General features: G+C 43.8%; 2 protein-coding genes and 2 pseudogenes across 3 annotated transcripts; all 4 read right to left on the bottom strand.

Annotated features, from left to right (window-relative positions):
- Nucleotides 1-9,836: 9,836 nt before the first annotated feature.
- On the bottom strand, nucleotides 9,837-12,134 carry LOC120309014 (uncharacterized protein K02A2.6-like; the record flags this gene model as incomplete). Its single annotated transcript, XM_039345791.1, has 4 exons — nucleotides 9,837-10,559; nucleotides 10,629-10,658; nucleotides 10,761-10,786; nucleotides 12,017-12,134. Coding segments are annotated over 4 exons (897 nt in total), but the record flags the coding sequence as incomplete, so codon positions are not given.
- A 3,495-nt stretch (nucleotides 12,135-15,629) lies between these two features.
- LOC120309019 (sulfotransferase 1C2-like) lies at nucleotides 15,630-27,644 on the bottom strand. Of its 2 annotated transcripts, XM_039345799.1 has the most exons (7): nucleotides 27,288-27,644; nucleotides 27,022-27,150; nucleotides 26,823-26,914; nucleotides 26,012-26,138; nucleotides 25,450-25,544; nucleotides 17,978-18,149; nucleotides 15,630-16,258 (listed from the first exon to the last, which is right to left on the bottom strand). In XM_039345799.1, exons 1-7 carry the CDS (start codon nucleotides 27,460-27,462, stop codon nucleotides 16,146-16,148), a joined length of 903 nt encoding a protein of 300 aa, XP_039201733.1. In that variant the 5' UTR covers nucleotides 27,463-27,644; the 3' UTR covers nucleotides 15,630-16,145. The 2 variants fall into 2 exon arrangements, with proteins under 2 accessions (XP_039201733.1, XP_039201734.1); XM_039345800.1 differs by lacking the exons at nucleotides 15,630-16,258; nucleotides 17,978-18,149 and adding an exon at nucleotides 20,313-21,491 and having other exon boundaries at nucleotides 27,288-27,639.
- Nucleotides 27,645-30,949: 3,305 nt separating this feature from the next.
- On the bottom strand, nucleotides 30,950-48,427 carry LOC120309050 (annotated as a pseudogene).
- A 1,915-nt stretch (nucleotides 48,428-50,342) lies between these two features.
- On the bottom strand, nucleotides 50,343-53,215 carry LOC120309049 (annotated as a pseudogene).
- Nucleotides 53,216-63,912: the final 10,697 nt, after the last annotated feature.

Raw genomic sequence — 63,912 nt, 5'->3', positions numbered from 1 at the left:
GATTCAAATCCAATTTTCTGGCTCAAATTAATGGAGGGTTCCCTCTGGAGGCAGCATCTGGGTCAGTGTGCTCTGCTTCCAAACGTTGTGTAGGGCTGAAAGATATGAGAGCAGGGTCCCTTCCCCCCCTTTGTGGGTGACTCTCTCAGGAGAGGCAAAGGCATGGAGAACAGAGGATAAGAAATGGAGCAATGGGGTGTGTGTGTGGATAGCTTGTAGGCAGGATTTTGAAAAGACATTAAGGTTAACATTGCAGATGTTTTTTTTATTTATTAAAAAAGTTTTTATTTTCCATTTATTCATACAAAATACAATTAACCATTGGTACCGCCTGCCCATTCCCCCCATGGGACAGATACTACTTCCAACCATTTGGAATAGCTGTCCACGACAATGAGTAATACCTGTCCCTGGAATGGCCCCGCAAAGTCAATGTGTACGTGAGACCAAGGGGTGTGCATGGTCTCCCAGCGGTGAACAGGTCTCTCTCTCTTTTTTTTTTATTCAAAAAGTTTTTATTTTCCATTTATTCATGCAAAATACAATTAACCATTGGTATCGCCTGCCCATTCCCCCCAGGCTGCGTCCACCCTCTCTAAACCTTCCCTACTTCCCTCCTCTTTCTCTCCTCCCCTCCTACTCTCTTCCCCTCCCCATTTCCTCTAACCATCCTACTTCCTCCCTACTCCTTCCTCCCCTCTCATCCCTCTCACACACATGAACATAGGGGACATGCCCAAGCATTTGCCATAACTATATTATCATTACCCACCCACTCACCCATCCACCCACCCTCAACCCTCCCCCCCTCGCTTCCCAGAGCAGAATACAGGGTTATTAATAAGAAGGTTAACAATAATAAAAAAGGAAAAAAAAGAAAGAAAAAAAATCATACTTAACCTTTAACTTCCCTTAAATTAAGACATATAAACAAATCTCTATAACAGTTACTATAAAATTTACTCATAAAATAAATGAAACTTTATAGTCCCATATTTTTTCTGAATATAATCTATCCATCTTCTCCATACAATAATATATCTTTCTTGTGTATGATCTTTCAAATAAGCAGAAATTTTTGCCATTTCTGCAAAGTTAGAAACTTTAAATATCCATTCTTCTAAAGTAGGCAATGAGTCCTTCTTCCAATATGAGCCTACTAATAACCTTGCTGCAGTTAATAAATTCAACATTAAAGTAGTTTCTTTGTCATTTAAATCCACAAAGATACCCAATAGGAATAATTGAGGGGTGAACTTTTATCTTCCTTTTAAAAATCTTTTGAATGTTCCACCAAATCATAATCCAAAAAGCCTTTACCTTTTTACAATTCCACCAAACATGAAAATATGTCGCATCCATATTACCACATCTCCAACATTTGGGTTGTAAATTTGGATACATACAAGATAATTTTTTAGGATCTAAATGCCATCTGTAAAACATTTTATAAAAAATTTCCCTCAAATTTTGAGCTTGTGTAAATTTAACATTTCTAATCCAAATTGTCTCCCATAAGTCCAATGGGATCGGATCCTGGATATTCTGAGCCCATTTAATCATACAGTCTTTAACCAATTCTTTTTCAGAGTCTAATTCTATTAAAGCATTGTAAATTCTTTTTATATGGGCCTGACTCTGATCTTTAATCTGAATAACCAGATTTCCATCTTCTAGTGGTATTCCTTCTTTCTTATCTACAGTCCACCTGTCCACTATTTGTAAATATTGAAACCATGACTGTAGAATATTTTCTTGCCTTAATACATCTAGAGATTTTAAATGCCAATCCGAACCTGACCAAATTAATAATTCTTTATACGAAATTTTATCAAAGTTCATCCCCTTAGAAATCCCCTCAAATGCATGTCTAGGAATCCCCCAGATAGGTATTTTATAGTTTAACCTATAATAATACTTTTTCCAAACTCGAAGTAAGGCACTCCTCAAAATATGTAATTTGAAAGCCTGGTCCACTTTCTTATTAAAAATTAAATATGCATGCCAACCATACATTAAATCCCACCCTTCAAGAACAAGAATATCCTTATTTGTTAAATTAAGCCAATCACTTATCCAAGTTAAGGCTGCTGCATCATAATATAATTTCAAATTGGGTGCTTTAAGTTCTCCTCTTTCTCGGGCATCTTGCAAAATCTTAAACTTAACCCTTGGTTTTTTCCCAGCCCAAATGAATTTATTGATACCCTTCTGCCATTTCTCCAAATTTACATCTTTTTTTAAAATAGGTATCATCTGAAACAAGAAAAGAAACTTTGGTAGAACATTCATTTTTACAGCTGAAATTCTCCCCAACAGTGACAATTGCAATTTTTTCCAGTCATTTAAATCCTTTTGCACTTTTGCCCATAGTAATTCATAATTATTTTTATACAATTTTCCATTTGAGGCAGTTAAATATAGTCCCAGATATTTAACCTTTTTCACCATCTGAAAACCTGTAGCTTTAACCAAACTTTCCTTGTCATTGGCTAACATATTCTTAGATAATATCTTAGTCTTATGGTTATTGACTTTAAAACCAGAAACTTTTCCATACTGTGTTATAAGTTCTAATAAACAATCAACCGCTCTAATCGGTTGTTCCAAAATCAAAACCAAATCATCTGCAAAAGCCCGTAATTTATACTCATTTTTTTCTTATCTTTATGCCCTTGATTACCGTTGATTCTCGAATCTGGATCAACAAAATCTCCAATGTTAAAACAAATAACAATGGAGATAATGGACATCCTTGTCTTGTCCCTTTTTCAATATTAAAAGTCTCAGTCAATCCCCCATTAACAACAATTTGAGCCGATTGTTGCTGATATGTAGCTTTAAGTGCATGTAAAAAATTATCCCCAAAATTCATTTTCTCTACCAATGAGAATAAGAATTGCCAATCTAATTTTTCAGCATCCAAAAATATAAAAGTCACCGGAATCTGGTTGTTCTTATCCAAATACTCAATTAAGTTAATAATTTGTCTAACATTATATTTCATGTATTGCCCTGTTATGAATCCTGATTGATCACTGTGAATCAAATCCTTCATAACCTGCATTAATCTATTTGCCAAAATTTTTGTAAAAATCTTGTAATCTACATTTAATAATGATATCGACCTATAATTCTTAGGCTCTGTGAGATCTTGATCCTCCGTTGGAATCAATGATATAAACGCTGTTTTCCAAGAAGGAGGAACTTGTGCTCCCAGCAAGATACTATTAAAAAGCTCCTTTAGTGGCTCCAACATTTCTTCATATAAATTTTTATAATACGTCGATGTCAATCCATCTGTTCCTGGAGACTTTCCCACCTTTAACTGCTTGATAGCTAAGCCAATTTCCTCCACAGTAATTAAACAATTCATCCCATTTTGCTGTTCCTCAGAAAGTTTAGTAAAATGTACTGATTGTAATTATTTATCTATATCCATTCCCTTTATATTATCATTTGAGTATAGTTTTGTGTAAAAATCTAAAAAACTCTTTTAAATCAAATTTTGCTGAAAAACCTCAGTACCTTTATATTTTACTTTCTCTATAATCCTAGCCTTCTGTTTCTTTCGTAACTGATAAGCCAACCACCTCCCAGGCTTATTCGCATTACAAAAAGTATTATGTCTCATATAATGCAAATTGGTAGCCATCTGATCTGCCATCAACATATTAAATTGTTCCCTAAGCATCTTTATAGAAACCTTTAAGTTATTATCAGTTGGGTTAAGAGCAAGTGCTTCTTCTTTTATTTTAATCTCATCTTCTATTTCTCTACGTCTTTGTATCCTTTTATCCCTAAAAACTTTATTTAAATCAATTAAAATTTCCCTCATATACGCCTTACTGGCGTCCCAGACCATGGGCATCGATGTACCCTTACTCATATTTATTTAACGCAAAAAACTCCTTTAAATACTCTTTACATTTTTGTACAAACTCTCCCCGGGTAAACAAATTCTCATTCAGTCTCCAAGGCCTTCTGTTCCTATCTTCCAAGTATAGCTCCATCCACACAGGACTATGGTCTGAAAGGGTCCTGGGAAAGATTTTTACCTTTCTCATCCTAGAAAGAAAATCACTAGTAATCAAAAAGAAGTCAATCCTTGAAAATGAATGGTGTCTATCCGAATAGAAGGTAAAATCTCTATCACTTGTGTTCCTTTCTCTATCACTTGTGTTCCTTTCAAATCAAAAAAAGTTTTGGGTAATTTAGTTTGAATAAATTTTTTTGAAGAGCTCTTTTTATCTATAGTTATATCCAAAACTCCATTCCAGTCACCCATCAAAATTACAGATTTATAATCCAACTGGGATATCTTCCCATGCAAAAGCTTATAAAATTGCTTCTGTTGTTGATTAGGGGCATATAATCCAACAATAAGAACTTTCTTGCCTTGTAACAGTAGTTCCACAAAGATATATCTTCCTTCAAGATCAACCTCAATTAATTTAGCCGATAAATTTTTCTTCACATAAATTACAACACCCCCTTTTTTCCCTGGAGCTGGAGTTATAAAATGTGATCCCAAACGAGAATTTGTCAGATATTTTGAGTCTTTTGAAGTTATATGAGTCTCTTGCAAACATATCAAGTCATTATTATGTTGTTTCAAATAGTAGAAGACCTTTCTCCGTTTCTGAGGTGAGTTTAAGCCATTAACATTCCAGGTCAGGAACTTGGCCATCTACACCAGCCTGAAGCCTTTGAACCATAGTCTGAAGATCAACTGTCGAAGATCTTTTAGGTCTTGCCCCTCCCACAGGCTCTGTAGTAACCATTCCTTCTACTTTATCGCCACTGTTCTGCTGCTGCTCTTTTTCTTTGCGTTTATGGGCAGCTCGTGTCATCCTTTGATCTTTTATCTCAAGATTCTGTACAGGCAACACCACTTGTTCCATGACCATCAATGAGGAAGCTCCTGTCATAACGGGCTCTTCAATTATCCTTGTTTGTGGAGGTGAAGACGGTCTTGCCTTTAGAATAGAGTGATAGAAATCTCTTGCCTTTAAATCTGTACTTAATCTGTAACATATTCCATCATAATTCATTACTATTCTTCTTGGAATCTCCCATCTGAACTGGATTTGACGACGTTTTAACTCATCAGACAGAAAAGTAAAATCTTTTCTACCTCTTAAAATTTTTGGAGATATTTCTTTTAAAATTATCACATCTTGAGCTGCAATTTGAAACCTCTTTTTATAAAAAGCCTGTATAATTTCATTACGAATAGATCTTCTGGAAAAGTAAATAACCACATCTCTTGGTAAATTTCTCTGTCTAGCAACCCGTGAGTTGACTCTGAAGATTCATTCCCAACTTCTTCTGGTCTCCATCCAAGATTAAAAGCAATATCTCTAACAATAAGCATCTTCAAATCTTCCTGGGAATTTTCTTTAAATCCTTGGATACGCAATGCAAACTCCGTTTCTCTGTATTGTGAAATTGTTTGTTCATCCTGTGTAACTTCTATCTTATTCTCCACTTCCTCCATTCTAAATTCCAGTTTTGCTGCATTTTCAGTAATCTCTTCCATTTTATCATCAATCCTTTCAATATGCAGGGCAAGACCAGAAAACGCAAATAGTATGTCTTCTATGACTTGCTTGTTCTTTTTCTCCAATAATTCTTCTGTAATAGCCCTATCTGCAATTATAAGATCTTTTACCTCCTCTTTAATATCCAAAGCAGTCATTTTTAAAGCCTCTTGTAAATCTTTGAGAGAGATTGCAGGAGGAGGAGAGGGTGGGGGTGATTTTGGTTTAGACCAGGGGTAGTCAACCTTGGCTCTTTTATGACTCGTGGACTTCAACTCCCAGAATTCCTGAGCCAGCTGTGCTGGCTCAGGAATTCTGGGAGTTGAAGTCCACGAGTCATAAAAGAGCCAAGGTTGACTACCCCTGGTTTAGACTGAGAAGCAGGCTGAGTCATTGGGGAGGAGATGGAAGCTTTAGGGACAGAGACCAAACGTTTTGAAGCCATTCTGTTAAGTTCAAAGGAGCAAAATTCTTGCCTCTATAATATCACAGTTCTTTAAATAATAATAAAAAAAAGAAAGAGGAACAAAATTCTTGCCTCTATATTTAAAACGTGAACTTTTAACTTTGTTACAAAGTCAAACAAGAAAGACAGTCGCCATTTTGCCTTTCATTTTCCCTTTCTTCAAAAAGGAAAGTAAACAAAAAAGGGGGGGGGGAAGATGCTTGCAGGAGTTAAAGTCACAATAAATCTTAAATCCACTTTCTCCTGATCTGCTCCGTCTGCATTTGAATACTCACAAGCCTCCAAAAAAAGCAGATGTGGGAGCGGTGCCTTGCTTCATCCCAGAACTTCGGGACAAAGACGTCCTGGAGTGCGGAGTTGGCTCAGGCTCCGAGGGAGTTCTACCCTCCGATCCCTGAAATTATGGGGATCCAGGGGAGCTCTTACCTCTACCTGAGCAGCTCTTCTCTTCCCTTTCTCCCAGGGAAGAGATTCAAGCCGCAGGACAGCTGATTATAAAAGTCCTGCGGCTTTTACACAACCCAGGAATGGGCTGCTTTGTGAAAAGCAGTCATCGTAGCTGCTTGATCCACAGGATCAAGATGTTAAGTTGACAGATGAAACCCACTTAAACACATACAATATGTGCAAGAATGATTTTTTTCTGTGAATTAACTTAAAATATTCCCTCCTGATAACTTTGGGCCATTCTTACAAATATAGAGAGAGAAGGACAAAAAAAAAAGGAACACAGTTCTCTTCCTCCTGTTTTGCTGGCCAGACAAATTGGAGTGAGGGAATTTTCCTTTGCTTTGCTTATTTTACCGATTTTTTTTCTAACAGAATTTAAAATTCCTTCCTCTTTAGATTATAGACATTTAACAGTTACTTTTACCTCATACACAAAGACTTTGACAAACATGCACACACAAAGACAAGGGAAAGAGAACAGCATAGGAAACAGAACTCTTAGTTTTACACATTCTGGTCATTCCCACCATAAATCTCAGTCAGCTCAAATTAGGGAAGGTACCAATCTTAAGCGTATCACTTGGTTGCATAGAAAGAAAGAAAGAGAGAGAGAGAGAGAGAGAGAGAGAGAGAGAGAGAGAGAGAGAGAGAGAGAGAGAGAGAGGAGAGAGAAATCACTATTCCTATATTTTATTTTATTTTTTCTTTTAAGTACCTTTATTTAGCCAAATTGGTTTCCCAGCAAAGCCCTGAGCAAAGCCCATTCCTTACAAATTTCCCTTTATCATTTTTAATTCATACTGGATAGGACGGGCACTCGCCTCTCATCTCACACCACCAACAATTTCCTAGAGGGGATCTGGGCCTGACCCTAAGCCTCCTATGTTCCCTTTCAATGTGGGGTTCAAATGGCTTAGTTGGGTCTTTCCCCATGACTAAACTTACTGCTCTGCCTATCAGTTTTCAGACCAAAAATTTAAAGAATGGTCTGGGAGAACTCTGGTTCCCTAGTAGAGTATGGGCACTTCCTTCAAGGGAACATTGCCACGGTTTTTGGACCCAAAAGGGGTCCAGGAGGACCCGCCGCTCCCCTATGTTGTGAGTATGGGCACCTCCTTCCAATGGCCTTTTCCTTGCTCACACTACTTTACACTTCCTGTTCATACTTTCCCGCTTTCACTTTTCCCACAATGGTTTTCAGACTCAGGAGATCCTGGGAGGACCTGTTGCTTCTTCCAAGAAGTGAGTACCAGCACCTCCTAATCCTGATCTGGGCTTTGCTCACTGATTTCCCAGCTGGTTGCCCAAATCCAATTCTTTCAGTCACTTTTCCATTCCATTTTCACACAGCCTCTCCCTTCTCCTTACAAAAGGTCCTGCACTCCAGCCAAACCCCTATGCTTTCCAGAATCTGTTGGTTGAACAGATCTTTTGGCGGTTAGGAAAGGCCAGAGGGCGCAAGATCCAACTCTGTTTGGGGAAAGGGTCTTCTCTTTCACACACACAGCCATACATACATTTCCCTCGCTCTCCTGGGTTTTAAAGTTATAATTTAGAGGTACTCACCTTCTTTCCAAAGCAGCCCTTGAGCTCAAACTCAAAACTCCCTTTACTACCCCTGCTCAACTGGGCAGGGTCTGGTAAACTCATCCACAGACACAAAGGGTCTGCTGCCAGCAAGATGGAGGCTTACTCAGTCTCAGTCCTTTGGAGAGGTTGCTTTAGAAAGAAGTGGTGGGTTCAAATAATTTAACACCCAGTTCTCCACCTCACCTTCCTCCGCTTTGGTCAGGATGGGCTTCTCGGGGGGTCAGCTGGGATGGGGGCAGGAGGTCCCAGCAGGGTGGGGGAAGGAGGGTATGGTTGAGGAGGGGGCTGCAGAATTTTGGACTGGGGTGGGTGCAGGAGGATGGGGGGTGTTGAGTCCTCGGTTAATGGCAATGACAGCTCGAGACATTCTGTGGTTTCAGGAACTCTTTATTAGTCTTCAATAACCCCTGTTACAACTCTGAGCAGCACAAGCCTCTCAGCCTCTCTTAAAGACAAATCCCGGGCCAAAAAGCAACATTTAGGCGCGCGGCGTGCCTCGCGCATGCGCACGAGCGCTGGTGCCAGCCAGTCTGGTCCCGGGCAGCTTGCAACTGCCTGGGACCATTGTAACGTCCCGAGCCTGCCTCTGCAGGCTCAGGACACAACACCCCGTCCCCCCTGGCTAAGACTACATGAATAATTACACGCGACCTCAACACGAGCGTGGTGTGCCCACCCTTGCTCAATGGTACCATGCTATTGTTCTGGGCATTACTTCCCAGTGTCCCATTTCCGGCTTCCACAGAAACACACTCTTACTGTTTCTGCTTGGCCAGCAAAGTTATAAAATCTTCAAGATATTTGGGAGACCTCTTATCTCTCTTTGATCTGCGTAGGCCTTGATAATTCCCAGGTACACTTTGTCCAGAGGAGGCTATAGGTTCACCCCCTTTCTCAGACCCTGGTGGCCCCCATGGACCATGCCCTGTTGCCTGGCCTGCTTGCTTGCCCACCGGCTCGTCAGACCAGGACTTTGCTCTCTCTCTAACCTGGTTGACCTGCCTAGTTGCAGGCGTTCTGTCCCCTCTAGGAGGCTGCCTCTGTTGGGCAACTCTGAAGAGTCTCTCGAGCCCACACTGGACCTAGCATGAGGCTGCCTTCCTCCACTCCCCAGTTCCATAGCAGGACTGTCTGTAATTTCAGTACTGTCCCAAAACTCAGTTGCCCCCTCCGTTGAATTAGAGGGTTCAGGATCTAGATTTGGCCCTTCTATCACTTCCCTGTGGAAGTGTCCTTTTCTGGGGATGGTGGCGATGTTGGGCCAATTGCATTGATTGTGTGCCAGCTCTCTTGCAATGTTTAAGTTATTAGGATGCTCCCGGTTATTCTCCCTGACTGGAGTGCTGAAAGGTGTAAGTGTGTAATGATTATGCCCCCGGGGTGACTCCCTGGCTGGAGTATGCACTGTAGCCTGTGCGCTAGCTGGTTCCCCTGAATTCCTGTTCGGAACACTCGCGGAATCTTGTGATAGACCATCTGTGGCCTCTCTGTTGGGGCTGGTTGCTGCCAACACCCTTCCCTTTGTCCATAGGGGTCCCCCTCCCCTCTGGAAAAGAACCAGGAGTCTCTGAAGGTAAGTCCAGTCTTGTACGCAGCTGGTCGATATGCCGTCACAGGATACGACCGTCATCCAAGGAGACCTGGTAGGACAAAGGACCTGTAACCTTGCAAACTAGAGCAGGAACCCACAAGTAACCTGGCCCGTAGTTAAGGGTCCATACAGGGGCACCCACTTGCAATTGCCTTGATGCCCTGGGTTGTGTACCCCTAGGAGGCAGTCTGTCCGGGTGCAACTGGTCAAGTTTAGTAGTCAGTTTGCGCCCCCAGCGAAGTTCAGCTGGGCTTCTTCCCGTAGAAGTGGAAGGTGTAGTGCGGTAAGCAAGGAGGAAGTCAGCCAACCTGTGATGCCAGTCCCCATAGGTCAGTTTCTTTAAAGCATCCTTGGTGATGCGGACCATCCATTCAGCCATCCCGTTGGTGGAAGGGTGGAAGGGCGCAGAGGTGGCATGACGAATCATGTTGGCCTGTAAGAAAGCTTGGAATTCGGAAGAAGTGAATTGAGGGCCATTGTCAGACACCAAAACATCCGGAAACCCGTGTGCAGCAAAAATTCCCCTTAGTACTTGGATAGTCTTTGCAGTGGTAGTGGAGGAGAAAGGTACAACCTCAAGCCATTTTGAATAGCTATCAACCAGGACCAAGAAGAATTGACCCTGAAAGGGCCCAGCGTAATCAATGTGCACCCTAGACCATGGAGACTGTGTTTCTTCCCATCTATGCACAGGAGCCTGGGGCATTTCTGGGCGTGAGCGCTGACAAAGGCGGCAAGCGTGCACCTTAGCCTCAATTTCCTTGTCTAATCCAGGCCACCATAAATGGCTGCGTGCAAGTGCCTTCATTCGTACAATGCCAGGATGACCCTCGTGAAGGGAACCTAAGACCCTAGACATCATTGAGGTAGGAATGACAACTCTGCTGCCCCACAGCAGACAACCCTGGAAAGTGGATAACTCATTCCTTTTCAGCCAGAAACTCTGAAACTCAGTGCCTGGACAACTCTCTGGCCAACCAGACAAAACCCAGGATAAGACACGAGAAAGTGTGAGATCCTTGGCTGATTCAGCAGCCACATCCCTGGTGTTTAGAGGTGATTCAGACAGTGCCTGAATTGAAAGGATGTTGATTTCCGGGGCAGGATCAGCCTCTACTACTTGTAAGGGTAATCTACTGAGGTCATCAGCATGGCCCATTTCCTTGCCAGGTTTGTGAATTAGAGAAAAGTCATAAGCTGACAGGAATATTGATCATCTGAGCATCCTGGGGGAGATGATGTGGGGGGTCTGTTTGTTAGCGGTAAACAACCCCAACAAAGGCTTATGATCATTGTAGACTGTGAAACGTCTGCCATACAAAAAATCATGGAATTTTTTAATTCCAGCAACAACAACTAGGGCCTCCCTGTCTATCTGGGCATAATTCCTTTCAGCAGAGGACAATGTTCTGGAATAATATGCAACAGGAACCTGAGTTCCATCTGGTCTGAGATGACTGAGTACTGCTCCTACTCCATAAGGAGAAGCATCACAAGCAATGCACACAGGAAGAGTTTCATTGAAGTGTGCAAGCACATTGTTGGACGTTAGTAAGGCCTTAACCTCATTGAAGTTTGCTTCCTGTGCCTGTGACCACTGCCACACTACCTGTTTGTCCAGAAGCCTATGAAGTGGTTCAGCTACATTAGCCTTATTAGGAATGAAGGAATTATAAAAATTCAAGAGTCCCAGAAAAGCTTGCAGTTCAGTTTTGGACTTAGGTCTAGGAGCTTGCAAGATAGCTTTTAATTTGGACTCAGCAGGATGAATCCCATTGGCATCAATTTTGAATCCCAGAAAATCTGTAGAAGGCACCCCAATTTTACATTTGTCCTTTTAAAGCTTGAGTCCTGTTTTCTGGAACCGCAGCAGGACAGCCCTCAATCTCTCAGCTAGATTTTGGGTGGAGTCTCCAGCAATTAAGACATCATCAAAATAGGGGCAAACCCCTGGTAAACCTCTCAAAGTATTTTCCATTACACTTTGGAAAATTCCAGGAGCTACGTTTACTCCAAATTGTAGTCTCTTAACTTTGAATGCCCCCCTATGAGTTACAATGGTTTGTGCTACAGCAGCAGCTTCATCAACAGGCAGCTGTTGATAAGCCTGTGCTAAGTCAAGCTTTGCAAAAACATGTCCCCCCTTGAGGGAGGCCAGAATATGGCTGACTACAGGTACAGGATAGGCATGTTGTTGCAATGCCTTATTGAGAGTGCATTTGTAATCTGCACAGGTGCGAATGTCCCCATTAGCCTTAAGAGGCGTGACTATGGGAGTTTCCCAAGGACTGGAGTCAACAGGTTCTAAGATTCCTTGCTGAATTAATTTGTCCAATTCAGCATCAATTTTCCCTTTTAAAGCAAAAGGTACCCTTCTTGCTTTTACTCTGATCGGAGTGACAGTGGGGTCCAACTTCAAAGAGACTGGGGGCCCTTTGTATGTGCCCAGCTGTGGGCTGAAAACATCCGCAAATTCTTTGCAGACTTCCTGTAAATCTACTGTTTACATGCTATTGAGCCCTGTAACTTGTATTCCCAAGGCCTCAAACCAATTGAGTCCTATGAGACTCGTGCGCTCACCCCCCACTATCAACACATCTAATGGACCTTCAAAATCCTTATACTGCACGTTAAGGGTGGCCTCCCCCTTAACACACACTTTGGAGTTTTGGAAGTCTGTTAGCACTATATTAGAAGGCCTAAGCTTGGCCTGAAAACCACTACCAGAGCAAATCTTTCTGAATGTGTGAATGGAAATGATTGAAAGTGCAGACCCAGTGTCTAGTTCCATGACCAATGGAATCCCTTGCAACTTCACCTTAAGTGACAATTTCTTTTTAAGTGGCTTGTGTGTGCCTGTCCTATAAATGCTTCTTCGTGAAGCACAGAAACCCACCCTGTTTTGGCTGGGGACCCTGGTACCTTTCAGGCACAATTCTTCTCGGGGTTATACCCTCTGATGGCTCAGACACACAGCTGCTATGTGGCCTTGCTTCCCACATGCTCTACAGATTACAGAACGGAACTTGCAGTCAGTCCTCTTGTGGCGACCTCTACACCTGAAGCACTTGGGTACAGGTGAAGACCTTTCTTTGCCTTCCCTCTGCTTCCCTTCTTTGGTTGGGTAGAGATGATCTACTTCTTCATCAGGTTCCTCTTCCGAGCTTCCTTGGACTCCCTCGTGGTGCATGGAAACAGCTTCTGGAGTACTTCTGAGAGGCCTCATATTCTTGATTGCCCCACTTGCTGCCTCTTCTGCAGTAACCTCTCTCAAGGCATCTTGGAACGATATGTCTTCTTTAGCGAAAAGTCTTTGCTCACATCTCGGTTTCTCAGTCCACATACAAATCTGTCTCTCAGCCTTTTCTCTAAGTCTATAAACTCACAATGCTTAGCTGCTCTTCTTAATGCAGCAATGTATTCTTTAGCTGATTCGCCAGCCCGTTGATCCCTCTGTTCAAAAGTATGTCTCCAAGCAATAACAGATAACTTGGGTTGAAAATGCTCTTTTAATAATTTCTTTAAATCTGTGTAGGTAACAGATTCAAGGGGTGCAGGGGCTACTAAATTTTCAGCGATTTCAAATGCATCTTGACCACAAACACACAGTAGGGTGGTGGCCTTTAAGCCATCTTCTCTTACTTGATTAACTCTGAAATAATTTTCTGCTCGGGCCACATAAGATTCCCATCTATCTGGATGTGTAACATCAAACTCAGAAAGTTTCCCTATCTTTGCCATCTTCAGTAAAGCAGGAAGGGTCTATCAGCCAGCTTACCTCCAATGAAGCTGTATTGGCAGGCAGTTGCTGAATTTAATGCCGTTTCCTCGCTGTCTCAGGACTCCGGGGTAAGCTTACAATTCTTTGTGTAATTGTAAGGCAATCCCACCTTCGTCGCCATTGTTGAGTCCTCGGTTAATGGCAATGACGGCTCGAGACATTCTGTGGTTTCAGGAACTCTTTATTAGTCTTCAATAGCCCCTGTTACAACTCTGAGCAGCACAAGCCTCTCAGCCTCTCTTAAAGACAAATCCCGGGCCAAAAAGCAACACTTAGGCGTGCGGCGCGCCTTGCGCATGTGCATGAGCGCTGGCGCCAGCCAGTCTGGTCCCGGGCAGCTTACAACTGCCTGGGACCATTGCAACGTCCCGAGCCTGCCTCTGCAGGCTCAGGACACAACAGGGGGGGGTCAGCAGGTCCTGGCTGTGGGAAGGCAAGGGGGTCTGGCTAGAGTGGGTGGGAGGGCTGAGACAACTCTGTGGAGGAAAGTTCCCCCCTGCCGGCTGAGCCTCTCATGCACACCATGGTCACATAGGATTGCGTAGAATGGGCGTCAGGCAGGGGGCTGGAGAAGGGCAGCTAGCAGGGGGGATCAGAGCCGCTGCCATCTCCCTTCTGCAGTGCAGCCCCATCAGCACAGGTAGAGATGGCTCTGGGATGCCCAGAAGGGAGCCCTTGCCTGGCCTAGACCCTGTCTGCTCAGCGGCTCTGATGGGGGCTACTGCTCCTGCTGCTCTGAACCCCTCAACTGGCTGGCCATGCAGGGAAGCAGGAGGAAATGGAGGGGCAGCTGCGGGTCTAAAGCCACTTCGGCTGCCCACTGGCCATAGCCGGCCCTGCCTCAGGAGCCCAACAAGGCAGTGGATCTCATGCACCGGCTGTCCAGCCTCATGGGGCAGCAGTGCCTGGATAACAGCAGGGCTGGGCAGGAGGAGATGGTGGTGGCAGTGGTGATGGCAATCCCCATATTGCCAGGCCCAGCTGGCAGCAGCTCCGGAAGCAAAGCTGTGCCGCCCATCCTTGCACTGGTGGGGGCAGCATCGAGGGAAGGCGGGCTCTGGCACACACACCCCTCACTCTTGCCGTTCCACATCATCCTGCGCACACCCTTGGCCCCTCGCCACCATTTCCCTTCCACAGCACAGCATCTTCTGGGGCTGCTGCTAGCTGGGCCTGGCAATGCAGGGATTGCCACTGCCATCTCCTGCTCAGCCTGTGTGTTGCTCAGGCTCCACTGGCCTATGAGGCCGGGCAGCCAGTGCATGAGATCCGCACCTCTTAGGTTTTTGATTACAGTGGTACTTTCCTCGACCATACAGTCTCCCTGAAAGCTATCAGTTCTAACACTGGTCACAGGTGGTTGGAGAAAAAATAATAAATCGCCATTTGATACCTGGCTTCTTCCTATGGAATCAAAATTAGCGGGTGGGTGGTTGAAGAGAGGGACAGTCAGGATTCTGCCTGCTTTATTACAGGCAAGGCTATTAACAGGCAACCCGCTCCATTTCATTAAAAAAAACTTTTTAATTTTTTTTTAATGAAATGGAGCAGGCTGCCTGTTAATAGCCTGCTGCATAATAAAGCAGGCAGAACTGCAATCGTCCCTCTCTTCAACCATTTGTTCACTAACTTGCCAAGGCCCCATGTGGCCAGATGCATCCCAGCACAGCTGGTTTATCTCCTGGTCTCAGTCCTCCTGGCCTTGCATGCTCTCTTTTCCCCAGGCACAACCCACTGCAGCACCTCCTCAGCTGTTGGCTATTCATCCAGCTCAAAGGTGGCTTCTCTGAACTGTTGGTGGTGGGCGAGGTGAGGCTGCTTTTCGTCTTCTCCAGATGGCTTTGGCAGATTCCTCCCTCACCTGCCCACCCACTCTTTTCCCTTTACTCCCCTTCTGAGCCCTCTTTGCAGTTCTGCCCACATAGCCACCAAAGCAAGAGGTGGTGTGCCAGAGCTGGAAAGCATTTCTCTGCCGCCGCAGAGCTGGATAGCTTGCCACACCCATCACCACTCAGATATGCTCGCTTCCCAAACCATTTCTTTTCTAACCTTCTTTTCAGCTCCTCTGTCACTTCCTCTGCCACTGAATGCAGTCCCACAATTAAAAAAAAGTTTGTGGGGCTAAAAAAAAAAGTTCAATCAATCAATTCAAACTTCTCATGAAAAAAAAGATCTTGTGAAGTTTGAATTGACTGATTTAACTTTTTTTTTTAGTACCATAAACTTCTTCTGTTTGTGGGGTTGCCCACGGCGGCAGAGGAAGTGACAGAGGACTGCGTTGGAGCTGGAAAGAAGAAGTTGCTTGGGTCCAATCAGGTCGGGAAGGGGGGCATTTCTGCCACTTATTAACCGGTTCTTCAAACTCAAAAGAAATTAGCTACCAATTCTACAAAACCAGTGTGGACCGTCTGAATCCTACCACTGGGTGAGGGGTTGTTGGTTCTAGGGATCTTTGCCTTTCTAATCCCATCAACTCAAAGCTTCCTGGCTCCAATCTTTCTGAAAGGATTATCAAATCTGCATTTCTACAGACCTGGTTTCTGCTTGAGGCAGAGAGACTCGGGCTTGCTTTCCTTTGGGGAAATACAATATTCTATCCTTTTTAATACCCCCCCCCCAAATATTTCCTTTTGTATAAGGGTGGGTGGGTGCTGACTTCCAACAATTGAACACATACAAATGACACAGGGAGTTGTTAATAACATTATTCTCAAGGGTGAAGCCTTACAGCTCAGTGCGGAAGACCAGGCCACTGCCTGCTAATAACCGGGAACAGATTTCATCAATCTTTTCATTTTGAGCCACAGTAAGATGCTCCTTCCAGTCTCCTACAATGCCTATAGGTGGGAAACAATCCAAGAAAACAAAATCAATGATTCCTGTTTCCTGAGCTCTTTTACAACTATTTTATTACTTCAGCAATGGAGTGCATCCTTCTTTCTTTCAGAGGGTCCCTACAGTTGGACCAACCGGTCCCCAAAGAAATTGAATATGAGGGGAGGAGTATTACAAATAGAACACCAGATCTGCATGTCAAAACGGATTGTCAATGAAATACAGGTAGTCCTCAATTTCTGTCAGAAATGGAGCCTGCCCTTTAAGGTCACATGTTTTGATGGTAGTAAAATAGGTTTTTTGCAGCAATCATTAAGTAGCTATAGTAGTCATAAAGCAAATGGTCATTAAGCAAACATAGCAGTCCTTAAGTGAACCAGTGGTTTGCAATGGATACGGTTTCACCAACAAACAGAAGTAAATACCAGTTTTGGGCAAAATGTTGTAAAGTGGCCATGTGACCATGGAACAATTAAATGGCCATAAATGTAGTCTGTTTGCCAATCTGAAGTTCAGTCATGTGACTGTGGGACGGGGGGGGGGGACTCATGACCATCATGTCAGAAGAATAATTTGGGGTTCCAATTCGAGTTGGGGCTGCACAGGAATAAATAAAAATGAGATCCAGACAGCTGCAGGAAAGAATATTTATTCCAAAATACATAACAGTTTGCATTTAGGGGCAGGCTGTAGAGAAATGGGGTACAGCAGCAGATTTTTATAGGGGGAGCTTGTCCGGAGTGACACATGCTGATTGTAGGGTGACAGTTGAGAGGTGCATCTGTGTGGGGAGGTGTATGTGGGTGTGTTTATTCTTATGAATATGCAGTTCCCCTGGGAGACATTATTTAATTAACTCTGTTTGTGTTTCCAGACCTTATCCTTTCGATATGAAGATTAGGTTTGGGTAACTTATTTCAGAGTTTGAGAAAGTTTGCTAATTTATTAACGTGGAGACACTGATTTTTAGACCATTGTGGATTCTGTTAATAGAATAGAATAACAGAGTTGAAAGGGACCTTGGAGGTCATCTAGTCCAACCCCCTGCTAAGGCAGGAAATCCTATACCATTTCAGACAAATGGTTGTCTTATCACTTCTTAAAAACATCCAGTGTTGGATGTTAACTCTGTTGTTAACTCAAATCCTAGCTACCATCTCAGAAGAAAAGATTCAACTTTTTACCTTCTTTTCTAAATAATAATAATAATAATAAAAATCACAAATTGTGACTGCCATCTAATGGACTAAGTAGAAAAAAACTCTTGCATGTACAATAAATTTCTGATTTGAAACTCTCCTGCTTTATATAATCCACATCCATTTCCCCCAACTATTTGGCACCTTTTCCTCTGATTTTTGGCTGCATCCTTTGTGGTTGAAAACAACACTAGCAGTAGAATATATAAGGAAAAATCCTGTCAAGCATGTACAACCAGATGTTTCAACTCTGCTAATTCATGTATGCTGATAAATAATTAAAAATGAACATGCACCCTAAAATGCATCCATTTTTTTAATCAATCAAGTTATTCACTGCCAATTTCTGTTCTGGACTGTTCTATCCTGAAATGTCTAGATTTGCAAACTGCACAACTTACAGTGTTCCTTCGCAACTCTTCTGAAGTCGATGCCTGTGCTTTGCACTTGTTTTTTCACCACTATTTCTAAGAACTTCATCAGCCTCTTGTATTAACATTCAGCTTCAGTTCTGTTCCTCACCTTTTCTTATGAAGGGTGACAAGGCTTGGTTCATCACAAAAGCAGGCAAAGTGCAGTAATTGACCATGGAGTTGATTTTCATTGTCTCAAATTTTGTATGTTCAATGACCTCCTTCAGAATTGGATCTGGGAGTTTGAAGTCGAGGAACTGAGTGATTTCTCTGGCTGGATCCTAGGAGAAATATGGAGAGAATTCTGGCTATGTTTTGATGCTTTCTTATCTGAAATGGTTAGAAAATGGAACTTGCTCTTTTCTTGTTTAGTCCAGAGGCAATCCACAATAAGTGCGCTCCAACAAAACGAGCATTTTTATATCTCATCTTTGGGCCCTAACCAGAGCACCTTGTATACATTTCTCTTGTAATCATTTGTATTTTATCTACATTTGCCTATATTATACCATCTACAGCAGTGGTTCTCAACCTTTTTAATGCCGCGACCCCCAACTGGTCGTAAGTCAAGGACTACTCAACTGGTGCAGCACCGTTTGCAGAATGGGACTTTTGGCGGGCTCAGCAGGGCAGAGACAGCCTGGAGAATTCCTATTGGCTTTTGAAAGCCAATAGAATTAGACTCTATTCAAGAGAGTCTATTCTATTGGCTTTCAAAAGCCAATAGAATAAAAGGGAGTAGCACAGCTAAGGAAAAGGGGGGAAAAATGGCGGACTGCATTGTTTGGTGACCCCCGTGAAATGGTTGTTCGACCCCAAATGGGGTCCCGACCCACAGGTTGAGAACCACTGATCTACAGTATAGCATTGGCTTCCAGTTTCTTTCCAGCTGTGATTCAGAATGCTGATTATCATCTCTAAAACCCCACATGTTACAAGGCCAGTTTATCTATGGGATCACCTTCCTATCCATCATGTTGAATAGGATGGGTGTATCCAGATCCCTTCCCTTACATGTCATCTAGTGCAGGGCTTTTCAATCTTATCACAGATTGTACCACTTTTAGGACATGACAATATTTGACTACCACTATTGCTTAGCAAGGTGTCAAAAACTTGATGACTGAAAAAAGGGTGGGGATTTTGGGTTTTACTGATTGGATTCATTTGTTGTTATAGAAATGGCTAGTTTATAATATTATGGAAAAATAAAAAGTTGAGGTTCAATGTTAATGCTTCCTTCTACTGCAACAAAGGAAGTCTGTTCTTTTTCTCTTCTCCACCTCACTTCCCCCCCTTTTTTGCTCCCCACTGTTTCTTACTATTTGCTTTTGTATTTTTGTATTTTATTCTATAATCTAATAAAATATTACAAACAGTAGTAAAAAAGTTAAAAAGTACCAGTTTTAATTTCTTTCATGGCTGTTCCTTTGCTGAATCACTTTCCCTTTGCACTGACAAATGTATGATGAATTTATCAATTTTATTAATATGCACCACTACCAGCTAGTTCAGGAGTCTTCAAACTTGGACCTTTTAAGACTTGTGGACTTCAACTCCCAGAATTCCTCAGCCATCATGGCTGGATAAGGAATTCTGGAAGTTGAAGTCCACAGGTCTTAAAGTTGCTAAATTTGTAGACCAGGGGTGTCAAACTCAATTTCATTGAGGGCCCCATCAGCATTGCGGTTGCTCTCGGGAGGGGGCTGTGGTGTGTGGCCAGGGGGGGTGCAGCCTACTGGGTGGGCATGGATGGAGTGGGTGTGGCCTACTGGGCGGGCATGCCCAGCTCTACATCATTCGCATCAAGGGTGCCTGTGGGGGCCTGGGCAGGAGTGGGACAGATTTGAGGGTCTCTGGCAGAAAGGGGTGGGACCAGGGAAAGTGCCAAAACATGGTCCACGAGAGTAGCCTCACTGTTCCTCTCATACCATGTGGGGGGGGACTCGATGATGGTGCAGGCTGCCGGGAGCCCTGGACAGCAGAGGTCAAATGCCCAGCCTGGCCCTTGAGCACCCACGGCACCAAGCCCAGCCCCACTTTCCCAAAGAGGCACCCAATTGCACTTACCTCCTCCTCAAGTCTGCTGCTATTGTGCTTGCTCTCCTTAGCCAGGTTGCTCATGATGGGTACGAGGGCAAAGTCAGAGGGAGGCCCATTCCCTCTCCAAGGAAGGAGACCCAGCTTTGTATCCAAAGCTTCCTTAGCAAAAGGATGGGAGACCCCCAGGATAGACAAGGAGGAGGGGGCAAGGGGATGGTGAAAGGGTAGCAGGGCAGGACTAAGGCTGGACTTCCCTTAGAACTTCCCTCTCCTTCTTTCCTTCCTTCCTTCCTAAGTACAGAGTGGTCGGAAAATATTTGAGATGAGGGAGGGAGAAAAACAGGAAAGAAATGCATCTGGGGAGGTGTCACCCTTCGTGAGGAATGAAGAAATGCACCATCGCCTGGAAGTGGCCAGCACATGGCCCTCACCTACTTCACATATCTGGCTTGGTGGGCTCTGGTGGAGGGGATGCCATGAGTAGCGTGAGAGTCAATGTTATCTGAGCAATGCCATCCAGCCCACAGCCTGCCTGGTTTCGGCAGGCAGCAGGACACTTTCCTCACACCACCAAGAGACTGAGCCAAGCGATGCGAAGCTCACCAGCTTTGCAGCTTGGTGCCTGCTGAAACTTGGCAGGCTGGGGGCTAAGCAGCATTGCACTTCTCACCAGATTCGCACTACCCGGCTCAGCTCTTGGCGCTGTGAGGAGAGCGTCCCACTGCCTGCTGAAACCCCTCCCCCAGAGCCCATCTATTGCAGAAAATCACAGAACTCAGACCGTGGAATCAAAAGAAGTTGCTTTATTTTGTGCAAAAGGTTCATAGCACTATATTTGTGAAACTTCAACTGAACAGCTTCTCATAACAAAACACAAATTTATATATTCTCATCAGAAACAGCAAAATATGGAAATGTAACAGGTAGCATGGATTGGTTGCTTTGAATCACAGCCCCCTTACAGCATACAGCCCCCCTTTCCGTAACTAACATATCTTGCTTAAACTTCTGTCTAAATTTCCTGTAATGTACTTGTGGTTAGCTACAGATGAGACATAGTAACATATATGGTTAGCTGTAGCAGAGCTTCAAACTTTAGCACTTCTGTGCAACCAACAAATGAACCTGTGGTTTTGACATCTTTCACTTCCTTTTGTTCTTCTTCTAACTAATACATGTATTTAAAACTCATGTTCCACTTTATAACTCATGTCTTGTCTTATGACTGTAATACACACATTTAAGTTTCATGTTTCACTCCATGACCCAGGTCCTCCTGCCTTACATCAAGCCGGATATGTGAAGTAGGCGAGGGCCATTTACTGGCCATTTCCAGGCGCATTTCTTCATTCCTCACAAAGGGTGATGCCTCCTCAACATGCACCCAAGGGGTGGGGCCAGCGCAGCAGAGGCCATTCCCTCACTGTTTCCAGGATGGCTTCGTGGGCCACATGAAACCACTTCGCGGGCTGCATCCGGTCCCCGAGTCTTGTGTTTGACATGTCTGTTGTAGACCCATGAGCTAGCTGGTTGGCCCTTCTTAGCTCTCCTTCCACTGTGTAGAATCTCATCCCTGTACCCTTAAAGACACAAGAATCAAGTGCAAAGCAAGAAAGGCTCACAAAATAAAGAAACACATAAACTCTCTTTTTCCCTCTTTAAGCTGCCTCAGGGGTGTCATGTGTCATAATGTTGCAATCCCAGACTGAAAGGCTCTGGCAATTGAGAAAAGCTTTAGCTTTAAAATTAAACCTGTTTCCCTTCAAAGAAAACTTTCTAAAAACCATAGACAGACTCAAGATAAGGGGATAAAACTAATTACATTTGTTTAAATGGATTAAACCTACAGAAGTCAACACTTTGGACTCATGCTAGCCTAAAATACAGACTAAAATATTCCAAAAACCAAAGAACACAAAGGAGCCTCTGAATTACAAAATGCTGTAAAAACTGTACAAAAAAACTTACGGTAACCCAATAAAATCTGCCAGCTGATCCAGAACTAAATAAACCCACCTCCTTTCTGACATGCCGGCTTTTCATTTCATCAGCACTGGATGCATTTTTCTGGCTGGAGAAAATGAACCAGGGGCCCTTTTCTTCCAGCAACAGCTGCTGTTTCTCTGTCCCCATTTCCTCCTTGCTGGCTGACTTCTCCTTCTCTTTCCATGTTGTCTTTTTTCCCTTTTCCTGCCCAAATCATCTCCTTTTATAGCCTCTCCTCTTCTCCCCCCTGCCCTTTTCTTCAGTTCATCTTCAGCTCTATGTTGCTTCCGGAAGCACCAATCAGCTGGAGCCCTGCCTGCTCCTGGGGTATCTGCTGAGCCCAGACAGTCCGGCAGCTGCAGATGCCTCTCCCTCAGGCTTGGCTCGCTTCGGCTCGTTCCCCTCCTCTGCTACACTTGGCCAGCAGTTGCGTACTACCTGCCATGTGGCAAAGTACCACAGGTGGTACACATATCACTGGTTGAAAAGCCCTGATCTAGTGGGACCAGGAAGAATGCCTTCTGAGTAGTAGCCCTTACCCTAGGAAGCACCCTGCCACCCAAGATCTGGCAGGCCCCTCACCCTCCTAGCTTTCTGGAAGACTTAAAAAGATGATTGCCCGTCCATCCTCAGATATGAATCTGGTTATGGCTTCTTCTGTATTCAAGAATATTGGTTTACGACACTAGGAATTGAGATTTTATTGTTTTGAGGTTTTTTTAAGTGTTCTTGTTACTGTTGCTCTGAACTGCTGAGAGCTATGGCTCATAAGATGGGCCATGCAGAATGAACTTTCCTTAGGCCCTACCACTTGTGTTAAGTCCTCAGCGAAATGGCAATGACGCAAGAGACGGTTGCAGTTCTCAGGAGCCTCTTTATTAGTGTAAGCATACTGGTTACAAGACGCCGACAACGCCCAAGTCTCCCTGCTCCTTTTATAGGCGATCCTCGGGCCAAACTGCAACATTTGGTGCGCTTGCACTTCGCGCATGCACGCGAGTGCTGGCGACAGCCAGTCTGGTCCCGGGCAGCTTGCACCTGCCCGGAACCGTTGCAATGCCCCGAGCCTGCCTTCACAGGCTCAGGACATAACACCCCTTCCCCCCCGGCTAAGACTATAATCATACAAATAGTAATACATAGCCCAATTTTACATTTGTCCTTCTTGAGTTTGAGGCCCGTTTCCCTGAACCTCAGCAGAACAGCCCTTAATCTCTCAGCTAAGTTATGTGTAGAGTCTCCAGCAATTAAGACATCATCAAAATAGGGGCAAACCCCTGGTATACCCCGCAGTGTGTTTTCCATTATGCTTTGGAAAATTCCAGGAGCAACATTTACTCCAAATTGTAACCTCTTTACCTTGAATGCCCCCCTGTGGGTCACAATGGTTTGAGCTATAGCAGCAGCATCATCAACAGGCAACTGTTGATATGCCTGAGCTAGGTCAAGCTTTGCAAAAACACGCCCCCCCCCCTTGAGGGAGGCCAGAATATGACTGACCATGGGGACAGGATAGGCATGTTGCTGCAATGCCTTATTCAGAGTGCATTTGTAATCTGCACAGATGCGAATGTCCCCATTAGCCTTAAGAGGCGTGACAATGGGGGTCTCCCAAGGGCTGGAGTCAATAGGTTCTAAGACTCCTTGCTGAATCAATTTGTCCAATTCGGTGTCAATTTTACCTTTCAAAGCAAAAGGAACCCTTCTTGCTTTAATTCTAATAGGGTTGACAGTGGGGTCTAATTTCAGTGACACAGGGGGTCCTTTGTACGTGCCCAGCTGTGGGCTGAAAACATCTGCAAATTCTTTGCAGACTTCCTGTAGGTCTACTGTTTGCAAGCTATTGAGCCCTGTGACATGTATTCCCAAGGCCTCAAACCAATCGAGTCCTATGAGACTCGTTCGCTCACCCCCTACTACTATTACATCTAATGGACCTTCAAAATCCTTGTACTGCACGTTAAGGGTGGCCTCCCCCTTAACACACACTCTGGAGTTTTGAAAGTCCGTTAACACAATGTCGGAAGGCCTCAGCTTGGCCTGAAATCCGCTGCCAGAACAAATCTTCCTGAACATGTGCATGGAAATGATTGAAAGTGCAGACCCCGTATCCAGTTCCATAGCCAATGGAACCCCTTGTAACTTCACTTTAAGTGACAGCTTTTTCTTAATGGGCTTCTGTGTGCCTGTCCTATAAATGCTTCTTCGCGAAGCACAGAAACCCACCCTGTTTTGGCTGGGGACCCTGGTACCTTTCAGGCGCAATTCTTCTCGAGGTTGTACCTTCTGACGGCCCAGACACACAGCTGCAATGTGGCCCTGCTTCCCGCATGCTCTACAGATAGCAGAGCGAAATCTGCAGTCGGTCCTCTTGTGACGACCTCCGCAACCGAGGCACTTGGGGACAGCTGAGGAGCTTTCCTTCTGCTTCCCTTCTTTTGTGGGGTAGAGACGGTCTACTTCATCGTCAGGATCCTCCTCTGAGTTCCTTTGGACTCCTTCCTGGTGCACGGACACAGCTTCTGAAGTACTTCTGATCGGCCTCATGTTCTTGATGGCGCCACCTGCTGCCTCTTCTGCAGTAACCTCTCTCAAGGCATCTTGGAATGATAAGTCTTCTTTAGCGAAAAGTCTCTGCTGCAATTCTCTATGTCTCAGTCTGCATACAAATCTGTCTCTCAGCCGTTCTTCTAGATCTTTGAACTCGCAGTATTTAGCGGCTTTTCTCAGCGCAGCAATGTACTCTTTAGCTGATTCTCTGGGCCGCTGGTCCCTCTGTTCGAAAGTGTGGCGCCAAGCGATGATGGACAACTTGGGCTGGAAGTGTTCCTTTAGTAGTTTTTTTAGATTCTAGAGGTGCAGGTGCTGCTATATTTTCAGCGATCTCGAATGCGTCTTGACCGCAAATGCACAGCAGGGTGGCAGCTTTTAAACTATCTTCCCTTACTTGATTGACTTTAAGATAGTTTTCTACCCTTGCTACGTAGGACTCCCATCTTTCCGGATGCGAGACGAATTCTGAAAGTCTTCCAACTTTTGCCATTTTTGTAGTACAGGAAGGGTCTATCAGCCAGCTTACCCCCGATGTTCGCTGAATTGGTGGGCAGCTACTGAGTTTAACGCCGTTCCCTACTGCTCAGGACTCCAGGGTAAGCTTATAACTTGTCTGCAGTCGTTGTAAGGCATCCCACCTTCGTCGCCAGTGTTAAGTCCTCAGCGAAATGGCAGTGACGCAAGAGACAGTTGCAGTTCTCAGGAGCCTCTTTATTAGTGTAAGCATACTGGTTACAAGACGCAGACAACGCCCAAGTCTCCCTGCTCCTTTTATAGGCGATCCCCGGGCCAAACTGCAACATTTGGTATGCTTGCACTTCGCGCATGTGCGCGAGTGCTGGCGACAGCCAGTCTGGTCCTGGGCAGCTTGCACCTGCCTGGAACCGTTCCAATGCCCCGAGCCTGCCTTCACAGGCTCAGGACATAACAGCTTGTATTTGTTATCTCCTATCTCACGCAAATGTATCCTATGTGTATGTGCGCACATAAGCAGCTTACTTCTTTTATGTCTTCATAAAAGACATACAGGACTGGGTGGCTGTTCTTCACCTCCCACCAGCCTCGGACATGCTCAAACCATGAGCCCCAGGCAACTGCAAAAAAAAAAAAATGACAAGAGAATCTTGATTTACCTCACTATTCTTTCTGCTTTGTAACTCTAGGCTCTACCACCTTTCCCCTCAATATGGCTTTCATGGGTGATGAACTATCTTGGTTGAGAATGATGGAAACTATAGTTCTTGGGGAAATAATACCCTTCAGCTTCTCGAATTTAAGGGAAAAATCATTAACCATTTTTTCTCCAGAAGTCATAAAATTATCTTTGGTACAGAGGGATCCATACTTCTTTTCCAAGAGTAGTTTGGTAGCTATACTTCATGTTTTCTGTAGGCCCAATGGTGACTGCCATCCAAAATTTCCTTATGGCGACAAGGATGGCAAGTAAATTTAATAAATTAAATTGATGGTGATGGCATAATCACATATTACTGCTGGGGATTCAGCAAACAATTAGCTCCCACATGCTTTTCATAACTATTATTTTTTGGCTTCCACCTACTTTTTCCTGTAAGGAAGTTCTCTACAAACTGATCCCAGTTCCCTGGCTCCGGCAATGCCTGGTTCATGCGGTGGAAATGGAAATAAGAAACAATGGTGTCCTTAACATTCCTAGCTACATAAATAACCTGCAGAAAGAACAGAAAAATCATAAAAACTCTAGGATAAGATGTTCATATGCAAATGCATACATATATCTATGTGGTTTCTAAGAGTTGACACTTACTTGATGGCACATAATCAAATCATATGCATATACCTACACATACACATTCACACAAATACACGTCTTGCTCTGTCTTATGTAATTCCTATTCACTGCCTCTTTTCCAGCACATAAAATTATCCTAATCTGTCCAAACTTCAAACGCTGCCAAATTCAATATATTAAGCCTCTCACTTTTATGTTCCTACATTTCCTCTTCTTATGAGCATATAAACTCTTGGTTTAGTTTAGGAAGCTGAAAAGTGTATTGAGGCTGAATTCAGATGAGAATTAAGATTTGCTTTCCTTTATAAGGGGCAGAAGGAATGACCCTGAAGACAGGAGGAAGATCCTCTACTAAGATATTGGTTAGATAACAGAAATTTGAGTCTGGAACAGAATGAAACCCGAGAAAACATCTCAGACATGATTGTCCCTGGTTCTCATGTAGATAAAGAAAGGGAAGATGGAAGTACATTCAGACTTCCAAAATTCTATTACCATAACCTTATAACAAAAGTAGGATTGGCCTGCATGACTTTTGTTTTCTTATCAAGTCTGCCTTGAAAAACTGAGATTCCATCAACCATATTGCAGTTGTTCTAACCTTGCAATCCCAGAAGGAAGGTGGGAGAAGCTGGACTGGGAGGTGAGATTTCAGGGTGCGTGGGGAAGGCATTGCCTCTGCCATTTCCAAACCTGCAAGATGGGTGGGTGGGTGGGTGGGAGAGGGATGGACATTATTCAGGTTCATGGTAAGGAAAATCTTTATCATCAGCCCCATGAAGCAGTACCGTGTTACTCACCTGAAGATATGGGTTTTATAGGAAACAAGTCTATGAAGGGAATCCGTTCATATATGGGAGCCCTTGCACATTTCTGTTTGTCTCCTCCATGCTGTATCATGTCCACTATTTCTTGCATCCAGGTAGTCCCTGATATGAGAAACGTGGAGAACAGATTGATCAATCTAAAGATTGGGTTCCTGTTCCTTGATCTTTCGACTTTAGGCTTCGTACTTCTTCCCCCAAAGCTATTTTGTCATGCTCTTCCACATCTCCTCCCCACTTACCTGTTTTGGGATAAGTGCAAATGAGAAGGTCATCAGGCTGGGCTTTAAAATTCCTTAAGAACTCCAGGTTTGCAGCAGTACTATCAAGTAAAGAGATTCCTTCAACTTCCACCAGTTTTGAACGTTTGAGTAACCTTGGATCAAACTCTTTCAATGCTCTTCTTAAAAGCTCCATGATGAATGGAAAAGCCAGGAAAAGGGAGTTTATGACCTAGGGAGATGTGATCACAAATCTTTGGAGTTCAGTGTTCCAGCTTTGCAAAGATTCTGCTCCAGAGTTCCTTTTGAACGAGAGTGTCATGTTTGCGTCTTGCACTATATAATTCTTGTCTGTCTCCACCCACTTTCTCTTTTGTTCCTTAAAATTTCTGCAAGGGCTGGAAATTTGATATGCATATTACACACAGGAAAAACCTCCTGAATAAGCTGATAAGAATTAACACACACTGATCTATAGGAATGACACATTTTATGTGCAGTTCCTGTAGATCAGTGATTCTCAACCTTGGCAATTTAGAGACATTGGACTTCAGCTCCCAGAATTCCCTGGCACATATGTCAAACCATGTTAAATTTGCCAAGGTTGAGAAACACTGTATAAATAAAATTGATGGGAATGGAGGAAGTGCCCTGACATGTCGCCACAAGTCCGATTTATATACGGTTTCCTTCTCCTGCCCTAGAAGCCAGAAAGGAGCCTTGACTTTAGATTAGGAAGTTTGGACTCAGGTCAATCAGATCCGCAGAGAGACTCATCTCTGGGTGGAGGGGAATTAAGAAAGTCAAGATGGTGTCCATAATTGAACCCCATGAGAACATCATCGTCAATCTGACAGGTGAGCATTTTTTAATCCTGTCTGACTGGTAGTGGATGAGCTGTACTTCTATGGCAATAGGAAGAGAATGAACAGAAAAGCTTCTTGTGCCTTATGTAGTTACAGCCGAGGATTGATGGTGCTCTGTAGATCAGAGTTAAAATGTGCCGTGGAATTCTAAGAGAAAGGGAGTTAGGGAGGGAGAGAGAAATGAACAGGACACCCCAAAACCTGATATATGATGGTCTATATGTCGCTTTGGCATCACTTTTGCCTAATTACCCCACGGATTCCATAGCAGTGTTCCAATATCTCAGGGGCTGCCACAAAGAAGAGGGGATCAACCTATTCTCCAAAGCATGTGAAGACAGGACAAGAAGCAATGGATGGAAACTAATGAAGGAGAGAACCAACTTAGAACTAAGGAGAAATTTCCTGGCAATTAGAACAATTAATCTGTGGGACAACTTACCTCCAGAAGTTGTGAATGCTCCAACCCTGGAGGTCTTTAAAAAGAGATTGGACAAGCATTTGTCTGAAATGGTAAAGAGTTTCCTGCTTGAGGAAGGGGTTGGACTAGAAAACATCCAAGGTTCCTTCCAATTCTGATATTCTGTTATTCTGTCTTCCTATAACTTTTAAGCCAATTTACCTCTATCTCAATTGTAGTGTAACTCAGATTTCAGATTCTGGAATTTTTGCACATCTATATTTGTGGGAAATTCTTGCTCTCCTCCCATCTTTCCCTTCTGGAATTCCCTCATACATTTCACCTTATTATGGTAGCCATGGTTAACCCATCTAGTCTGTGTCTAGCTGATTGGGGAATTCTGGGAGTTGAAGTCTTAAAGGTGCTAAGCTTGAGAAACAGTCGTCTGTTTCTGTTGGTTTCATTCCCCTTGCTTCTTTAAGCAGCTCCAATCGACTCCTTTTTTCATTCCTCAAGAATGACATTTGTTTCTTCTCTACCCCACCGGATACAGTATAGCTATAATAATCATCATCATCATCATCATCATCATCATCATCATCATCATCCAGTCTGAACATCTGGCTGACTGTGCGATGATTAATAATAATAATAATAATAATAATAATAATAATAATAATAATAATAATAATAATAGTAACGACAGCAGAATAGACGAGAAAGAACTGGAGAAGATAACAAAATACAAAGACCTACAAATAGAAATAGAAAGACTGTGGCAAAAGCAAGCAAGGGTAGTACCAATAGTAATAGGCTCCTTGGGTACAATCCCAAAAGAACTGCAGCACCACTTGAACACCATTGGCATTGACAAATTCTATCTCAATTATAGTGAGGCAGAATGGAAAATACATATAGTAACAGAACATATTAGTAGAAGCTTGCTTGCTTTGATGTTGTAAGCTTTAGGAAAAGGGAACTTTCCTTCATGTAATCATGAGCTGTGTGACCTGTGTGCTAGTTATTTACTGTAACCGAAAATATTGTAAGAAGGGTACTGAAAGTAAGACAGTGGTGGCGAAACTATGGCACGCGTGCCAGAGGCGGCACACAGAGCCCTCTCTGTGGGCACGCGCCATCGCCCCAGCACACGTGGTCTCTAAAGGTTTGCCATCACTGGCCTAAGGCCAGCCAGCCTGGAGCTGCCATTGGGGAGCCCACCATCCCACCCCCCAGAGACCCCCTGGATCTCCCCCAACCCTGCCAGTCTCCCACAGGTGTCCCTCCCCATAAGCAATATCAAGGTGGCCATGCTCACCCCGGCCATGCCCACCCAATCTGCTATGACTACTGCAGCCACACCCATCCAGTGGCCATGCCCACCCAGTCTGCCAAGCCCACTGTAGCTGCACCCGCCGAGTGGGTCACACCCACCCGGCACCTGGTGATACATAAGTGGATTTTGGGTTGCAGTTTGGGCATTCGGTCTCTAAAAGGTTCGCCATCACTGGTGTAAGATAATATCCTTATAGAGAAATATATTATGATATAAACTTCTCCTTTTCCCCACCCCTGCGATGCAGACTTCTCCTTTCCCCACCCCTGCTATAGCTGATAAGGGTAACGCCTCAGGCGGGGCTGGGGTTGCAAAAGGGATAAAACCTATTCCCTGGGAGTAGCCTGGGGTTCAGAATGTCATGCTAATGCTCTGAACCTTTGCGGTCAAATAAACCTGTTTTCTCCAACCCTTTGTGGTCTTGTCTTCTGAATAAATATTAAAAATTTCTACTACAGTAATGTAGCTCAGATTTCAGATTTTGGAATTTTTCCACATCTATATTTGTGGGAAATTCTTGCTCTCCTCCTTTAGTTTGTGGGACTAAAAAAAAAGCTCAATCAATCAATTCCAACCTCATAAAAAAAAAGATCTCGCAAAGTTTGAATTGATTGATTGAACTTTTTTTTTTAGTACCACAAACTTCTTTTGTTTGTGAGGCTGCCCACGGCGGCAGAAAAAATGACGGAGGACTGTGTTGGAACTGGAAAGAAGGTGTCACATGGGTCCGATCGGGGGCGGGAAGGGGGGCGTTTCTGCCACTCATTAACCAGTTCTCCGAACTCAAAAGAAATTAGCTACCAGTTCTACAGAACCAGTGTGAACCGTCTGAATCCTACCACTGGGTGAGGGGTTGTTGGTTCTAGGGATCTTTGCCTTTCTAATTCCATCAGTTCAAAGCTTCCTAGCTCCAATCTTTCTGAAAGGATTATCAAATCTGCATTTCTACAGACCTGGTTTCTGCTTGGGGCAGAGAGACTCGGGCTTGCTTTCCTTTGGGGAAATATAATATTCTGTCCTTTTTAATATGCCCCCAAATATTTCCTCCTTTCCCGTATGGGGGTAGGTGGATGCTGATTTCCAATAATTGAACACATGCAAATGACACAGGCAGGTGTTAATAACATTATTCTCAAGCCTTACAGCTCAGTGTGGAAGACCAGGCCACTGTTTGCTAATAACCGGGAACAGATTTCCTCTATTTTTTCATTTTGAGCCACAGTAAGATGCTCCTTCCAGTCTCCTACAATGCCTATAGGTGGGAAACTGTTATGTCCCGAGCCTTGCAAACAGCTCGGGCGTTTGCAGGCAGTCCCGGGCAGGTGCAAAGCTGCCCGGGACCAGACAGGCTGTCGCCAGCGCCGTGCGCATGCGCGGGTGCTGGCGCGGGAAAAGTATCATATTTACCCAGGAAGCGTCTATATAAGAAGCTGGGAGGTTTTGGGAGCTGCTGAAGCCATCTACTTGTAAGCTGAATGCTGAATAAAGGAAACTGAGAACTTCAACTGCTTCTCGTGTCTGCTTCCCGCCAAGGACTCAACACTGGCGACGAAGGTGGGATGCCTTACACCGCCTGGAAAGGAAGAAGTGTAAGCTTACCCAAGTGAGTCCTGAGCGGCGGAACGGCGTCGACTCGGCAGCTACCCGCCAATCCAGTGCGCATTCGGGGGTAGGCTGGCTGATAGACCCGTCTTCTGAAGATGGCGAAAATCGGAAGGCTTTCGGAATTCGACGTCTCACATCCAGAGCGGTGGGAGTCATACGTAGCCAGGGTGGAGAACTACTTCAAGGCAAACCAAGTGAGGGAAGAGAGCTTGAAGGCTGCCACCCTGCTTTGTGTTTGCGGTCAAGACGCCTTCGACATTGCAGAAAACCTTGCAGCACCTGTTCCAGTAGAGTCTGTCAGCTACGCAGATCTGAAGAAGCTACTGAAGGAGCACTTCCACCCCAAGATGTCCATCATCGCATGGCGCCACACCTTCGAGCAGAGGGATCAACGGCCCGGTGAGTCGGCCAAAGAATTCATCACCGCATTACGGAAGGCCACCAAGCACTGCGAGTTCAAAGACCTCGAAGAACGACTGAGGGACCGATTCGTGTGCGGGTTAAGGCATCGAGATCTACAACAAAGACTTTTCGCTAAAGAAGAATTGTCCTACCAAGATGCCTTAAGGGAAGTCACCGCAGAAGAAGCAGCAGGCGGCGCTGTCAAGAACATGCGGCCGATCAGAAACAGTCCAGAGGTTGCATCCGTGCACCAGGAAGACGCCCAAAGAAACTCCGAGGAGGATCCGGACGAGGAAGTCGACCGTCTCCACCCCACGACGGAAGAAAAACAGAAGGGAAGCTCTTCAGCTCCGCTCAAGTGCATCGGCTGTGGAGGTCGCCACAGGAGAACCGACTGCAAGTTCTGCTCCGCTACCTGCCGGGCATGCAGCAAACAAGGACACATTGCAGCTGTGTGTCTGGGCCGACGAAAGGTACAACCTCAGGAAGAACTGCGCCTGAAAGGTACCAGATTTCCCAGCCAGAATAGGGTAGGTTTTTGCGCTTCACGAAGAAGCATCCTTAGGACAGGCACACACAAGCCCATTAAGAAAAAGCTGTCACTCAAGGTGAAGCTACAAGGGGTTCCATTATCTATGGAACTAGACACAGGGTCTGCCCTTTCAATTATCTCCTTGCATACATTTAGGAAGATTTGTTCCGGTAGTGGAACTCGGCCAAGTTAAGGCCTTCTGACATTGTGTTAACAGATTTTCAAAATTCAAGAGTGTGTGTTAAGGGGGAGGCCACCCTTAACGTGCAATACAAGAGTTTTGAAGGTCCACTAGACTTATTAGTAGTAGGGGGTGAACGAACGAGTCTCATAGGACTCGATTGGTTTGAGGCCCTGGGGATACACGTCACAGGACTCAACAGTTTACAAACACTCGACCTACAGGAAGTCTGCAAAGAATTTGCAGATGTTTTCAGCCCCCAGCTGGGCACATTCAAAGGACCCCCTGTGTCCTTAAAGCTAGACCCCACTGTCACTCCCATTAGAATTAAAGCAAGAAGGGTCCCTTTTGCTTTAAAGAGTAAAATTGACACTGAGTTAGACAAACTGATTCAACAGGGAATCCTAGAACCTGTTGATTCCAGTCCTTGGGAGACCCCCATTGTCACGCCTCTAAAGGCAAATGGGGACATTCGCATTTGTGCTGACTACAAATGCACTCTAATAAGGCATTGCAGCAACATGCCTATCCTGTTCCTGTGGTCAGTCATATTCTGGCCTCCCTCAAGGGGGGGCGCGTTTTTGCAAAGCTTGACCTAGCTCAAGCGTATCAACAGCTGCCTGTTGATGATGATGCTGCTATAGCTCAGACTATTTGACCCACAGGGGAGCCTTTAAGGTAAAAAGGCTGCAGTTTGGAGTGAATGTCGCTCCTGGGATTTTCCAAAGCGTAATGGAAAACACACTACGGGGTATACCAGGGGTTTGCCCCTACTTTGATGATGTCTTAATTGCAGGAGACTCCATACACATTCTAGCTGAAAGGCTAAGGGCTGTTCTGTTAAGATTCAGGAAGTCAGGCCTCAAGCTCAAAAAAGACAAATGCAAGATTGGGGTGCCTTCTACTGAATTTCTGGGGTTCAAAATTGATGCTGCTGGGATTCACCCTGCTGAATCCAAACTAACAGCTATTTTAGAAGCACCTAGGCCAAAGTCCAAGGCCGAACTTCAGGCCTTCCTGGGCCTCCTGAATTTCTACAATTCTTTTCTTCCACATAAAGCTAGTGTAGCTGAGCCTCTTCACAGGCTACTAGACAAACAAGCAGTGTGGCAGTGGTCACATACACATGAGGCTTGCTTTAACAAAGTCAAGGCCTTGCTCACTTCTAACAGTGTACTTGCACATTTCAACGAATCTCTTCCTGTGTGCATCGCATGTGATGCGTCCCCTTACGGGGTAGGAGCTGTCCTGAGCCACCTCAGGTCTGATGGAACTCAGGTTCCTGTTGCATATTACTCCAGAACATTGTCTACTGCTGAGCGCAACTACGCTCAGATAGACAGGGAGGCTCTGGCTGTTGTCGCTGGAATTAAAAAATTCCACGATTTTCTATATGGCAGGCATTTCACGGTCTTTACTGACCATAAGCCTCTGCTGGGACTGTTTACCACACGTAAGCAGACTCCCCAAATCATTTCCCCTAGAATGCTTAGGTGGTCTATTTTTCTGTCTGCATATGATTTTTCTTTACTCCACAAGCCTGGGAAAGAAATGGGCCATGCTGATGGCCTCAGTAGATTGCCTCTGCCAGTAGTAGAAGCTGACCCTGCGCCAGCTGTCAACATTCTATCAATCCAAGCCTTGCCCGAGCTCCCTCTTTGTGCCAGGGATGTTGCCGCTGAAACAGGTACAGATCACACACTTTCACGTGTCCGTTCCTGGGTTTTGTCCGGTTGGCCTGAGCACTGCCCTAGTCCTGAGTTTCAGAGTTTCTGGTCCAAAAGAAACGAGTTGTCCCTTTCTCAGGGTTGTCTGCTTTGGGGAAACAGAGTTGTCATTCCCACCTCAATGAGGACTAGGGTCTTAGAATCCCTCCACGAGGGTCATCCTGGCATTGTTCGTATGAAGGCTCTTGCACGCAGCCACTTGTGGTGGCCTGTTTAGATAAAGGATATTGAGGCTAAGGTGCATGCATGCCACCTGTGCCAACGATCTCGCCCAGAGATGCCCCAAGCTCCCGTGCATAAATGGGAGGAAACACAGTCCCCATGGTCTAGGGTGCACATTGACTACGCTGGGCCCTTTCAGGGCCAGTTCTTCTTGGTCCTTGTTGACAGCCATTCAAAATGGCTTGAGGTTGTACCTGTCTCATCCACCACCACTGCAAAGACTATTCAGGTACTGAGGGGGATTTTTGCTGCACACGGGCTTCCAGATATGACAACGGCCCTCAATTCACCTCCTCCGAATTCCAAGCTTTCTTACAGGCAAACCTGATTCGTCATGCCACGTCTGCACCCTTCCACCCGTCCACCAACGGTATGGCTGAACGTATGGTGCGCATCACAAAGGACGCCTTGAAAAGACTCACCTACGGGGACTGGCATCACAGGTTGGCTGACTTTCTCCTTTCTTATCGCACCACACCGTCCACTTCTACAGGGAGAAGCCCAGCTGAACTTCGTTGGGGGCGTCAACTTACTACTAAACTTGACCGGTTGCATCCGGACAGACTGCCTTCATCTACCTCACATCCTAGGGCACCTAGACAACTACTTGTGGGTGCCCCGGTTTGGGCTCGCAATTACGGGCCTGGTCATACCTGGGTCCCCGCTTCTATTTCCAGGGTCACAGGTCCTCTCTCCTACGAGGTTGCCCTGGACAACGGTCGTGTCCTGCGTCGGCACATCGACCAACTCCGCCCTAGGCGGGACTTTTCAGATGAGACTCCTGGGTCTTTTCCAGGGGGGGAGGGGGACCCTTTGGAGCAAAGGGAAGGGCACGAGCTGCTGCCCATCTCCACTGATGGAGCCACAAACGGCCCATCCCAGGGTTCCGCGAGAGCTCCAAACAAGAATTCTATGAGCCTACCTAACTACCAGGCATCCACGCCTACTCCAGCCAGGGAGTCACCCCGGGGGCATACTCACTTTCCACACACATCACACAGCACTCCAGTCACGGAGGATACCCGGGGGCATCCCAACAAATCATTCCCCGCAAGAGAGCTGGCACACAATCCCCAAGGTTGGCCTGACCTTACCCCAAATTCTACAGGGGGTCAAACATACAGGGAGGTGGTCGAGGAACCAAGTCCCGACTACAACACCTCTAGCCCAAATCAGGGAGTAACTGAGTTTTGGGAAAGTACAGAAACCCACACAAGCCCGGACACAGAACGGGGTTCAGGGAATGGTCAGCCTCCTGACAGGTCTTGGACGGACCTAGGAGGTTCAACAGAGACGCCCAGCAGTGGCTATCACTTCAAGGGGCCCGAGGGTCTACAGCTAGGCAGGTCAACCAGGTCACAAAGTGACAGAAGCCCTGGCCTGACGAGCCCGGTGGGCGAGCAAGCAGGCCAGGCAGCGGGGCACAGTCCTTGGAAGGCACCAAGGCAAAATAAGGAGAACAGGCTCACATCTCCCTCCAGTCAGGGAACTCATGCTAGTAACCCAGAGCTGAGAAGGTCACAGAGAGCAAAGAAGTCTCCTAAATACTTAGAGGATTACATAACATTGATGGCTAAACAAAAGCCAGGTAACGATAGGAGCACTGAGAAGCAGAACACTGCATAAAATAAATGATTATATGTTGGTAGTAGTTTTAGCCCGGGGGAAAGGGGTGTTATGTCCCGAGCCTTGCAAACGGCTCGGGCGTTTGCAGGCAGTCCCGGGCAGGTGCAAAGCTGCCCGGGACCAGACAGGCTGTCGCCAGCGCCGTGCGCATGCGCGGGTGCTGGCGCGGGAAAAGTATCACATTTACCCGGGAAGCGTCTATATAAGAAGCTGGGAGGTTTGGGAGCTGCTGAAGCCATCTACTTGTAAGCTGAACGCTGAATAAAGGAAACTGAGAACTTCAACTGCTTCTCGTGTCTGCTTCCCGCCAAGGACTCAACAGAAACCATCTAAGAAAATAAAATCAGCGATTCCTGTTTCCTAAGCTCTTTTACATTTTATTACTTCAGCAACGGAATGCATCCTTCTTTCTTTCAGAGGGTCCCTATAATTGGACCAACCGGTCCCTAAAGAGATTGAATGTGAGGGGAGGAGGATTACAAATAGAACACCAGATCTGCGTATCAAAACGGATTGTCAATGACATACAGGTAGTCCTCAATTTCTGTCAGTAATGGAGCCTGCCCTTTAAGGTCACAAGTCTTGATAGCAGTAAAATAGATGGGTTTATGACCCAATTTTATTCTCTTTTTTGCAGCAATCATTAAATAGCCATAGTAATTGTAAAACAAATGTGATGGTCATTAAGCAAACACAGCAGTCCTTAAGTGAACCAGTGGTTTGCGATGGGTACGGTTTCACATGCATAATAGATTTCTGATTTGAAACTCTCCTGCTTTATATGATCCACATCCATTCTTCCCAACTATTTGGCACCTTTTCCTCTGATTTTTGGCTTCATCCTTTGTGGTTGAAAACAACACTAGCAGTAAAATATATAAGGAAAAATCCTATCAGGCATGTACAACCAGTTGTTTCAACTCTGCTAATTCATGTATGCTGATAAATAATTAAAAATGAAGATAAGCCCTAAAAATGCATCTATGGGCATTTTTTAATTGATTAAGTTAATCACTGCCAATTTCTGTTCTGCACTGTTCTATCCTGAAATGTCTAGATTTGCAAACTGCATAACTTACAGTGTTCCTTCGCAACTCTTCTGAAGTCGATGCCTGTCCTTTGCGCTTGTTTTTTCGCCACTATTTCTGAGAACTTCAGCAGCCTCTTGTATTAACATTCAGCTTCTGTTCCTCACCTTTTCTTATGAAGGGCGACAAGACTTGATTCATCACGAAGGCAGGTAAAGTGCGGCAATTGGCCATGGAGTTGGTTTTCATCGTCTCAAATTTTGTATATTCAAAGACCTTCTTCAGAATTGGATCTGGGAGTTTGAGCGACCTTCTGGATTTCTCTGGCTGGATCCTAGGACAAATATGGAGAGAATTCTGGCTATGCTGGCATGCCGCGGCCTGGTGCCGATCCACAGACCAGGAGTTGGGAACCCCTGATCTACAGTATAGCATTGGCTTCCACTTTCTTTCCAGCTGTGATTCAGAGTGCTGATTATCATATCTAAAACCCCACATGTTACAGGGCCAGTTTATCTATGGGATCACCTTCCTATCTGTTATGTCCTGGGCCTGCTAAATGACTTAGCAGGCTCAGGAGGCTGCAGAAGGCCCGGGCAGACCATGTGATTGCCTGGGACCAGACAGGCTGTCTCCAGCCTTGTGAGCATGTGCAAGGTGGGAGACCAGTCTTGCATTTATAGGCTGATACTGTCCCTGCAAAGGGAGTATAAAAGGGCCAGCACCATTTTGTTTCCTGTTCTGATCTGTTTGTGATCTCAATAAAGAAGTTGTGTTTTGTTACTCCTGCCTTGCTTCAATGTCTCTGATTCTAAAACAGAACATTGGCAATGAAGGTGAGATTGGCTGCAAGAAGAACAACAGGAGGAGCTAGGCTGACTTACCAGAGGAGGCCTGAAGCGCTGGGAATTCGGCATCCAGAGGAAGTGATTGCCTGCCAGTTCAAGAACGCTAGAGGTAAGCTTGGCTTCGCGGGACCCCTTCTCATACCTTGCAGTAAGAGGCTTTGAAGAGGCTTCAAGCTGCATCGATGTCAAAGCTAGGCCGTCTATTGGAATTTGATACTTCTCACCCTGAGCACTGGAGCTCCTACGTTGCTCGAGTAGAGAATTACTTTTGAGTAAACAAGATCCAAAAAGATGGCCTTAAAGCTGCTACATTGCTGTGTGTCTGTGGGCAAGAGACTTTTGATATTGCAGAATATCTTGTAGCCCCAGCACCACTGGAATCAATTGTATATCCTGACTTAAAGAGGATGCTACGAGAGCACTTTGAACCCAAGCTCTCAGTAATTGCATGGAGGCACGCCTTCGAGCAGAGGGAACAGAAGCCTGGTGAGTCTGCTGCAGACTTTGTTGCTGCCTTAAGACAAGCAGCTAGGCCTTGTGCAGTCAATGATCTAGAAGAGAGGCTCCGGGATCGTTTAGTTTGTGGGCTTCAGAGTGAGCTGCAACAGAAACTTTTTGCAAAAGAAGATGTGTCAGTGTGAAGGGGGAGGCCATGCTCAAGGTGTAGCGTAGGAGTTTTGAAGGGCTGCTAGATGTGGGGGTAATTGGGGGTGATCGTACAAGTCTTATTGGACTCGATTGGTTCGAGGCCCTTGGGATTCAAGTGACTGGACTTCACAATCTGCAAACGTCAGGCCTTGCAGAAGTTTGCAAAGAGTTTGCTGATGCGTTCAGTTCAGAGCTTGGCTCGTACAAGGGGCCTCCCATTGCTTTACATTTAAACCTAGCCATCACACCCATCAGGATGAAGCCCCGAAGGGTGCCTTTTTCCCTAAAGAACAAAATAGATGCAGAGCTGGACAAGCTGCTCCAGCAGGGCATCTTAGAACCTGTGGACTCTAGTCCATGGGAAACCCCTATAGTCATGCCACTGAAGGCCAATGGAGAAGTCCGAATTTGTGCGGACTATAAATGTACACTAAATAAGGCATTGCAGCAGCATGCCTACCCGGTGCCTGTGGTGAGCCACATTCTGGCCTCACGCAAGGGGGGGGGGGCAAATCTTTGCAAAGCTTGATTTGACTCAGCCTATCAACAGCTACCTGTTGATGAGGCAATGGCTGAGGCCCAAACAATTGTGATGCACCAGGGAGCTTTTAAGGTAAAAAGGCTACAGTTTGGGGTTAATGTGGCCCCTGGAATATTCCAGAGTGTGATGGAGTGAATGCTCGGTTGTATTGCTGGGGTCTGTCCCTACTTTGATAATAATAATAATAATAGTAGTAGTAAAGTTGGAAGGGACCTTGGAGGTCATCTAGTCCAACCCCCTACTTGGGCAGGAAACCCTACACCATTTCGGACAAGTGGCTGTCCAGTCTCTTCTTAAAAACTTCCAATGTTGGAGCATTTACTGCTTCTGGAGGCATGCTGTTCCACTGATTAATTGTTCTCTCTGTCAGGAAGTTTCTCCTTAGTTCTAGGTTGCTTCTCTCCTTGATTAGTTTCCACCTGTTGCTTCTTGTCCTGCCTTCAGGTGCTTTGGAAAATAGCTTAATTCCCTCTTCTTTATGGCAGCCCCTGAGATATTGGAATACTGTTATCATGTCCTCCCTCATCCTTCTCTTAATTAAACTAGACATATGCAATTCCAGCAACCGTTCCTTATATGTTTTAGCCTCCAGTCCCCTAATCATCTTTGTTGCTCTTCTCTGTACTCTTTCTAGATTCTCAACGTCTTTTTTACATCGTGGTGACCAAAACTGGATGCAGTATTCCAAGTGTGGCCTTACCGAGGCATTGAAGAGTGGTATTAATACTTCACGTGATCTTGATTCTATCCCTCTGTTAATGCAGCCTAGCACTGTGTTGGCCTTTTTGGCAGCTGCAGCACACTGCTGGCTCATATTTAGGTGATTGTCTACTAGGACTCCGAGGTCCCTCTCACAGTTACTACATTGCTAGGGAGCCATCTTTTTTTTTTTTATTAAAGAGTTTTTTAAATTTTACAGAAAATAAAAGACAATACAAAAACAAAAAACAACATATACAAATAAAAAACAAACATTACCCAACAAAACCCCCCTTCCCCCACCCCTACCCAAACCTCCCCTTCCCCCCCCCCCGGGTCTCCCAGAGCAGAATATAGGCTTAATTAAAAAAAAGTTAAAAAAATTTATATTTATAGAAAAAAGAATATAAAATAGAATATATATATATATATATATAAAGTTAAAAATTATGAAAAAACTATATAGTATTTTTTTATATCAAATTTAAATTGTATGAATTTTATCCATTTATCCCAAACAGCAAGAAATTTCTCTTGCGTTTGTCCCTTTAAGAAAGCCGAAATCTTTGCCATTTCCGCCAAATGAGACACTTTAAGAAACCATTCCTGCAATGTAGGCAAAGATTCCTTCTTCCAATATTGTCCTACTAACAGCCTCGCAGCTGTAATCAAATTTAACATCAATATAACCTCCTTTGTATCACAATCAATAACTATACCTAACAAAAATAATTGTGGAGTAAATTTTACCCTCCTTTTAAAAATTCTCTGGATATTCCACCATATCTTAATCCAGAATGCTTTTATCTCTCTGCACGACCACCAAATATGATAATAAGTAGCGTCCATACAACCACATCTCCAACATTTAGGTTGTAAGTCAGGGTACATAAAAGACATTTTTTGTGGATCAAGGTGCCATCTATAAAACATTTTATAAAAATTCTCCCTTAAGTTCTGTGCTTGTGTAAATTTGACATTTCTCACCCAAATAGTTTCCCAGGTGTCCAATGAAACTGGCTCACCAAAATTCTGCGCCCATCTAATCATACAATCTTTAATTAGTTCCGTTTCTGAATCCAATTCAACTAAAACCCCATAAATCCTCTTAATGTGGGTTTGTCTTTGATCCTTCACTTGCTTAATAAGATTTTCATCTTCTCTGAGAAAACCCACCTTACAGTCCATCTTCCATCTATCTAATAATTGCCTATATTGGAACCAAGAATAAATAATATTTTCTTGTGCTAACTCTTCCCGTGATTTTAACTGCCAGTTTTGTCCATCCCATTTAAGTAACTGTCTATAAGACACCATATCCATTTTAACCCCTCTTTTTATTCCTTCTATTGCATGCCAAGGTATAGCCCATAATGGTACTTTGAAATCACTTTTATAATATTTTCTCCAAACCCTAAGTAAAGAAATTCTTAAGATATGAGATTTAAAAGCCCAATCCATTTTTTTATTAAATATTAAATAGGCATGCCACCCAAAAAGTAATTCCATCCCTCTAAGTGAAGTATATCAGAATTTGTCAAATTTACCCAGTCACTAACTAATGTTAAAACCACCGCATCATAATATAATTTCAAATTCGGCACCTTGAGTCCTCCCCTCTCATGGAAATCTTGCATAATTTTAAACTTAACCCTTGGCTTTTTCCCTGCCCAAATAAATTTATTAAGGCCTTTCTGCCACTCAGTTAAATTGATCTCATTCTTCAAAATCGGTATCATTTGGAACAAAAAGAGAAACTTGGGTAGAATATTCATTTTTATCACTGCAATTCTTCCCATGAGGGATAATTGCAACTTTTCCCAATTCTTCAAGTCTCTCTGTACCCTAACCCACAACCTTTCATAATTATTTTTAAATAATTTTGCATTAGAAACAGATAGCATCACCCCCAAATATTTTACCTTATTAACAATTTCAAAACCCGTCAAGTTAACCAAAGTCTGCTTCTCCCGACTAGTCATATTTTTAGGTAAAATTTTTGTCTTATTAACATTAATCTTAAAACCCGAAACCAAACCATAATTATGAATCAACTGTAATAATTTTACTACAGAATAAGTAGGTTGCGACAAAGTGATAACCAAGTCATCCGCAAAAGCTCTTAACTTATACTCTTTTTTATTAACTTCTATTCCTTTAATTTCCTGCGACTCTCGAATTTTGATCAACAGTATTTCCAGTGTTAAGACAAACAGCAACGGTGATAATGGGCAACCCTGTCTAGTACCTTTCTCTATTGTAAAAACCTCTGACAAGCCTCCATTAACGATAAGTTGTGCCGTTTGTTTTTGATATATTACCATAAGAGCTTGCAATATCTTTTCACCAAAATTCATCTCTTCCATTACTCTTAACATAAAATGCCAATTCAATTGATCAAAGGCTTTTTCAGCATCTAAAAATATCAGCCCTGCAGGAACTTGGTTGTTTTTATCTAAATATTCTAATAAATTAATAATTTGTCTGACATTATTTTTCATGTACCTTCCAGTTATGAACCCAGATTGATCTTTATGCACAAGGTGGTGCACAACCCTCATAAGCCTATTTACTAAGATTTTTACAAATATCTTGTAATCCACATTTAAAAGAGATATAGGCCTATAATTCTTAGGTAAAGTAAGATCTTGATCTTCCTTTGGAATCAATGATATAAAAGCAGTACGCCATGAGGGAGGAATCTCTTGACCCTGTAAAATGCCATTAAAAAGATCACCTAATGGTTGAGTCATCTCCTCCAATAAGGCTTTATAATAAACAGCTGTTAACCCATCCGTACCCGGTGCTTTCCCTGGTTTCAATTGTTGAATTGCTAGCGAAATTTCCTCCTTAGTAATTAAACCATTAACTTCATGTTTCTGATCCTCTGTCAATTTAGGGAAACTAACCTCGCTTAGATATTTATTTATCTCTAAAATTTGCACATTAGTAGATTTATATAATTTTTGATAATAATCCAAAAAAGATTTCTTAATCAGTTCCTTCTGAGAAACTAATTTACCCTTGTAATTTATTTTATCTATTGTTCTCTGTCTCTGTTTCTTTCTCAATTGATAAGCCAGCCATCTCCCTGGCTTGTTAGCATTACAGAATGTATTTTGTTTCATAAACAATAAATTGGTTGCAGCTTGATCTGCTAACAACATATTAAATTGTGTTCTTAACAACTTTAAGGATTCTTTAATACTTTCATCAGAAGGATTTAAAATCAAAGACTTTTCTTTTAATTTAATTTCATCCTCCAATTCTTTACGTTTCTGAATCTGTTTTTGCTTATGACAGTTATTCATTTTTATCAAAATCCCACGCATAAATGCTTTGCTAGGGAGCCATCTTTGAACTTAGCTGAAAGGCTGAGGGCTGTCTTGCTATGTTTCCGCCAAGCAGGGCTGAAGCTGAAGCAAGACAAATGTAAGATTAGAGTTACCTCCACTGAATTTCTGGGGTTCCATATTGATGCTGAAGGCATCCATCCTGCTGAATCCAAGCTCAAAGCAATTCAGCAGTCCCCAAGTCCCATGTCCAAAAGCGAACTTCAGGCTTTTCTGGGACTGTTAAACTTTTACCATGCATTTCTACCTCACAAGGCTGCAGTGGCTGAGCCATTACACCGACTCTTGGATAAACAGTCTCCTTGGCAGTGGACACAAGTCCATAAAAAGAGCTTTTCAGAGGTCAAGGCCTTGCTTTCCTCAAATGCTATGTTAGGTCATTTCAATGAGCAATTGCCTGTATGCATAGCCTATGATGCATCCTCTTATGGGATTGGGGCTGTGCTGAGCCACCTCAAGGCTGATGGGACGCAAGTCCCTGTAGCCTACTACTCCAGAACTCTCTCATCTGCAGAGCATAATTACGCATTGATTGACAGAGAAGCCTTGGCCATAGTGGCTGGCATAAAGAAATTCCATGATTTCTTATATGGCCGCCATTTCACGGTCTACACAGACCATAAGCCTCTGCTGGGTTTGTTTACAACAAACAAACAAACCCCTCATATAATATCCCCTAGAATGCTGAGATGGTCAATTTTCCTGTCAGCATATGACTACACTCTGGTCCACAAACCAGGTAAAGAAATGGACCATGCAGATGGTCTCAGCAGATTACCTCTACCGCAGGTAGAGGCATATCCTGCTCTTTGCATTCTCTCTATTCAAGAATTACCTGAATCTCCCCTCAATGCTAGGAACGTGGCTGCAGAAACTGCCACTGATCATACGTGCTGACATGGGTGTTGTCAGGGTGGCCTGACATGTGTCCAGGCTCAGAATTCCAGAGTTTCTGGCAGAGGAAACACGAACTTTCCACTTTCAAGGGGTGCATCCTGTGGGGAAGCAGGGTAGTCATCGCAGTCTCATTGACGACTAGAGTCTTGCAATCTTTACATGAAGGTCATCCTGGAATTGTCCGGATGAAGGCACTTGCACGTAGCCATCTATGGTGGCTTGGGCTCGATAAAGAGATCGAGACGCAGGTTCATAGGTGCCAAGTGTGCCAACAGTCAAGCCAATTCTTCTTTCTCCTCGTGGAGAGCCATTCCAAGTGGCTAGAGATTGTTCCTGTCTCCTCCACTATTACTGCTAGGACCATCCAGGTGCTGAGAGGAATCTTCGCCACACGGTCTTCCAGACATCCTTGTCTCTGACAATGGACCCCAATTCACATCTTCTGATCTTCTGAGTTTCAGGCTTTTCTTCAAGCTAACATGATCCAGCATGCCACATCTGCACCATTCCATCCAGCTTCCAATGGCCAGGCTGAGCGTATGATGCGTACTACCAAAGATGCTTTAAAGAGAATCATTCATGGCAACTGGCACCACAGGTTAGCTGACTTTCTTCTTTGCCACCTCACCACACCTTGTACTGCCACTGGGAAGAGCCCAGCTGAACTCCATTGAGGTCGCAGACTCATTACCAAACTGGACAGGTTGCACCCAGACTGGGTGGTTTCACAGGTGTCACAGCTATGGGCACCTAGGAGACTACAGGTGGGCAAGGAACTATGGACCTGGACATCTCTGGGTGACTGCAGTGGTATGCAAGGTCTCTGGGCCACTGTCATACGAAGTGGCCTTGAATGATGGTCGTGTGTTAAGGCGGCACATCGATCAACTGCGCTGGAGGCTTCCCAGCAACACTTCTGCTCCTGGCTCTGCTCTCGGGGGGGGGGAGGAAGACCACGATTATGATCGTGGACCACAGTCTGTCCGTGAAAGTGGGGATACACTGGCTCCAGAAGGGGGCTGCGTACGAGGTGGCTCCTGACTCAGGCACCGAGTCTATGGATTTGGCCAGTCAACTGGCACTACAGGCTTCTCCATCTGCTGGTCTTGGGCTCATGGGACAGTGCTCCCAAGAGGGGTTCAATGTGGACTAGGGGAATTCCACCCCACTAAGGAACTCTGGTATGGGGTTACAGGCTCTGGCCAGTCATATGATAAAAGGTCACCGGATTCAAGGGGGCATCTACATCTTGGTTTGCCAAGCCTGGCAGGTGAGCTGGCAGGCCAAGCGCCCACAACAGCTTTAAGAAGCTCAGAGTGAGCAAGGGGTTCCCCCAAGCATTTACAAGACTATGTAAGGTTCTTGTCAATTCCAGGACAGGCCTAATACTCTTGTGAAAAAATAGAATGTATGTAGGGAGGTTTAATAGTTCTATTGAACTAAGGGCACACTCAGAGTTGGGGTGTTTTGTTTGATAGTATTTAACAATATGTGGTATTCTTGTAAATATGAGAAATGTCATGACTGGGTCTGCCTGCGTGCAGGCATCACTGTGTTAGAAATAACAACATCTTAATTGAACACATGTATATGCTATAAAAACAGTAAGTATTCACTTATTGTTTTATCCAAGGGGGGAGGGGTGTTATGTCCTAGGCCTGCTGAATGACTCAGCAGGCTCAGGAGGCTGAAGAAGGCCCGGGCAGACCATGTGATTGCCTGGGACCAGACAGGCTGTCTCCAGCCTTGTGAACATGTGCAAGGTGGGAGACTAGCCTTTCATTGATAGGCTGATGCTGTCCCTGCAAAGGGAGTATAAAAGGGCCAGCACCATTTTGTTTGCTGTTCTGATCTGTTTGTGATCTCAATTAAAAAATTGTGTTTTGTTACTCCTGCCTTGCTTCAATGTCTCTGATTCTAAAACAGAACACTATTCATCATGTTGAATAGGATGGGTGCATCCAGATCCCTTCCCTTACATGTCATCTAGTGAAACCAGGAAGCGTGCCTTCTGAGTAGTAGCCGCCACCCAAGATCTGGCAGGCCCCTCATCCTCCTAGCTTTCTGGAAGACTTAAAAAGGTGATTGCCTTCCCTCCTCAGATATGAATCTGGTTATGGCTTCTTCTGTATTCAAGAGTATTGGTTTACGACCCTAGGAATTGAGATTTTATTTTTTTGAGGTTTTTTTTTAATGTTCTTGTTACTTGTCTCCAGCCTTGTCGCCCTGCCTATTTAACTTATATGCAGAGCACATCATGAGAAAGGCAGGGCTAGATGAAACAAAAGTTGGAATTAAGATTGCCGGGAGAAATATCAACAACCTATGCAGATGATACCACTCTAATGGCAGAAAGTGAAGAGGAACTAAAGAGCCACGTTGGCTTGAAATTCAACATTAAGAAAACCAAAATCATGGCATCTGGCCCTCTCAATTCCTGGCAAATAGATGGGGAAGAAATGGAGGTAGTGAAAGATTTTATTTTTCTGGGCTCCAAGATCACCTCAGATGGGGACTGCAGCCAAGAAATTAAAAGACGCTTGCTCCTGGGGAGGAAAGCTATAGCAAATCTAGACAGCATACTAAAAAGCAGAGACATCACCCTGCCAACAAAAGTGCGTATAGTCCAGGCCATGGTTTTCCCAGTTGCAATGTATGGCTGTGAAAGTTGGACCATAAGAAAGGCTGAGCGCCAAAGAATTGAGGCCTTTGAACTATGGTGCTGGAGAAGACTCCTGCGAGTCCCTTGGACTGCAAGGCGTTCAAACCGGTCAGTCCTAGAAGAGATCAACCCCGACTGCTCTTTAGAAGGCCAGATCCTGAAGTTGAAACTCAAATACTTTGGCCACCTAATGAGAAGGAAGGACTCACTGGAGAAGGGCCTAATGCTGGGAAAGATTGAGGGCAATAGAAGAATGGGACGACAGAGAATGAGATGGCTGGATGGAGTCACTGAAGCAGTAGGTGTGAACTTAAATGGACTCCAGAAAATGGTAGAGCACAGGAAGACGTGGAGGAATGTTGTCCATGGGGTCACGATGGGTCGGACACGACTTCGCAATTAACAACAACAACAATGGCTTCTTCTGTATTCAAGAGTATTGGTTTAGGACACTAGGAATTGAGATTTTATTCTTTTGAGTTTTTTTTAATGTTCTTGTTTCTGTTGCTCTGAGCTGCTGAGAGCTATGGCTCGTAAGACGGGCCATGCAGAATGAACTTTCCTTAGGCCCTACTGCTTGTATTTGTTATCTCCTATCGCATGCAAATGTATCCTGTGTGTATGTGCGCACATAAGCAGCTTACTTCTTTTATGTCTTCATAAAAGACATACAGGATTGGGTGACGGTCCTTAGCCTCTCACTAGCCTCGGACATGCTCAAACCAAGAGCCCCAGACAACTGCAAAAAAAAAATGACAAGAGAATCTTGATTTACCTCACTATTCTTTCTGCTTCATAACTCTAGGCTCTACCACCTTTCCCATCAAAATGGCTTTCATGGGTGATGAACTATCTTGATTGAGAATGATGGGAACTATAGTTCTTGGGGAAACGATGCCCTTCAGCTTCTTGGATTTAAGGGAAAAATCATTAACCATTTTTTTTCCAGAAGTCACAAAATTATCTTTGGTACAGAGAGATCCATACTTCTTTTTCAAGAGTAGTTTGGTAGCTATACTTTATGTTTTCTGTAAGCCCAATGATGACTGCCATCCAAAGTTTCCTTATGGCGACAAGGGTAGCAAGTAAATTTAATAAATTAAATTGATGGTGATGGCATAATCACATATTGCTGCTGGGGATTCAGCAAACAATCGACTCCCACATGCTTTTCATACCTATTATTTCTTGGCTTCCACTTACTTTTTCCTGTAAGGAAGTTCTCTACAAACTGATCCCAGTTCCCTGGTTCTGGCATCGTCTGGTTCATGCGGTGAAAATTTAAATAAGAAACAACGGTGTCATTCGTAGCTACATAAATGACCTGTAGAAAGGACAGAAAACCATAAAGACTCTAGGACATTGGTTCTCAACCTTTTTATACGGCGACCCCGGTCATGTCCACTATTTCTTGCATCCAGGTATGAGGAACGTGGAGAACAGATAGATCAATGTAAAGATTGAGTTCCTGTTCCTTGGTCTTTCGACTTTAGGCTTCATACCTCTTCCCCCAAAACTATTTTGTCATGCTCTTCCACATCTCCTCCCCACTTACCTGCTTTGGGATAAGTGCAAATGAGAAGGTCATCAGGCTGGGCTTTAAAATTCCTTAAGAGCTCCAGGTTGGCAGCAGTACTATCAAGTAAAGAGATTCCTTCAACCTCCACCAGTTTTAAATGTTTGTATAACCTTGGATCAAAGTCTTCCCATCCTCTTCTTAAAAGCTCCATGACTGAGTGGAAAAGGCAGGAAAAGGGAGCTTATGACCTAGGGAGATGTGATGACAAATTTTTGGAGTTCAGTGTTCCAGCTTTGCAAAGATTCTGCTCCAGAATTCCTTTTGAATGAAAGACTCACGTTTTCGTCTTGTACTATATAATTCCTGTCTGTCTCCACCCACTTTCTCTATTGTTTCTTAAAATTTCTGCAAGGGCTGGAAATTTGATATGCATATTTTCCAGGCAGCAGACACTCAGGAAAAACCTCCTGAATAAGTTCACATCTTGTGAGGTGGTTTGGGCTGAGAGAGAGAGCAACTGGCCCAAAGTCACCCACCAGCTTTTACACCTGAAAAAGACTAGAACTCACAACATCCCTGCTTTTAGCCCAACATTTTAACCATTACAGCAAACTATCTGTACTTTTAATCTTAAGACTTTGTTTCTTATGTTCTTACTCCCTATCTTAAAATAGAATTTTCTGATCACTTTCGGTCTGTGTTTCTTAAAACAACTTCTATCTTATTTAATACACAATTTTTTTATACCTTTCACTCTATATTCTGGTTCTAGAATTCCTATTTCTATCATTTCGTACCTCTGTGGAGGTTTTTTTTCCCCCTCCTCCATCTTCAGCTCTTGTAGCCAAATCCATCCAATTTGAACCTGAAGGCCCTTTTTGTTTCTTATCAAAGGGCACTTGACCTTGGAGCATGCTGTCCTGGAAATTATTTGTAGAACGTCCTCTAGTTGTTCTATGCAGCTGGCCAAACTTGCAGACGTTGTTTAGGCCCTTACCGCCTTTTGGCTCTGCTTCATTTATTTTCTTGTTGGGAGCCTGCTTCACATTTGTCATTCCCTTTTGAAAACCAGGCTGGAACTCTGAGTTTGCTTGGCACTGAATTGGAAGTTGTCATGTTTTTTTTTCTGGGACTTTGCAAGCATTCTGGCCCAACCCCTTCATCACTACAGATACAAGTAGTCCTCGACTTACAATCACAATAAGGACCAAAATCTACATTGCTAAGCAAGGCGGTAGTTAAGAGAATTGCACCTGAAGATATTATCTTTTTTTTGCCACGGTTATTAAGCGAATCACTGCGGTTGTTAAGTGAATCACATGGTTATCATTGTGTAGTGGGTTTTGAAGGCAATAACCAAACCGGTATTATGCAAAAGTGTTTATTCAACCAAGAACAGAACTGTCAAACACTGGCAACATGCCTGCTATTTATACATTTTGCCTCTAGGGCTTCTACCAATCACAACACTATCTTGCTCCCGCTCAAACTTGAATCTTTTGACTTTTTCCTCCAAAATTGTTCGAAGTAGCCTAGCTTTACAGTACCATAACATCAGTATTAATACATAACACTCTTCCCCCTTAGGATAGTTGTCATTCTTTTTTGGTCAATGCACATAGTCCTCAAGGTATGCTGGGGGCCTGTGGCTTTGGGTGGATTGTCGTAATGTTGTTTGGGCATCTTGTGCGAATGTATGATTGTCCATCCCAGGTTGACCTGTGCTGTGGTAGCTGTTTAGGTCATCTGATGGGAAATGCGGTTCTATGACCTGGGGTGCCTGTTTCAGCGGAGGCAGCCTTTGCAGGTGGGGGCAGATTTGGGAAAACATGGTCACCCAGTGTGTCCTCATTTCTCTCAAACACCTCCCCCGGGATTGGGCCAACCTGCCGATGCCTTAGCTGGTCAGTGTGGCATCTGACCACGTGACCATTTTCCAGGGCTACCTCGAAGAATAATGGCCCCATTACCTTAGTCACTTTAGCTACAACCCAGGTGCTCCTGGCCCATAGTTCCTGGTCCATACCATTTCACCTGGCGATAGGTTCCTGGGAGGCTTGGGTTGAGCTGTTTCTGCTGCCGTCCTGCCTGGGTAGAGTCGGTCGAGCTTTGTTGTGAGGCAGCGGCCCCACTGTAGTTCTGCAGGACTGCGACCTGTTGTGGTACTAGGAGTTGTGTGTTGGCACAGGAGGAAATTTGCCAGGTGGTGGTTCCAATCCCCCGTTATCATTCACTTAAGCGATTCCTTGGTGGATCTCACCATTCGTTCGGCCCGACTGTTGCAAGCCGGGTGGAAGGGAGCAGAAGTCACGCGCTGTATCATGTTGGTGTTTAGGAATGATTGGAATTCCGCTGCCGTGAATTGTGCCCCATTGTCAGACACGATGACATCTGGCAGACCGTATGTGGCGAAGAGCTGATGTAGCTTCTGGATGACCCTGGCAGTTGTCATCGATGGGACAGATACTACTTCCAACCATTTGGAATAGCTGTCCACGACAATGAGTAATACCTGTCCCTGGAATGGCCCCGCAAAGTCAATGTGTACGTGAGACCAAGGGGTGTGCATGGTTTCCCAGCGGTGAACGGGTTCTTGGGGCATCTCTTGATGGGTCTCTTGGCAGACCTGATAGCCCCTTACTTGGGTTTCAATGTCTTTATGCAGGCCCAGCCACCACAAATAGCTCCTGGCTACAGCCTTCATCCTTATAATTCCGGGGTATTCTTCATGTAGAGAATCTAGCACCCTGGCTTGAAGACTGGGTGGGATGACAATCCTGCTCCCCCATAGTATACAACCCTTGTGGGCTGATAGTTCAGCTTTCTTGCATACGTAGTACTGGAACTCTGGGCCTGGTCAGGTTTCTGGCCACTCCCTCAACACCCAGTTGAGAATGCGGCTGAGCGTTTTGTCTGTGGTGGTCTCAGCAGCCATGTCCCCTGGGTGTAGGGGTGTTTCTGGAAGATTCTGGATTGCCAGGATATGCACTGCCGGAGCTGGGTCCAGATCTGTCTGAGGCAGAGGCAGTCGGCTGAGCACGTCGGCATGGCCCATTTCCTTCCCTGGCTTGTGGACTAACCTGTACGAATAGGCTGCCATGAAGATTGACCATCGCAGCATCTGCAGTGACAGGATCTGTGGAGTCTGCTTGTCAGCCAGAAAAAGGCCAAGCAGAGGCTTGTGGTCTGTGAAGACGGTAATGGATAGGCCATACAAGAAGTTGTGGAACTTCTTAATACTTGCAACAATGGCGACAGCTTGCTTATCAATTTGTGCATAGTTCCTCTCAACTGCTGATAAGGTTTGTGAGTAGTATGCAATGGGAGCCTGGCATTTGATGGCTTAGCACTGCCCCAATGCCATAAGGTGAAGCATCGCAAGCTAGTGTTATTGGCAGTCTTTATTAAAATGCGCCAGCATGGAATTTGATGACAACAGTGATTTGACCACCTTAAATACCCTATCGTGAGTGCTCAACCAGACCCAGGGTGCTTTTATGTCTAATAGGTGGTGAAGTGGTTCAGCCAGGGCAGCCTTGTGTGGCAAGAATGAGTGGTAAAAATTAAGCAGGCCCAGGAATGTTTACAGTTCCCCCTTGCGTCTGGGGGCTTGTTGAATTGCTTTTAACTTAGCCTCTGATGGGTGTATTCCATTAGCGTCGATATGGAACCCCAGGAACTCTGTGGATTACACACCAATTTGGCACTTATCTTTTTTTAGTTTTATACTTGTCTCATGGAAACGTTGCAGTACTGCCTGAAGACATTTTGCTAGGACTGCCACTGATTCTCCTGCGATTAGGACATCATCGAAGTATGGGCAGACGCGTGGTATATTTTTAAGAGTCCGTTCCATGATGCTTTGGAACAACCCGGTGGCTACGCTTACCCCAAACTGCAGGCGACACACTCTGAATGCCCCTCTGTGCCTCAGCGGTGGTGTCATCAACTGGCAGCTGCTGGTATGCTTGTGCAAGGTGTAATATGGCAAAAATTTGGCCTCCCTGAAGTTAGGCGAGTATGTGGCTTACCACTGGAATTGGGTAAGCATGTTGCTGTAGTGCGTTATTGATTGTGCACTTATAATCCACACAGATGCGAATTCCCTGTTTGGCTTTACTGGGATCACTATAGGAGTCCCACATGCTACTGTCCATGGGTTGGAGCATTCCCTGGTTCACTAGTTTGTCGAGTTCTACGTTTATCTTTGGTTTTAATGCGAAAGGCACTCTGTGCAGTTTCACTCAGATTTGAGTGACTGCTGGGTCAAGGTTGAACAAAATGGGCACCCCTCTGTATTATCCTAACTCTGTGTTGAAAATATCAATGTATTGTTGGCAAACTGCTGCGAGGTCAGCTGTTTGTGTGCAATGGATGCCCATCACACAGATGCCCAAGGCTTCGAACCAATCCAGTCCGATGAGGCTGGTGCGCTGTCCATCTATAACCACAACGCTGAGGGGACCCTCAAATTCCTTAACTCTAACGGTGGTTTTTCCCCTTAGGGAAACATGCAATTCTGGAAATCCGTTAGTATGAGGCTTGATGGCTTGAGCGGTACTCACCATTTGCCTTCCCTGCAAATATAATTAAAAGTCTGGTATGAAATTATGGATAGGGCTGACCCAGGGGCTAGCTTCATGGAGCCTGGGATCCCCTGCAGTCTGATTTGGAGTCTTAGCTTCTCCTTGAGGAGGCATTGGGCTCCCGTTCATTGGATACTTTGCCTCCCTGAGCAATATCCAACCCTGTTCTTCCTTGGGCCCCAATTACCTTTCTGTTGTGGGGGTGCAGTTCGCATTTCTCTCTGGCAGCCTCTACAAACTCTGGTGATGTGCCCTTGCTTTCCACAGCCATGGCACACAGCTATGTGAAATCTTCACTCTGCCCTTTTATGCTGTCTCCCACAGGTGGTGCAGTTCAGTGGGGCCATTTTTTGCTCCGTCGAGGGTTGCCATCTGGGTGGCTCCCTCTGCAACCAGTCGATCTCGTCATCTTCATTGGTCTCCCTGGGTCCCTCAGCATTTTCATGGTGGATCGCCGCAGGGCTGGTGTATGCTTTTGGTGGCTGGAGAGCCTTCATTGCTCCTCCGGCAGCCTCATCCACCATGACTTCCTTCAATGCATCTTGAAATGTCAGTTTTTCCGGGGGCTTCCGGTGGTGTAGCGTTGCTGATGGCGGCTATTTTTTAGCCGTCCTTCTGAGACAGCGTTAAAACCACTGAGGACAGCAGAAATCAGCTGTCCCGTGGTTTAAAACCTCCTTCCTGGGCTAAAGGAAGGAAGGGAGTTCACCCAGAATAGTGGTAGAGCCTCTGAAATCCCCAAAGAGTTTTTTTTTGGGGGGGTGAAAAGAGTGCTCCCACGGAGTTCAGGGTGTCTCCGCTTCTCAGAAGCCTTTGTTCCTTGTTGTTTGGGACAAAGCAAGACGCCGCTCCCACCTCCGTGATTAAAGAGAACGGGTGAGTTATTTAAAAAGCGGACAGAGCTGATCAGTGGATTTTGTTTTTCGGTTTTAGTTGGGTTTTAATTTTAAAGAATCACTTTCTTTTTTTTTTTCACTTTTCTTGTAGAGAGGGAAAGTAAAATGGCGATGTGAGGGGTTTTTTTGAGTGCTTGAAAGGAAACGGAACGGGCTTTGGTTACTTTATTACTTTTTTTCTTTTTCATTCTTTTTTTTCTTACAATGGCTTTTTGAAGGAGATTGTGGGTTTTAATAGGAGGAGTTACTTTCTCTCTTTTTGTCTATTTTTTATTTGGGGGGGGGATTTTTTCTTGTATTTTTTAAGAAGGAGGAAAGAAGAATTTTTTTTTTAAAATGGCTTCAAAGCGCCAAGTAACTTCTACAGTATCTAAGGTGGCTTCTTCTTTGGTGATACTACCAGTGCAACAACTTAAATCCAGATCACCACCACCTTCTCCGTCTGTACAACTACTTACGGTAAAAGACCTTCAAGATGTTATGGGAAATCTTATATGCCAAATTAGAGGAGAAGTGAAGCAGATTTTAGTAGAGAATAACAACACTTTGAGGCAAGATATAGTCCTGGCTCTAAAAGGACTTGCTTCTTTTGTTGAAAAGCTGGATTCTCGTGTTGAAGAAGTAGCAGATAAAGTGGATTTATTGGAGGAAAAATTTGAAGGGATGGAAAAAAAGATGGAAATTTTACAAGATGAAATTGTTATGTTTCAATATAGAGAGATGGAGTATGCTTTAAGAATCAGAGGTCTGAAGGAAAATATGCAAGAAAACTTGAGAGAGATGGTGGCAAATGACTTTGCTATGATTTTGGATAGAGAAAAAGAGGAAATATCTGGAGAAATTGAAAAAATATTTAGAGTTAATTCTTGGGTGGCAAAGCAGAGAAATTTGCCAAGAGATGTGGTAATTTACTTTGGGAAAAGATCTCTACGCAATGAAATCATACAAGCTTTTTATAACAAGAGATTTCAGATTGCTGCACAAGATGTAATAATTTTAAAGGAAATCCCATCTAAAATTTTAAGAAGAAGAAAAGAGTTCGCTTTTTTAGCAGATGAACTTAAAAAGAGGCAGATGCCAATTAGATGGGATATATCCCGGTTGGAATTGTGGTGAGTCACGCGGGGACATGTTATAGACTTAATACTGTTTTTAAAGCAAGAGAGTTTTATACTTCAGTCCTGGGAGCGCGCTCATCACTACCGATAATGTTAAAAGTTTTGGAGAAGGAGTCAGAACAGCAATCTGAAGAAATTGTATTGATGAAAGCTGGAAAACAGGCTGAATGGTTTCAACAAGCTGAGATGAAGGAGCAGAGAATGACTCGTGCAGCATATAAACAGTAAAGAATGTAAAGATTTTCCCAAGGACATTGACAGACCACAGTTCTGTGTAGATGGACCTGGCCACTGAAAAAGAGGAGAGAAGATCTTGGAGGTTGAATGAGAACTTAATTAGACAAGAAATGAATGTTCAGAAATTTAAAGAGTATTTAAAGGAATATTTTATTTTAAATATGTATAAGGGAACTTCAATGGCAATGGTATGTGATGCAAGTAAAGCTTATATGCATGGGGTTTTGATGTGATATGATGGAACCTTTAAAGGAACTTTTTAATGATATATTACAGGGGTTAGAGACCCCCCCGTTTTGAGGTAGGGCTTTTATATCTTTAATCCCAAAAGAGGATCAAGATCTTATTTTACTAAAAAATTATAGACCTATATTTCTTTTGAATGTAGATTATAAAAATTTTTCTAAAATTTTAGCTAATAGACTTATGATTATATTGAATCAAGTAACACATACGGATTAAACAGGTTTTATAACCGGAAGATATATGATATTATTATATTTGGTGGTCATGTAAAGTATAAAAGTTTTTTGGGATTAAGATATGGTGGAATATTCAAAGAATTTTTAATAGAAGGATAAAATTTACTCCACAATTGTTTTTGTTAGGTATTGTATCTGATTGTGATGATAAAGAAATTATTTTAATGTTAAACTTAATTACAGCGGTAAGGTTGTTGATAATATTGGAAGAAGGAATTTTTGCCGATTTTGGAGGAATGGTTTTTTTAAAGTTTCTTATTTATCTGAAATGGCAAAAATTTCAGTTTATTTGAAAGATTAAACGCAAAAGAAATATTTATTGGTGTGGAAAAGATGGATAAACTTTATACAGTATAAGTATGATATTAGAAAATATTATTTAGTTTTCGAATAATCTATATTTAAAGTTTAAGATAATGATTGGAAATGTAGACTTGTTTTGTCTTTTATATATATATATATATATATATATATATATATATATATATATATATTGGAGTTAAAGTATTTTAAAATTTGTTTTTTGAACGTAGTTATATTTGTTTGAATTGTATTCAAGTTTAAATGGTTTTTTTGTTTTTTTTTAATTTTAGTTAACCCTGTATTCAGCCCTGGGAAGAAGGGGGGAGGGTTTTGGGCAGGGCTGGGAGGGAGTGGGTGAGGGATTTTATTGTAAAATTGTAAAAATTTATAATAATAATAAAAAAGAAATGCCAGTTTTTCCATGGTGAATAGGCGCTGCTGTAGCTCTCTATTTAACAAACCGCAAACAAGTCTGTCTCTGAGGCATTCTTCTAAATCTGGAAACTCACAGTTGTGTGAAGCTTGTCGAAGTGCAGCCACAAACTCAGTTGCCAATTCTCCAGACCTCTGCTCGCGTTGCTCAAAAGCATGGCGCCAAGTGATTATGGAGAGTTTTGGCTCAAAATGTTCTTTTAACTTCCTCTTGAGGTCTGTGTATGTCACTGACTCTATGCTTGCCGGTGCCACCAGGTTTTCTGTGATGTCGAATGTCGCTTGCCCGCACAGAGTAGAGTAGAGTTGCCACCTTCAGGCCATCGTCTCTGACCTGGTTTATCTGTATGTAATTGTCAACACAGGAGATGTAGGAGCTCCACTGCACCAGATGGGTGATGTCGAACTCATTGAGCCATCTATGTTTAGCAATTCTGGGAGTTCTGTGAGGTCCTGGTTACTACCTTCTCTGCTACAGAAAAAGCTGTGTTGCCTTTTGATCCTGGGGACAGATCCCTCAGGATTTCTGTGCCTCCAGTGTGTCTTACTGGCAGGCAGGGCGAGGACGTGGTCCCACCAGGGCTCTTTGCCTGGTCTGACATCCAGTGACTTCAGCGTGCCTCCAATGTGGCTTACTGGTAGGCGGGGGTGAGAACTAGGCTTGCTGGGGCTTTTTACCCAGCCTATCACCGAGTGACGTCAGCTAGCAACAGCTCTCTCCTCTGCAGAATCCCACCTTCATCGCCACTATTGTGTACTGGGTTTTGAAGGCAATAACTAGACTGGTATTATGCAAAAGTGTTTATTCAACCAAGAACAGAACTGTCAAACACTAACAACATGCCTGCTATTTATATCTTTTGCTTCTAGGGCATCAATCAATCACAACACTAGCTTGCTCCTGCTCAAACTTGAATCTTTTGACATTTCCCTCCAAAACTGTTGGAGGTAGCCTAGCTTTATAGTACCATAATATCAGTTTTAATACATAACAATTGTTAAGTGAATCGAGCTTCCCTCGTTGACTTTAATTGTCACAAATTGGCTGGGAAGTTCATAAATGACAATCACATGACCCTGGGACGCTGCAGCTATCATAAATATGTGCTGGTTGCCAAGTGCTTGAATTTTGTTCATGTGGAGATGCTGCAACGGTTGAAAGCATGGGGACTGATAACAAATCACTTTTTTCAATGCTGTTGTAACTTTGAACAAACAACTGTAAATCGAGGACTATCAGTAGAATGGTTTCTAATCCATTTTGCCAGCCTTCCACAGGACAACTGCACATAGCTTCATTTGTACTTCCCAGTTCCCCCACTCCACCCCCAAATACGTTGAAATTAGCAGTGCGATAATCTTTATTTCTGTTGAGTTCTGAGTTCTGCTGACACTGAGAAGGGTCGGGGAACATCATGAGATGTTCGGTGCCCCCTGTAGCTGACTAGGAGGAAATGAGAAAACATATTTAGTTCAGTGCTTCCCTCCCTGAGCTAAAGCATTTCTTGGAGTAGATAAACTGCCTTTTGCTTCTTTTCTTCTCTGAAAGTGTGTGTGTGGTGATGGTGGTGGTGGGGATTGTCATTTCCAATATGTGCTGTATGCCTCTGGCTGACGGTTTTTGTGCTGAAACCTGAGCTGCTGGGACAAAGAGAAGGCTGGCTTCCAGTCAAAATTCCCTCCCTTAGTGAAATGTCTGTGATGATGGTGTGCCACTTTATTATTATTGTTGTTGTTGTTGTTGTTGTTATGGATCATAGCACAGTCAGCCAGATGTTCAGACTGGATTTGGCATTTTGTCTACCTATCGAGTCCTTACCCAGGACCTGGGATAGGCAGATGTGGATGTTTGATGGTATTACAGATATCGTTGCAGGATGGAAGCAGTTCCTAGTAAGGCCGCCTTTTGCAATTGACTAATAGCAAATTTGTCAATGCCAATGGTGTTCAAATGGTGCTGCAGTTCTTTTGGGATTGCACCCAAGGAGCCTATTACTATTGGTACTACCCTTGCTTGCTTTTGCCACAGTCTTTCTATTTCTATTTGTAGGTCTTTGTATTTTGTTATCTTCTCCAGTTCTTTCTCGTCTATTCTGCTGTCGTTATTATTATTATTATTATTATTATTATTATTATTATTAATCATCGCACAGTCAGCCAGATGTTCAGACTGGATGATGATGATGATGATGATGATTATAGCTATACTGTATCCGGTGGGGTAGAGAAGAAACAAATGTCATTCTTGAGGAATGAAAAAAGGAGTCGATTGCAGCTGCTTAAAGAAGCAAGGGAAATGAAACCAACAGAAACAGACCACTGTTTCTCAAGCTTAGCACCTTTAAGACTTCAACTCCCAGAATTCCCCAATCAGCTAGACACAGACTAGATGGGTTAACCATGGCTACCAAAATTAGGTGAAACGTATGAGGGAATTCCAGAAGGGGAAGATGGGAGGAGAGCAAGAATTTCCCACAAATATAGATGTGCAAAAATTCCAGAATCTGAAATCTGAGCTACACTACAATTGAGATAGAGGTAAATTGGCTTAAAAGTTATAGGAAGACAGAATAACAGAATATCAGAATTGGAAGGAACCTTGGATGTTTTCTAGTCCAATCCCTTCCTCAAGCAGGAAACTCTTTACCATTTCAGACAAATGCTTGTCCAATCTCTTTTTAAAGACCTCCAGGGTTGGAGCATTCACAACTTCTGGAGGTAAGTTGTCCCACAGATTAATTGTTCTAATTGCCAGGAAATTTCTCCTTAGTTCTAAGTTGGTTCTCTCCTTCATTAGTTTCCATCCATTGCTTCTTGTCCTGTCTTCACATGCTTTGGAGAATAGGTTGATCCCCTCTTCTTTGTGGCAGCCCCTGAGATATTGGAACACTGCTATGGAATCCCTGGGGTAATTAGGCAAAAGTGATGCCAAAGCGACATGTAGACCATCATATATCAGGTTTTGGGGTGTCCTGTTCATTTCTCTCTCCCTCCCTAACTCCCTTTCTCTTAGAATTCCAGGCACATTTTAACTCTGATCTACAGAGCACCATCAATCCTCGGCTGTAACTACATAAGGCACAAGAAGCTTTTCTGTTCATTCTCTTCCTATTGCCAGCTCATCCACTACCAGTCAGACAGGATTAAAAATGGCTCACCTGTCAGATTGACAATGATGTTCTGATGCACTAAGAAAGGGGGGATGGGGTTCAATTATGGTCACCATCTTGACTTTCTTAATTCCCCTCCACCCAGAGATGAGTCTCTCTGAGGATCTGATTGACTTGAGTCCAAACTTCCTAATCTAAAGTCAAGGCTCCTTTCTGGCTTCTAGGGCAGGAGAAGGAAACCGTAGATAAATCAGACTTGTGGCGACATGTCAGGGCACTTCCTCCATTCCCATCAATTTTATTTATACAGTGTTTCTCAACCTTGGCAACTTTAACATGGTTTGACATATGTGCCAGGGAATTCTGGGAGATGAAGTCCAATGTCTCTAAATTGCCAAGGTTGAGAATCACTGATCTACAGAAACTGCACATAAAATGTGTCATTCCTGTAGATCAGTGAGTGTTAATTCTTGGGTCGTGGGCATTCTCCATCAATTCCTTGTTCTTTAAGGCTTCTGCATGATCCAGAAATTTTCAGGATATGGAGGTTCTGGAGAGAACAATGAGCATATGTTTCTGGACAAAGCAGATACACATGTGAGAATTTCCCCTGCCTACTTCTCCTGTGTGTATCTTTCTTTTACAGAAGGATAGGATCTACTCACTCCAGAAAAGAGCCACATTAGGAGTATCTACAGAGGGTATGGTGAAAACAGTCAAGGTGGCAGCCATAATAGTGCAATACCTGTAAGAAACAGGGAGACATTGATTGTACAATCATGGCTGCTATTGGCCCACTGCAGTGGCCATCTTGCCTTTTTGACCATTGCCTACAAATACCATTGGGCCATGCTGTAAGCCAAGAATCTGAATTTCTCTATATTACATTAAATGCATATTCCTCTTCAAATGCCGGAAGAGTCACACAGAACATGAAATACAGGAGTCCTTGACTTATAACCACAATTGGGACCCAATTTCTGTTGCTAAGCAAGGCAGTTGTTAAATGAACTGTGCCTGTTTTTATAACCTTTTTGCCATGTTCATTAAATGAATCACTGAAGTTGTTTAGTGAATCATGAGGTTATGAAGCAAATCCAGCTTTTCTTATTGGCTTTGCTTGTCAGAAGCCAACTGGGAAGGTTGCAAATGGTGATCACATGATCACAAAAGCTGGGACAATGCAACCTTTGTAAATACATGCTGGTTGCCAAGCACACAAATTTTCATCCATGACCATGGGGATGCTGCAGTGGTAAGTATGAGGACAGGTCTTAAGTTTGTTTTTCAGAGCCATTGTAACTTTGAACAGTCGCTACAAGAATGGCTGTAAATTGAGGACTACTTGTAGACTTATACTTTATTGCTTCAGAGGGCAGGACCAGAAGTGATGGGTTAAACTACAAGGAAAAAGGTTCAGGGGCTCAGAACTCAGCACTATTAGCCAGTGGAAAAAAAACTGTGACCTGACGTGGTTTTTCTTCTTAAGTAGAAGATTCAGATAAGCCAAATGATGGTCTATGAGAGATAATGTAAGGATCCTGTACTGAGCAGGGGAATGTACTAGATGGCCTCTGTGGTCCTTTACAATTCACAAGAATAGTTGGAAAACAATGAGAATTTCTCTTTCCTCTGACTAGTTAGCATGTTTTCCTGGAAGTAGTGGCAGGGAAATGGTACAGTTCAGCATCACATCTGCTATCCTTATTAGGAGTATTTGCCAATTTCCCCACATTATTGGGTTCAGAATTATAAGTCATTGTATTGGGTTGAGATGTGTGAAATGTTATTGCCGTTAAGACACTGGTCAGTTGATTTAAGTGTGTCTATTCTTGGTCAGAAGCTGCTGTGATCTTCTCACCAATTTAGCTATTGCTCATCCAGCTTCTTAATGGTTAAATGTTTTATCTATTCTTGGATCCTACTGGAATCCAGATAATTTGTGAACCATTGACAGGACCAGGGCCTTCCAGGGAAATGGACAAAGGCCCAAGCTAATGGATCAACTATTTGATTGAAGTCCTGCTTATTTTTAACCGAATGGGAAGGGATCATGGTGATCTTTTAGTCCAACCCCCTATGGATACCTTATGCCATTTCAGACAAATGGTTGCCTAGTCTCTTCTTAAAAACTTCCACTGTTGGCACATCCACAACTTCTGGAGTCAAGTTGTTCCACTGATTAATTATTCTGTCAGAAAAATATCTCCTTTGTTCTAGGTTGCTTCTCTCCTTGATTAGTTTCCATTCATTGCTTCTTGTCCTGCCCTCTGGTGCTTTGGAGAATATCTTGACTCCTTTTTCTGTGTGGCAATCCCTGAGATATTGGAACATTGCTATTATGTCACTCCTAGTCCTTCTTCCCTCCCTAGTCCTTTTTTCATTAAACTAGACATAACCAGTTCCAGCAGCATCTTTTTTACATCTTTTACACTCTGGATATTTCATCCTAAAATCTGCTGAGCAGCATAAACATCCTAATTGGCTAATGCTGACCTTTAATGCTCTCTATCCACCTTCTAATCTTCAGAAAACAGGAGTGGCATAAAAAATGTTGTTAACACTGCTCCTATCTTGCCTGCCTTCTGGCTTACTGATGAATGATTATTTTGTGATTTAAGGATATTAAGATATATTTAAATATATTTAGGGTTTGGTTAAATTCTCTAGCTTTGCATATTCCTCCTTTACTGCCATTGTCTCTGACAGGAATCTAACCAAAATGGTGTGATTGATGGCTACTTTTTAACATATGACTAATCTTATAGGTTTAATTAAAACCTGATAGTGAGGTAGTTGGTCTATGGGATAAGAGTGGGATGCCTGTTTTTCTTTATTGGGAACTTGCCTCCCCAAACCTGGTCCTAACCCATGCTAAAGACATCTGGTGAATGTTTTTCCATGTTGTTTATTCCCGTCTTGGACTGAACCACGATGAAGACTTTTCTTTCAACAATTTGGCACCCAGAATGGGACTCCAAGCCAACCTCTCCAATGGACTGAGACTGGTAAGCCCCATCTTGCTGGCAGCAGACCCCTTGTGTCTGTGGATGGGTTTCCCAGGCCCTGCCCATGTGGAGCCAGGGTAGTAAAGGGAGTTTTGGGTTTGAGCACAAGGGCTGCTTTGGAAAGAAGGTGAAGGTGAGTACCTCTAAATTTTAACTTTAAAGTCCAGGGGAGCAAAGGAAATGTGTGTATGTCTGTGTGTGTGAGTGAGAAGACTCTTTTCCCAATCATGGTTGGATTTTGCTCCCTCTGGCCTTTCCTAGCTGCAGAAAAGATCTGTTCAAGGGGCAGACCCTGGAAAGCATGGGGGTTTGGCCAGAGTGCAGGACCTTTTGTTAGGGAAAAGAGAGAGGCTTTGTGAAAATGGAATGAGTGAATGAGAGAATTGGATTTGGGCAACAGTTGGTAAGGCCCTGTAAGCAAAGCCCGAAATTAGGAAATTAAGCCCTGGGCTAGGAGCGTCCTTTACCTCTGGAAAGCAAGCAGAGGTCCTCCCGGACATTTGAAGCCCACAAACAGTGGTGGTGAAAAGTGAACGTAAAGCCGGTAAGAGAGCGTCCCGTACCTTCTGCAAGAGAGCAGAAGAGTCCTCGACAGACCCTTTTGTGGTCTGAAACTGTGGTGGTAGATCCCTAAAGGAGCGTCCAGTACTCTGTGAGGGATCCAGAGTGCTCCGTAGGTCCCTTTTTGACCCAAAACTGTGGTAGTAGGTGGAAGACTCACTAGGAGGCTTCAGTGTGCCAGAACTGATAGAACTGGTGAACCCCTACATCAGGAATAAGGGAATCATGGAATGTTCTAGGGCTTTGATGGGAAACCAATCTGGCTAAATAAAAGAACTTAAAGCGAAAATAAGAAATAGTGATTCTCTCTCTCTCTCTCTCTCTCTCTCTCTCTCTCTCTCTCTCTCTCTCTCTCTCTCTCTCTCTCTCTCTCTCTCTCTCTCTCTCTCTCTCTCTCTTCAACATGATATATTTAAGATTTGTGCCTTCCCTAATTTGAGTTGAGATTTATGGTGGGAATGACTAAGATGTGTAGAACTGAAAGTTCTTTTTCCTTCTCTGTTCTCTTTTCCTTGTCTTTGTGTATGAGGCAAAGGTGACTGTTAATTGTTTCTAATCCAAAGAGAAAATAATTTTAAAATTCTGCTAGAAATTCTACTTAAAATAAGCCACCAAAAGGAAAATACCCTCACTGTTTGTCTGGCCAGAGTGAAGAAAAATGTTTGTGTTTGTTTGTTTTTCTTCTTCCTTTCTCTCTCTGTACTCTTAAGAACAGCCCAAAGTTAGCAGGAGGGAATGTTTTAAGTTCATCTGCTGGAAAAGTTTCACTCTTGCATTTACTGTATGTGTTGTAAATGGGTTTTAACTGTCTATCCTTTTCC

The sequence above is a fragment of the Crotalus tigris genome, unplaced genomic scaffold, assembly GCF_016545835.1.
Source record: "Crotalus tigris isolate CLP2741 ecotype Arizona unplaced genomic scaffold, ASM1654583v1 scf7180000017977.1317863, whole genome shotgun sequence".
Lineage (NCBI taxonomy): Eukaryota > Metazoa > Chordata > Lepidosauria > Squamata > Viperidae > Crotalus > Crotalus tigris.
The sequence above is the reverse complement of the archived record's forward strand: the minus strand, read 5'-3'. Positions and strand labels throughout refer to the sequence as shown.

What these genes read in the sequence shown, in the direction of transcription:
- LOC120309019 (XM_039345799.1), bottom strand. Translation starts at nt 27,462, where the DNA reads ATGGAGCTTTTAAGAAGAGCATTGAAAGAGTTTGATCCAAGGTTACTC. An exon ending in TATAAAACCCATATCTTCAG is followed by an intron (nt 26,915 to 27,021) that starts GTGAGTAACACG and finishes CCCATCTTGCAG; the next exon opens with GTTTGGAAATGGCAGAGGCA. An exon ending in TTTATGAAGACATAAAAGAA is followed by an intron (nt 18,150 to 25,449) that starts GTAAGCTGCTTA and finishes TATTTCTCCTAG; the next exon opens with GATCCAGCCAGAGAAATCAC.